We start from the raw sequence: 72,089 nt of genomic DNA, 5'->3' as shown, positions 1-72,089 counted from the left end.
TGGGAGACTCTGGGTTTTCTTATGCCAGAGAATCGCAAGGGTAGGGGTTTCCTTAAGATGATGGGACTGAATAAGAACCCAGACTTGACCTGTTTGAAAGACTCCTACATCCCATTCGACTATCTGTACGAGAGGTACGACCATAGCAAGTCATACCGCACCTACTCAGATGAAAATGCCCTCACCTCACTGGGGCATGTTCACATAAGGGTCTTCGTATTCATGTTTTGTTTCCTGGGGATGATAGTGTTCCCTATGAAGAAGGCTAGGATCCACACCAGACTGGCCATGGTAACCAAGACTCTGATGGAAGGAATTGGCGGACAGACTTTCAATATAGTGCCCATGATCGTTGCTGAGATATATCGGGCCCTGGACAACTGTCAGTGAAAGGCCAGTCATTTTGAGGGATGCAATTTATTACTTCAGCTCTGGCTCATGGAGCACCTCCAAAAAGGAGAATACCGACAAGAGATCTTACGTAGAGACTGGGATGATCACATTGCCTTCCACCAGCCAAGGCGTATTAATTATATGCCTAACATGTTCGCTCAGCCAGAGGACGCTAAAAGATGGGTGGAGTTATTTGAGAATCTAAAAGAAGACCAGGTACAGTGGATGGTCGAATGGTTCCCTACGGAAGAATCATTGTTCGATCCCGAGACGCACCATTTCTCATACTCATTGGTCTAAGAGGAACTTATCCCTACGTTCCCCTCCGAGCCATGAGGCAGGCTGGAAGAAAGCAAATCATACCAATGGTCGACAAAATGAGTCACTTTAGGGCTGATTTCCAGGACGATGATAGCCCTCACAAATGCCAAGCTCAACACATGTGGCATTGTAAGCTCGTTTTGGGGAAAGAATCTATTGAGCCAGACAGGTATCATGCTGGTTGCGTGCCGCACTATTTGGGTTGGTTGGAAGATAATCACAATGGTATGGGTCAGCCCGGGTTCATTCATGGGCACAGAATCATCAACGAGAAAGCTGAAGCACGGGTTAAGTACAATCAACTGCGCAAGAGAATTCGAGAGTGTGAAAGTGAGCATCGGAAAATACAAGAAGCCCATCAAAAGTTGATCGAGGAATGGAAGGATATGGCTGTCAGCACCAACAAGCGACTAGGGTATTTGGAGCAGGGTCTAGTGGAGCTAGAAGGAAAGTTCCTCAAGAGGATTGAAGATTGTCGAAACGCTGAAGGAAATGCAGGCGGACATTTGGCCCAAGCTTATCTGCTGCTGGACTGCGCGAGCTGGTGAAGCTGTTCAAGGGGGATAAAGATACCAAATTTGGAGAAGGTCCTTCTGGGACCAAGTAGTTAGGAGTCTTTTATTTTTCTTTTAATGATGTAATAAGGCCGATGGCCACTAGTGACATTTTATTTTCTATTATTTAGCGTCGTTTTGGATTCGTCTTATTTTTATCAATAAAATGAGGCATTTAGCATTATAAGTTCTCCAAATTAATTTGTCGCTAGGCCTACCTCGGGTACAACGAGGCACCCAAATTAGGATGCGATTTATATTCTTGCACAATGTGTTTAAATATTGCAACATTTTCTTCTCATAACCCGCACTAACTTGTTACCTTTTTTGTTTTTCTTTATTTTTATTCCCCTCCCCAAAGGTTAGTTCTTGCATTCTGGCACCATCATCATACAGTACGAGATCCAAGGGCCCTCCACCTCCTCCTCATCCGAGTCCTATCCGGAACAAGAACAAAGGTATGGGAGATTCAAGTGCCAGAAAGGAAATTGAAAGAATTGAGATTCCTCAAGGTACCCCGGTTGCTAAGGAAACTGCTGCCCAACTTGATCAGAAACTGTTAAAGTTCCAAGAAGAACTGGATCATGTTCGGAACTTGGCAAATTTATCATTCACTCTCACCGCTCCTGATGTCAACTTTCCAAATGCTCAAAATCCTGCACATCCACAGAACACCCCACAACCACAAATGCAACCCACTCATGCTCAACACTGCAACACATGCCACACTCCAAACAACGCTACACTACTCATTCCTGAACCACTGAACACCACAAACGACCACCTCCACAATACTCCCATCTACGTAGATACCATACCCCACTACACTCAACCAATCTCAAGTGCACCTGAGTCTGATGACAAGGACTCTCTTATCAGAAACTTGGCAGCAGAACTCAAGAAATTGACCAGCCGAGTCCAGGGCATGGAAGGAAACAAAGGCATAGAGGGGCTGAATTATGAGGACCTCTGCATTCAGCCAGATGTTAAACTTCCGGAGGGATACAAACCTCCCAAGTTCGAAATGTTCGATGGCACGGGAGATCCCAGAGTCCATTTGAGGACATATTGTGATAAGCTGGTCAGAGTCGGAAGGAATGAGAAAATCCGTATGAAACTCTTCATGAGAAGCCTGAAGGGGGTTGCTTTATCCTGGTACATCATTCAGGACCCCAAGAAATGGACAAGCTGGGTAGGTATGGCATCGGATTTTATGGATAGGTTCCGATTCAATACAGAGAATGCACAGGATGTATTCTACATCCAGAATCTGAAGAAGAAGCCTACCGAGACATTCCGCGAGTATGCTACTCGTTGGAGATCAGAGGCTGCTAATGTCAGGCCAGCCTTAGAAGAGGAACAGATGAACAGATTCTTCGTTCGGGCTCAGGACCCACAATATTATGAGAGGTTGATGTTGATCGAGGGCCAGAAATTCTCCGATATCATCAAGCTGGGAGAGAGAATTGAGGAAGGCATTAAGAATGGTATGGTTACTAATCTTGAAGCATTGCAGGTCACTAACAAGGCTTTACAGTCTGGTGGCACGTCCAAGAAGAAGGATGTCAATGTCGTGATGGTCGCATAGGGAGCCAAATCACCACTAAAATACCACACTTACCCATCACCTCCACTTACATATCAGCCTATCCCGAATTACCAAGCACCCCCACCCTCTTACCAAAATCCACCACCTGTTTACCAATCATCTCCACCTCCCGCATATCAACTCACTTCACCCAGATACTCTCAACCTGCACCCATTTACCAAGCTTATAATGCCCAACCCTCTCACTACCAATCACCTCCCACTCGCCAAAATTTCCCTAGACCCAGACCAAATTTTGACCGCAGACCTCCCAGACAATATACAGCCATCGCTGAGCCAATTGACCAGCTGTATGAGAAACTTAAAGCTGCTGGTTACGTCTCCCCTATCCCTGCCATAACTCCAGAAAATCCTTCCCAGTGGGTCAACCCTAATAAGACCTGTGCGTACCACTCCGGCATGAAGGGACATACCATTGATGAGTGCCACTCGTTGAAGGACAAGATTCAAACCCTGATCGACAATAAGGTCATCGTAGCAAAGGAGCCTGCTCCTAATGTCCGCAATAACCCTCTGCCTGACCACAACGGTGGAGACATTCACATGATCCAGATCGAAGATGACTGGGACCCCAAGAGGTCGATAAGACTGATTGCTAAGGATGATGAGCCAAAGAAACCGGTAGACACACTTAACCCAATTGTTTTGCAGAACCAGCCCTCCAGGGGCGATGAAGTAAACATGTCTATACCTCTCGAATTTGAAGCACCTTCTTCTACGAAGGTGGTCGGGCCAATTGAGGTTGAGTTTGGGGCTCCAAAGGCACCTGTACTCTTTGAAGTTGTTGTGTTACCACCGAGGGTACCCATTCCTGTAGCAATATCAGACATAACACCATTCCACTCAAATGACATACCATGGGATTACACAGCTGAAGCAAGTAGGAAAGGAAAGACCAAGACGGGAGAGGCAATTGTTGTGCAGGGTATGACCAGAACAGGCAGGGTTTACACTCTAGAGCACCTAGTTGAGTCTAGTAAGCAAGCCTCGGGACGGACTACTGAAACTGGTCCCGATGATCTTTGGAGGAAAATACAAGCTAAGGAGTATTCGGTCGTTGAGTAGTTGAATAAAACACCAGCACAAATCTCCATCCTAGCTCTTCTACAGAGCTCTAACGCATACAAAAATGCCTTGATGAAGATATTGAGGAAGCTTATGTGCCCAGCAACATAACTGGGGGCGAAATGGCAAATATGGTAGGACAAATACTGGAAAGCCACAAAATCACCTTCCACGAAGATAAGATGCCGCCGGAAGGACTGAGTCACAACATGGCCCTACACATCACCGTGCAATGCGAGGATTACTTTGTCACTAGAGTCTTGACCGATGGTGGCTCCAGCCTCAATATCTGTCCGTTGATAACTCTCAGAACATTGGGAAAGATCCTGCACGAGATCAAAGATGGGGCCATCAATGTCAAAGCCTTCGATGGGTCCCAAAGGTCTACTATTGGAGAGATCAGCCTATGCTTGCAAATGGGGCCAACCTGGTTCGACGTTGACTTTCAAGTGATAGATGTCCCAACATCCTACAATTTGCTGTTGGGATGACCATGGATCCACGCCGCTAGAGCTGTAGCATCGACCCTGCATCAGGCAGTGAAGTTCGAATGGAATCGCCAAGAGGTGATTATTCATGGCGATGGTAGCAACCCCATATATAGTCGCCAGACCATCCTGATGATTGGAGGCAGAAGGAGAATAGGCAGAGAAACATACCACCACATTGAAAGAGTCAACGTTGTAGATAAAGATAAATGGTGGGATAACAAGATTGAAAGTATCCTGAATTGGTGTGGATACGAACCTGGAAAGGGACTCGACAAAAACCTCCAGGGAATCGCCAAACCCATCAAGCTGAAGAAACATGGAACTACATTTGGTTTGGGGTATGAGTACACTTGGGAGGAGTTCAATCACTGGTCGCCACCATGGTGCGGTCCCTACTGCCCACTGAAGCATCCGATACCTCACCTGGAGCAGACTTTCTAGCCAGCAGATACTATATATGGGTCGGAGGAAGATGAAGCATTGGCAGCCGTGAAGAATCTGTTCCTGGAGAATGATGATATGAATTGTTGTGTTATTTTCGAGGAGGAAGGGGAGGAAGGCCCTTCTATACAAGTTGTGAACCGAGGAGAGCGCCTCAGCAATTGGTCAATCAGAACCACCAGGTCCCGGAAAGCTTCGGGCATTGCTATTACTTGCCTTGATGATGAACCAACGATTCTGACTTGCAAGGAGACAACGCAACAAACGTATACGGATTCAGAAGAGGATGATATACCAGAAGAGGTCGTCAGAGGGGTTGACAATTTTGAAAATAGGCCTAAGTCTAACTTGGACGAAACTGAGGTCGTTAATCTAGGAGATGCAGAGAATGTCAAAGAAACGTGCATCAGTGTTCACCTATCACCATCAGAAAAGAAAAAGTACACAGAATTCTTAAAGGAGTATGAAGACATATTCACCTGGTCATATGATGATATGACTGGTCTCAGTACATCCATTGTAGCTCACAAACTGCCAACAGATCCAACATGTCCACCGGTAAAGCAGAAGCTCAGGAAATTCAAGCCCGACATGAGTTTGAAAATCAAAGAGGAGGTTACCAAACAAGTCAAAGCCAAGGTTTTTAGGGTAGTAGAGTATCCGACATGGTTAGCCAACATCGTGCCAGTGCCAAAAAAGGATGGGAAAGTTAGAGTTTGTGTTGACTATCGGGATCTTAATTGGGCCAGTCCCAAAGACGACTTCCCCCTGCCTAACATACACATTCTTATCGACAACTGCGCCAAGCATGAGTTGCAGTCTTTTGTTGATTGTCTCGCTAGGTATCATCAGATATGGATGGATGAGGAAGATGCAGAGAAAACGGCTTTCATCACGCCATGGGGAATGTATTGTTACAAAATGATGTCATTCGGTTTGAAGAACACTGGTGCCACCTACATGAGAGCCATGACTACCATCTTTCATGACATGATACACAAGGAGATCGAGGTATATGTGGATGACATCATCATCAAATCCAAGAAAGTCAGGGATCACATGGAAGACCTAAGAAAGTTCTTCAACAGATCGAGGAGGTACAATCTGAAACTGAATCCCGTCAAGTGTGCATTCGGGGTTCCTGCTAGAAAATTATTGGCTTTCATCGTGAGTCATCGAGGAATAGAATTGGATCCATCAAAGGTCAAAGCTATCCAAGAATTGCCGCCTCCAAAGAATAAGAAGGACGTGATGAGTTTCCTGGGAAGACTCAACTATATCAACCGGTTCATAGTTCAATCCACGGTCATTTGTGAACCTATCTTCAAAATGTTGAAGGACGTTGCCACCAAATGGACTGATGATTGTCAGAAAGCTTTTGACAGAATTAAGGAATACCTGTCAACGCCACCGGTCTTGGTTCCGCCTGATCCAGGAAGACACCTATTGCTTTACCTTGCGGTATTGGATAGAGCATTCGGTTATGTTCTGGGATAACATGATGAAACAGGGAGAAAGGAGCAAGCCATCTACTATCTTAGTAAGAAGTTCACACCGTACGAGGCTCGATATTCTCTTTTAGAATGCACTTGTTGTGCTCTGACTTGGGTCGCGTAGAAGTTGAGGCATTACTTCTGTGCTTACACTACTTATCTCATATCTAGAATGGACCCTCTGAAGTATATCTTCCAGAAGCCCATGCCCACTGGCAAGCTCACCAAGTGGCAGATCCTGCTAAATGAATTCGACATTACCCAGAAAACAATCAAAGGGCAAGCCTTGGCGGACCATCTCGCCGAGAATCCCGTGGACGGAAAATATGAGCCCCTAAAAACATATTTTCCCGATTAAGAGGTATCTTTCATAGGAGAAGATATTGCAGAATCCTATGATGGTTGGAGGTTGTTTTTCCACGGAGCTGCAAATTTTAAAGGAGTTGGCATAGGAGCAGTCTTAGTATCAGAAACCGGCCAGCACTACCTGTCACACCTCCTTTTTCCGCACCCGCGAGGGCGCAAGGGAGTTTTTCCAATTAAAGGACAATCGAGACGGGATTGGTTTATTTATTTCAGAGTCGCCACTTAGGAGATTTAGGGTGTCCCAAGTCACCAATTTTAATCCCGAATCGAGGAAAAGAATGACTCCATATTACAGTCTGCGTACCAGAAATCCGGATAAGGAATTCTGTTAACCCGGGAGAAGGTGTTAGGCATTCCCGAGTTCCGTGGTTCTAGCACGGTCGCTCAACTGTTATATTCGGCTTGATTATCTGATTTTATACAAATATGAACTTATGTGCAAATTTTATCTTTTAACTGCTTTATTATTATTGTTTTTAAAAAGAAATGTGAACATCGCTTAAAACACGTCTTTGGACTGCGTCACATGAAATGCACCCACAATCCGGAACACGTTTTATTTGATGTTTTGGGATTTGGATTCGGGTCGCATGAAATGCACACCCAGGCTTAAGAAAGTAAAATATTAAACACGCGCCTAAAGAGATTATCGCGTTATTATTTTGGGGAAGACCGTGAAATTCGCTAAACGGTCCTTCCGAATTCTAATTAAACCATACATTTTGTGAGGGCCCCGCAATCTATACGTTTTATTTGGCGAGGCTCGTCTCATTTTTATTTTTAAAGGATAAACCTACAATGATTATATTTTCTATTAAGTTCGTCTCTAAAATAAAAGAAAATCTCTTAATTATTTACATGCTGAAAAACGTAACTTATTAGTTATTAGTTTACGCCTAATGCGAATGGAAAATTGTGATCGAGTTTGTACAAAAAAAAAAACTGCTTTCATTTTATATTCTGTTATTCAATAATACTAGAACATGAGATTGACCATAATATCAAAACAGATTAATTATTCTCCGATTAATTTAAACTAACATTATTAGATGAAGAAAGTATACATATGCAACCTCATTATTCATTAATCATTCAACTACATCTTTATACGAAGAAAGAAAAATTATATTCAACCACAAATCTAAACAGGAGGAATTCAACAAGAACAAAGCCTGATTAATATTTCATTTTTTTGCTTCAAGCCGAGATTGTACAAATGTGTACCTGGAAACAGCAGTACAAGAACAAAAGAAGGAGAAGTCAACAGCAGTAATAACACAGCAACAGCAGATTCAGCAACACCGCAAACCAGTACAGTAGGAATAGCAGAAAACCCAGGAGACTATAAACGACTCCAAGTATAGAGAAGAAGTAAAAGGCAGGAAGGTTCTGACTATTTCAGATCTTAAGCGAGGCAATGAAGCAGTAACTATTCTTTTTCAACTTCAAAACTCTCCAAAATGAATTCTGCCCTTATATATTCAGTGTATCCAGAATGTATATCGGGTGTATACTTCTTACAAATTGCTTTTATTTTTTTAGAAAAAGAAATCCCACCTTTATTTACTTTTATTTTTAAAATTCCAACTTTAATTACTTTATCTTATTTAAAATACAACTTTTTATTTTTTTAAAAGAGAATCTCACTTTATTTAACTTTTCTTTAAAAAATAAACCACTATCTTTTCTTTTTCTTTTAAAAATGCTACTTTCAATTACTTTAAATTTTTTAAATTTTCAGATATCTTTATATTTATTTTTTAATTCCAACCTTCTTTTACTTTTAAATGTTTTAAAACTTTTTACTTTTTTTTAAAATTTTCTACATTCTTTTACTTTTTTTTATTTTTTTTATTTTTTATTTTTTTAAAATCATTTCCGAAATTGCTTTTAATAAAACAAACTAAAATAAATATATATATATTTTTTAAAATAAAAATAATAAATAAAATAAAATATTTTCGGATTTTTTTATATATATAAAAAAACAAAAAATAAAACTATTAATAGTGATAATTCACTTTTTATTATTTTTTTTTTTTGGTTTTGTTTTGTGTTGGACAAAAATGAAGAAGGGGTGTTGGGTTAATGGACTGGGTCGACCCAGTTCGAAATGGACTGGGTCGTAGGGAAGATTGGGCCATTTTTTGGGCCTATAGCTTGAAATTGAAGAAGAGGCCCAATTCCGACTTTCTTTATATTTTCGCTCTCTTTTCTTCTTTTATTTTTCTAAAACTAAATTATAAAAATACTTAAACTATTATTAAGAACTAAATTAAGTTATAAAGGCGCAAATTAACTCCCAATAACAACTAACGCACAATTAAGTATTAATTAAGCATAAAATTGTATATTTGGACATTAAATGCTAAAAATGCAAACGATGCCTATTTTTGTAATTTTTAATTTTTGTAAAACAATTTTAATTACTAACAATTGTAGAATTAAATCCTACATGCAAAATGCGACATATTTTTGTATTTTTTATTAATTTAGCGAATAAACACGCACAGACAAATACAAATAATTCTTCAAAATATCACAAAATATCACAAAATTGCACACCAAAGAAAAATCATTTTATTTTTGAATTTTTTGGGAGTAATTCTCATATAGGGCAAAAATCACGTGCTTACAGCTGCCCCTCTTTGCCCGGAGACACGAAGGGTTTTCGTGCAAAGATAAAGCGAGCGATTTTTGCCCATCCGAGTACTCCGTTGAAGCATTTTTTGAAAAAGATTTGACCGAACCTTTGCTTCAAAGGTTTCCTACATATCCTGGGCTAAACAGGAATCAGGTCAATGTAGTTCGAGAAATTTTGGTAGCTGGGACTACCGTTGGACTGCAATGTTACTGTTGTTGCATGCTATTACTACTGCTTACCGATCTCCTTGTTACACCGTGCTTAAAAAAAACAATAAGCTAGGCTAGAGTACAATTTGTTTTTGTTGCCTTGCTTCCTTGTCAGCTTGTGTTTCCTCCGGTGCTTTTCTTCAGATGCTTTTCTTCCTTTTGACACATGCACTTGAGTTTGTGCTGGGACCTCTTGTTGCATCCTTTTGCTTCCCGGTGCTGGGGATTTTTATTGTTTCCTGCTGGGGATTCCTGTTGTAACCCTCTGTTTTATTGTCCTCTGACTTGATCTTGAAATGTGTGCCTCTGTTATCTGGGCGGGCTCCCAATTTTAATACTTGAAAATTAAAGACTTGAAATGTATGCCTCTGTTATCTGGGCGGGCTCCCAAGTTCAATGCTTGAAAATTAAAGACTGAAATGTATGCCTCTGTTCTATGGGCGGGCTCCCAACTTTAACAACAACTTTAAAAATGAATGTCATTCCTCTCTTCAGGCGGGCTCCTGACTTCAACAATAACTTTGAAAATAATCGCCATTCCTCTCTTCAGGCGAGCTCCTGACTTCAACCAATACATCGCCATTTTGTTCTTCAGGGGGGGGCTCCTGATTTCAACAACTTTAAAAAATAAAATCCTATCCGAGGGCGGATGAACCCGAAATATCCTATTCGAGGGCGGATGAACCCAAAATATCCTATTCGAGGGCGGATGAACCCAAAATATCTTATTCGAGGGTGGATGAACTCATATATCCTATTCGAGGGCGGATGAACCCAAAATATCCTATTCGAGGGCGGATGAACCCAAATATCCTATTCGAGGGCGGATGAACCCAAAATATCCTGTTCGAGGGCGGATGAACCCAAAATATCCTGTTCGAGATCGGATGAACCCAAATATCCTATTCGAGGGCGGATGAACCCAAATATCCTATTCGAGGGCGGATGAACCCAAATATCCTGTTCGAGGGCGGATGAACCCAAAATATCCTGTTCGAGGGCGGATGAACCCAAATATCCTATTCGAGGGCGGATGAACCCTAATATCCTATTCGAGGGCGGATGAACCCAAAATATCCTATTCGAGGGCGGATGAACCCAAAATATCCTATTCGAGGGCGGATGAACCCAAAATATCCTATTCGAGGGCGGATGAACCCAAAATATCCTATTCGAGGGCGGATGAACCCAAAATATCCTATTCGAGGGCGGATGAACCCAAAATATCCTATTCAAGGGCGGATGAACCCAAAATATCCTATTCGAGGGCGGATGAACCCAAAATATCCTATTCGAGGGCGGATGAACCCAAAATATCCTATTCGAGGGCGGATGAACCCAAAATATCCTATTCGAGGGCGGATGAACCCAAAATATCCTGTTCGAGGGCGGATGAACCCAAAATATCCTGTTCGAGGGCGGATGAACCCAAATATCCTATTCGAGGGCGGGTGAACCCAAATATCCTATTCGAGGGCGGATGAACCCAAATATCCTATTCGAGGGCGGATGAACCCAAAATATCCTATTCGAGGGCGGATGAACCCAAAATATCCTATTCGAGGGCGGATGAACCCAAAATATCCTATTCGAGGGCGGATGAACCCAAAATATCCTATTCGAGGGCGGGTGAACCCAAAATATCCTATTCGAGGGCGGATGATCCCATTTTCAAAATCTTGGAATTGTCTTACCTCCGACTGTTTTTCTTCAAATCGTGTTGTCTTGCTATCTCTTAAAACTTGAATTGATTTCCTCGTTCTTCCGAGAAAATTTTCGACAATGGCAGAAAATCTTCTGCCCCAGTTTTGGTGCTTTTCCTTGTTCTCCAGGTGGACGCCTGACTTCTGATATTTCAACTGTTCTTCCTTGTTCTCTAGGTGGATGCCTGATTGCTGATACTTCAACTGTTCTTCCTTGTTCTCCAGGTGGACGCCTGACTGCTAATACTTCCATTTCTCTTCCTTGTTCTCCAGGTGGACGCCTGATTGCTGGGGATAATACCACTGAGGGAGTCTCCTTTCTTTCCTTCCTTCAAATTCAATTTTTTTTTTCTTTTTTTTTCTTTCTTTCTTTACACTGCTGGGGATAAAAGTGTTATCTTCTTGGGATAACGTTGTTGAGGATAACGCTGCTGGGGAATTTTATCCCTTCAAATCGATGCTTCATTCTTTTGGAAGCTGCTGGGAAGGATAATGGCTCTTTGCTTTTCTGAGCACAAATGTCATCTCTTTGTTCTGTCTGCTGGGGATCAACTTCCTCCATTGGAAGCTTATTATGTTGGGGGAAACCCTGGTTCAAAGACCACTTCCTTGGTACTATCTTTATTCTTCCCCAAATGGGTACCTGATTTCCAGAAAATTTTCTAACTGAAAAGAAAATTTTCTGCCCCAGTTTGCATTTTCCCTTATGGTCTTCACTGCCATTCCATTTACCTGTTTCATACCAAACAAAATTTGTTAGTTTAAAAACCCGGTGGTTGGTTATGATACTCCTACTGGAATGGTTTTTTCCCTTTCTCCCTTCCCCACTCTATGTTGTCCGACCCTCTTGGAACTTGGTCGAAAATCTGTCGGGGATGCTCCTACATCTCGATGATCTGCCGGGGGCCCTCTTGGAATTAGGTCCACAATTTTCTCAACTGTTGTTTTCCTGTTTTTCTCCAACTTCCCCTGGAAATTTGGTCTTATTGGGATCTAGGCCCCTTTCATCATTTGGTCTTGCGACCAACTTCTTTTCTCTTTATCGCCTTATCTTTGGCGTGTCCTATTCGCATTTTGCTTTGCATCATTTTGGCAACTGGTAGTATGCTCTGAAAATCCTTTTCAAAAACAAACTGCTGGGAAGGTAAGTCTTTTAAACCAAGAAATGAAAAAGTGAAGATTTCAAAAAATAGAAAAAAGAAGAAGTCTTTCTGAACAAATGCTAGGGAAAAGGAAAGAAAAGAACTTATCTGAATGATATAGCCGATTCCAACGATCATGTCGCGCATTCCGGATTAATCAACCCAGTCTATTTGTATCAATCAACCTTCCAGACGGCCTCATGTTGCTGGGGATAAACAGACACTCAACTCTTTGCGGATCCTTCCCGCCAATCTTGTTTTGTCGCCTCATAGTGCCCTTCGAGGGGTTTTCACTAATAAGACTCTCTCATTTCTCTCAACTCCCGTCGCCTTATGGTGCCTGTGAATGTTTTCACCGATAAGACTCTCTCATTTTATTTTATTTTTCAGCTGGGAATTGGAGTGTTGCCGATATGACTCTCTCTGTTGGGGATTCTTTCGGCTATCAATTCAGTTCCAGCTTATGATCTTCTTCTTTGCTGGGGATCAGAGTGTTATTCCCGACTTCCATTTGCATTGACTTAGCACTTCTCAGATACTGATCGGGAGGTCTTTTTTGGACATCAATAGGGATTTTTGTGTATGGCTGAAAGGAGAAGGGGGTATCAAAAGTTCAAAAATAATTTTTAGGGGTAAAATAGTACAACTCTTGTAATCAAACTTTCTTGCCAAAATTACAAGCGCCAACTTCTGCCCCAGTTTTTCTTGCTTGGGGATATTTATTTTGTCACAATATGTTACCTTATGCACACTATGCTACACTATGACCGAGCCGTGAGGCGCCTACGTATCCTTCTTTGAGGAATCAGGTCAAACGTAGTTCCTATTCCTTTGTTTTTTTTTCTTGACTTTTCTTTTGTTCTTATTATCATTACTTTTTTCGTTTTCATTACTGATTCCAAAAGAGGGGTATGAAAGAGTAAATAAGGCTCAAAAGGGGAAGCAAATGTCAAAGTGTTTGGATAGAAGAAAGAATTGCCTCCGTCATTTCATTCTCTGATAAATGCTAAGTACAAACAAACAACAATTACAATTACCGGAAATCATAATATCTCTTAACTGCGTCAGAATTGATAGCCATGTCGACGCATTTCCCTTCGATATCTGTGGATCATAAAGCGTCATCGGGCTTGCTCTGTTTAGATTGCGATGATCAACACATACCTCGGATTTTCCTTTTTTTTTTTTTTTTTTGCACCACATTAGCCCACCAATCAGGATATCGAGCGGCCCGAATAACCTTAGTATTCAGCTGTTTGGTCACTTCTTCCTTAATCTTCCCACTCACATTGGTTTTGATCTTCCTGAATTTTGCTGGACGGGGGGTAATGTCGGGTCAGTGGGCAATTTTTTGAACCACTAGATTGGTGCTTAAGCCTGGCATGTCGTCGTATGATCATGCAAAATGTTTTGAATTCAGTAAGTGCTTTGATTAGTTCTTCCCTGATGTTTGGTTCCATGTGGATGCTTATCTTAGCTTCCCTGATGTCATCCGCATCCCCTAGATTGACGGCTTCCGTGTCATTTGAGTTGGGCTCTTTTTTTTTCATTTTTTTTTTTAAATTGGCTCAACTCTCTGTTAATTTTTCTGAAGGCTTCATCCTTATCGTATTCCGACTTATCATCACAATCTTGTACTATAAGTTCGAAATCAGATTGATTGATTTCTTTTTTTAGACTAGGTTGAAGATCCGTCGTGCATGCCATGTCATTAGAACCAGTAGAAAGAGAACTGTTCAGAAGAGAAAAATAAGAAGAAAAATTAAAACAAAATAAGGAATGAGAAAAAAAAACTTTCACTTTATTAAAATATGGGATAGCAAGGTTTCACACTTTGGTGAGCACAAGAAAGATCTGGATTACAACCCTGGAATAATCCAGACAACAAAAAAGAAAATCAGAGCCCACTACCAAGACTCCCTTCGTATAGGAAGAGGAGTAGCCATTCAATTGTTGATTTTTTCTTTCAACCCCACAAACTGTACATCTGCCTCATTGGACCCTTTTCCCAACACCATAACTGGCTTGTCATCCACCTTTTCCAACTATACCACCGTTTTCCCACTGGTTAACATTTCTTTTGAACCGACACGGATCATCATCACTGTTTGTGAGGGTTTCTTTAGCTTCCCTCCTTCGTGCATTAGCTCAATCATGTGGGTTTCAAGGTGTGCCGGCAACGGGTTCTGATTGATGTTGGGTGCCTCTGGTGTCTGAATCTCAATCTTGTTGGTGTCAATAAGATTCTGTACTGCATGTTTCAACTTCCAACATTTCTCGGTATCATGTCCGGGAGCCCCCGAACAATACTCACAGCTTACCGAGTGGTCCATATTTTTGGGAAAGGGATTTGGCAATCTGGGCTCGACAGGACTCAACAAGCCTAACTGCCTTAATTTGTGGAACACGGCAGTATAGGTTTCCCCCATCTCAGTGAATGTTCTTTGTATTTTTTCATTTCTGAAAGCCTGATTTCCCCGAAAACCTGCCCCTGGAGGGTTCTTGTAGGCTCTTGGTGGTGAATAGGTGTTTTGCAGTGGTGTATGTGTGTTCTGGGGAGCCGGCGCGCGCCATTGCGAGCGAACCGGAGGCTGAGTGTATGTTTGGGCTTGGTTAATGGAAGAATGGGGCTCTGAAGGGTGATAGTAGTGTTGGGATGAATTGTGGTGGTAAGTTAATTGGCGAGGTCGTTGTTGATTATAGTAAGGCGGTGAACCTCTGGGTCCCGACCAAATTCCTGAATCAACTACCGCTGCTTTCTCTCTCTTCTTTCTTCCGATTTCTCCTACCCCGCCTTGAATAGCTTGAGTAGCTGCCTTAATTGCTGAATAGCTCATAATTTTATTTGTCTTGAGGCCTTCTTCCACCATACCTCCCATCTTCACTACCTCATTGAATGATTTCCCAACCGCTGAAACCAAATGGGCATAGTAAGTTGGTTCCAAGGCTTGGAGGAAGTAGTCTACCATTTCACTCTCCTTCATAGGAGGATCCACTCTTGCTGCTTGTTCTCTCCACCGGAAGTCGTACTCTCTGAAACTTTCATTGTGTTTCTTCTCAAATTTTGTCAAAGATAGTCGATCTGGGATGATTTCCAGATTGTATTGGAAATGGTGTGCGAATGCCTGTGCTAGGTCATCCCAGGTGTACCATCTCCCATGGTCCTGGCGTGTATACCACTCCAAAGCTGATCCGCTTAAATTTTGACTGAAGTAAGCCATCAATAATTTGTCTTTTCCTCCAGCTCCTCGCATCTTGCTGCAGAAACCCCTTAAGTGGGCTACTGGGTCGCTGTGCCCATTGTATAAGTCAAATTTAGGCATCTTGAAAGCAACTGGTAATTGTACATTTGGGAACAAGCACAAATCCTTGTATGCTACACTGACTTGCCCACCTAACCCTCGCATGTCTCGGAACGATTGTTCTAGACTTTTGACCTTTCTGAACATCTCTTCTTGTTCAGCATTTTTGGCTGGCTTGTCACTTTCGGTTGGGAGGTCAAAACGAGGAGTAGTTGAATGGATTTCGGAGGCTTTGAGGGTGGGCTCCGGGGGTAATATTGGTTGTCCTGGGCCTGGAATGTAGGCTCACTAAGAGATTTGTGGAATGTAGCCGGGGGAGGTGCTACGAAAACAGGAGTCACATGTGGAGGAAAGTATGAAACTGGTTTCGGAGGTGGAGACTGCGGTGTTTGAGAGGTGGTTCCTTGGTAGTGTTGGTAAATGGGGAAATTTGGGGATAATTCAGTGGTAATATTATCCTGAGTTTGGGTCATTGATGGAGCAGGGTAGTTGGGTAAGATGGGGGTAACTGTCCTGTAGACCAGGCTTGGTACATCTCAGTCATTTGCTGCTTGAGTTTAAACATCTCTTCTTTCATTTTCCCGACATCCATCTCCTCTAGCTCAATACCTGTGTCAACATCTGGGATAGACATACTTTCGGGTATTGGTCCTTTTGATCTCGTGTGATAATGATAATATGCTAGTATACTCTTTAGAGAAACTAACTGCTTGAATTCTGAAAATGAACAAACTTGTTAGTTTTGAGAATTTAACACATATATAATTACACGTTGAGATGCAATGCTCCTAGACAAATATCCCCTTTCTATTATGCATTTGCTCGACTGCTTGTGTCGTCCCAGCTTTCTTGAAAACTTTATTCACTTTTATTTTATTTTATTTTCTTATATATATTTTATTGTGGTGGTCGAATCTTATAGAGATCGCCTACGTATCATGCCCTCGCATGAATCAGACCTTGCGTAGTTCGGACCAATAAAAGATAAGCAATACTAATCATTTTTTTTTCAATTTTCATATTGGGTTTCAAAGGTTTAAAAATGACCTACAAACTTGAAAATCAAACGACCCACATATTATAATCAAAAGTTTTACAAACTCCAAAACAAACGGCCAGCTTCCTTTCTCCGTTTGACAAATGCAACCAAACGGCTATTTTTGCAAATGTGGCCCCTTCCAAATTTTGAGGCCGGAGAGGATTATTTTATGACACTTTACAAACTTGTTCATTCTTTTACGAAAATAGCCTTTCGACAACTGAAAGATATTCTAAGGCTATTTCGGCAAGAACGGTTTAAGACGCGGCCGAAGCTGGCTTGACTTATTTTTGACTAAACAAAATTCAAATGGTATTCACCTGACCGCTGAACTCTTTGTTTTTTTTTCAAATTATAATGAAAACGTGGTGTTGCAATCACGGCCCTTCAGCGCCTCGAGGACGAAGATTTTTTAAGGCTGTGTGGGTCAACTGGACCAAAATCCTAACCATGACCCAAAAGGTGGCTGTTTATGCAAGGTCAGCCTTCCGGCGTCCCTTTCGGGAACATTCGGCTATGTCTTGATAAAAGAGCGTCACCCGACTTCAAAATTAAAATTTGACATATTTTTTTTGTTGCTATTTTTTTTTTTAGCAAAAAGTGGAGGCTGGACACTGCCCTACTTATTTACGACAAAATTAAAATTTTGACACGTTTTTTATTTATTTATTGGTTTTTGGCTTATTTTAACAAAAAGGGGGTTGGACCCGATGAGGGTTGCCTACGTATCTCACATCCGGTGAGAATCAAACCCGCGTAGTTCGGGCAATCAAGAATAAGTAGATGAACTAACTTCCTTTTTTGAATTTGTGAAAGAACTATTTTAAAAGGAAAAAGGAAATATTTTTTTTTTTGGATTTTTGATTGATTTTCTTTTTAAAAGAAAGACTTCTAAGATATATATTTTTTTTTTAATTTCCATTTGTTTTTTTTTTTTTATTCTAAAGAAGAAAGAAAATATTTTTTTTTTTGGAATTTTACCTTTAATAAAAGAAATGCTTTCTAAAAAAATATTTTTTTGAATTTTGAATTTTATTTTCAATTTTTAAAGAAGAAGGAAAATATTTTCGAATTTGTTTTATTTTATTATATATATATATATTTTTTATATATATATATATATATATATATATATATATATATATTTTATAATTAAAAAGACTTTCTTAAAGAAGTCAATATTGGAAAATATTTTTGGATTTTTTTGTTTTGAAAATTGGGAGTGTAAAAAAAAACTTTTCTAGACTTTTTGGCAGGACAACAAATAAAGATATATATAAATTTTTTGGAAATAAAGAAAAACTTTTTGGATTTTTATATATATATATTTGCAACAAATAATAAATCCACTTTCAACGCGACTCTTTTTATTTTATTATTTTTATTTTTATTTTGGTATATAAACAAATAAATAAATAAAAACTCATTTTAACAACAAGACTCTTTTTCATTTTCATTTTTTATGGCAAGACAAACTATTTTTAAAAAAAAAAAACAAGACAGAACAACGACTCTTTTTTTTTTACTATTTTTCCTTTGCTTTTAATAAAACAAACTAATAAAACATTTTTTTTTCATTTTCTCAAAATTTTGGCAGAGTTTTGACAGTTATTTGGGTATTGTTTTTTTTTTCAAAAATAAACAATCAATTCCCTAACCGCTATTTCTTTTTTTTTCAATTTTAAAATATTATTCCTGATATTCAAAAGTCAGTCAGCACACAAGTACGAATCAAATAAATGCGCAAGTAGGAGCAAGTAAGATGCATCAGGATGGTCATTTTCATTTTTTGGTACACCTGTCCTAGACAGACCCAACCCCTGTGTTGAGTCTCCAAAGTCAAATGCACGTGATGCAAACAAACGCTCCTACTAGGGATCCGGCATGAAGCTGAGTTATTCTAAGTGAAAAAACCTGAGGCATATTGATCTAGCCCTGGCTTACCCAAACAGACAGTTTGAGCCGAAATGGGGGCAACGTACCGGGAGCACGAAAGTCTGCCCGGCCTAGTTACTTGTCCCAACTTCGTCTTATTTGGTATGACTTTTAACAGAAAGGTGGGCCACGCGCACGTGTACACCATAAATTCAGAAGACTCAGAGAGAGAAGGGTTTCGTAGCAGTTTTATATACACAATTCAGATAATATTAAAGTGGTAAAAGCATCATTTAGCACATTAGGCATATATCATGTAAAAATCAAATAATAAATAAAGCCAACTATAACAGTTATTTTAAGCTCAAATTCTTGAACCCTGAACCAGTGGTTCTGGGTTGTCTCCCCAGTGGAGTCGCCAGGGCTGTCACACCTCCTTTTTCCGCACCCGCGAGGGCGCAAGGGAGTTTTTCCAATTAAAGGACAATCGAGACGGGATTGGTTTATTTATTTCAGAGTCACCACTTAGGAGATTTAGGGTGTCTCAAGTCACCAATTTTAATCCCGAATCGAGGAAAAGAATGACTCCATATTACAGTCTGCGTACCAGAAATCCGGATAAGGAATTCTGTTAACCCGAGAGAAGGTGTTAGGCATTCCCGAGTTCCGTGGTTCTAGCACGGTCGCTCAAATGTTATATTCGGCTTGATTATCTGATTTTATACAAATATGAACTTATGTGCAAATTTTATCTTTTAACTGCTTTATTATTATTGTTTTTAAAAAGAAATGTGAACATCGCTTAAAACACGTCTTTGGACTGCGTCACATGAAATGCACCCACAATCCGGAACACGTTTTATTTGATGTTTTGGGATTTGGATTCGGGTCGCATGAAATGCACACCCAGGCTTAAGAAAGTAAAATATTAAACACGCGCCTAAAGAGATTATCGCGTTATTATTTTGGGGAAGACCGTGAAATTCGCTAAACGGTCCTTCCGAATTCTAATTAAACCATACATTTTGTGAGGGCCCCGCAATCTATACGTTTTATTTGGCGAGGCTCGTCTCATTTTTATTTTTAAAGGATAAACCTACAATGACTATATTTTCTATTAAGTTCGTCTCTAAAATAAAAGAAAATCTCTTAATTATTTACATGCTGAAAAACGTAACTTATTAGTTATTAGTTTACTCCTAATGCGAATGGAAAATTGCGATCGAGTTTGCACAAAAAAAAAATGCTTTCATTTTATATTCTGTTATTCAATAATACTAGAACATGAGATTGACCATAATATCAAAACAGATTAATTATTCTCCGATTAATTTAAACTAACATTATTAGATGAAGAAAGTATACATATGCAACCTCATTATTCATTAATCATTCAACTACATCTTTATACGAAGAAAGAAAAATTATATTCAACCACAAATCTAAACAGAAGGAATTCAACAGGAACATAGCCTGATTAATATTTCATTTTTTTTGCTTCAAGCCGAGATTGTACAAATGTGTACCTGGAAACAGCAGTACAAGAACAAAAGAAGGAGAAGTCAACAGCAGTAATAACACAGCAACAGCAGATTCAGCAACACCGCAAACCAGTACAGTAGGAATAGCAGAAAACCCAGGAGACTATAAACGACTCCAAGTATAGAGAAGAAGTAAAAGGCAGGAAGGTTCTGACTATTTCAGATCTTAAGCGAGGCAATGAAGCAGTAACTATTCTTTTTCAACTTCAAAACTCTCCAAAATGAATTCTGCCCTTGTATATTCAGTGTATCCAGAATGTATATCTGGTGTATACTTCTTACCCCGCCCCCTCTTTTTTTCTTCTCTCTATCTAGTTTTTCCTCTTCTTTTTTTTTTTCCACACTTCTTCCTAAATTTTCTCTTCTATTTATAGCAAAATTTTCGAAATTTTCAGATTTGTTTTTTTTATTATTTTTTTATTTTTTTAATTAAAAGAAAACCCACTTACAAATTGCTTTTATTTTTTTAGAAAAAGAAATCCCACCTTTATTTACTTTTATTTTTAAAATTCCAACTTTAATTACTTTATCTTATTTAAAATCTCACTTTTTATTTTTTTAAAAGAGAATCTCACTTTATTTAACTTTTCTTTAAAAAATAAACCACTATCTTTTCTTTTTCTTTTAAAAATGCTACTTTCAATTACTTTAAATTTTTTAAATTTTCAGATATCTTTATATTTATTTTTTAATTCCAACCTTCTTTTACTTTTAAATTTTTTAAAACTTTTTACTTTTTTTTTAAATTTTCTACATTCTTTTACTTTTTTTTATTTTCTTTATTTTTTATTTTTTTAAAATCATTTCCGAAATTACTATATATATATATATATACTATATATATATATATATATATTTTTTATTAAAATAAAAATAATAAATAAAATAAAATATTTTCGGATTTTTTTTATATATATAAAAAAACAAAAAATAAAACTATTAATAGTGATAATTCACTTTTTATTTTTATTTTTTATTTTTTTTTTGGTTTTGTTTTGTGTTGGACAAAAATGAAGAAGGGGTGTTGGGTTAATGGACTGGGTCGACCCAGTTCGAAATGGACTGGGTCGTAGGGAAGATTGGGCCATTTTTTGGGCCTATAGCTTGAAATTGAAGAAGAGGCCCAATTCCGACTTTCTTTATATTTTCGCTCTCTTTTCTTCTTTTATTTTTCTAAAACTAAATTATAAAAATACTTAAACTATTATTAAGAACTAAATTATGTTATAAAGGCGCAAATTAACTCCCAATAACAATTAACGCACAATTAAGTATTAATTAAGCATAAAATTGTATATTTGGACATTAAATGCTAAAAATGCAAACGATGCCTATTTTTGTAATTTTTAATTTTTGTAAAACAATTTTAATTACTAACAATTGTAGAATTAAATCCTACATGCAAAATGCGACATATTTTTGTATTTTTTATTAATTTAGCGAATAAACACGCACAGACAAATACAAATAATTCTTCAAAATATCACAAAATTGCACACCAAAGAAAAATCATTTTATTTTTGAATTTTTTGGGAGTAATTCTCATATAGGGCAAAAATCACGTGCTTACAGCTGCCCCTCTTTGCCCGGAGACACGAAGGGTTTTCGTGCAAAGATAAAGCGAGCGATTTTTGCCCATCCGAGTACTCCGTTGAAGCATTTTTTGAAAAAGATTTGACCGAACCTTTGCTTCAAAGGTTTCCTACATATCCTGGGCTAAACAGGAATCAGGTCAATGTAGTTCGAGAAATTTTGGTAGCTGGGACTACCGTTGGACTGCAATGTTACTGTTGTTGCATGCTATTACTACTGCTTACCGATCTCCTTGTTACACCGTGCTTAAAAAAACAATAAGCTAGGCTAGAGTACAATTTGTTTTTGTTGCCTTGCTTCCTTGTCAGCTTGTGTTTCCTCCGGTGCTTTTCTTCAGATGCTTTTCTTCCTTTTGACACATGCACTTGAGTTTGTGCTGGGACCTCTTGTTGCATCCTTTTGCTTCCCGGTACTGGGGATTTTTATTGTTTCCTGCTGGGGATTCCTGTTGTAACCCTCTGTTTTATTGTCCTCTGACTTGATCTTGAAATGTGTGCCTCTGTTATCTGGGCGGGCTCCCAATTTTAATATTTGAAAATTAAAGACTTGAAATGTATGCCTCTGTTATCTGGGCGGGCTCCCAAGTTCAATGCTTGAAAATTAAAGACTGAAATGTATGCCTCTGTTTTATGGGCGGGCTCCCAACTTCAACAACAACTTTAAAAATGAATGTCATTCCTCTCTTCAGGCGGGCTCCTGACTTCAACAACAACTTTGAAAATAATCGACATTCCTCTCTTCAGGCGAGCTCCTGACTTCAACCAATACATCGCCATTCTGTTCTTCAGGGGGGCTCCTGATTTCAACAACTTTAAAAAATAAAATCCTATCCGAGGGCGGATGAACCCGAAATATCCTATTCGAGGGCGGATGAACCCAAAATATCCTATTCGAGGGCGGATGAACCCAAAATATCCTATTCGAGGGTGGATGAACCCATATATCCTATTCGAGGGCGGATGAACCCAAAATATCCTATTCGAGGGCGGATGAACCCAAATATCCTATTCGAGGGCGGATGAACCCAAAATATCCTGTTCGAGGGCGGATGAACCCAAAATATCCTGTTCGAGGGCGGATGAACCCAAATATCCTATTCGAGGGCGGATGAACCCAAATATCCTATTCGAGGGCGGATGAACCCAAAATATCCTGTTCGAGGGCGGATGAACCCAAAATATCCTGTTCGAGGGCGGATGAACCCAAATATCCTATTCGAGGGCGGATGAACCCAAATATCCTATTCGAGGGCGGATGAACCCAAAATATCCTATTCGAGGGCGGATGAACCCAAAATATCCTATTCGAGGGCGGATGAACCCAAAATATCCTATTCGAGGGCGGATGAACCCAAAATATCCTATTCGAGGGCGGATGAACCCAAAATATCCTGTTCGAGGGCGGATGAACCCAAAATATCCTGTTCGAGGGCGGATGAACCCAAATATCCTATTCGAGGGCGGGTGAACCCAAATATCCTATTCGAGGGCGGATGAACCCAAATATCCTATTCGAGGGCGGATGAACCCAAAATATCCTATTCGAGGGCGGATGAACCCAAAATATCCTATTCGAGGGCGGATGAACCCAAAATATCCTATTCGAGGGCGGATGAACCCAAAATATCCTTGAATTGATTTCCTCGTTCTTCCGAGAAAATTTTCGACAATGGCAGAAAATCTTCTGCCCCAGTTTTGGTGTTTTTCCTTGTTCTCCAGGTGGACGCCTGACTTCTGATATTTCAATTGTTCTTCCTTGTTCTCTAGGTGGATGCCTGATTGCTGATACTTCAACTGTTCTTCCTTGTTCTCCAGGTGGACGCCTGACTGCTAATACTTCCATTTCTCTTCCTTGTTCTCCAGGTGGACGCCTGATTGCTGGGGATAATACCACTGAGGGAGTCTCCTTTCTTTCCTTCCTTCAAATTCAATTTTTTTTTTCTTTTTTTTTCTTTCTTTCTTTACACTGCTGGGGATAAAAGTGTTATCTTCTTGGGATAACGTTGTTGAGGATAACGCTGCTGGGGAATTTTATCCCTTCAAATCGATGCTTCATTCTTTTGGAAGCTGCTGGGAAGGATAATGGCTCTTTGCTTTTCTGAGCACAAATGTCATCTCTTTGTTCTGTCTGCTGGGGATCAACTTCCTCCATTGGAAGCTTATTATGTTGGGGGAAACCCTGGTTCAAAGACCACTTCCTTGGTACTATCTTTATTCTTCCCCAAATGGGTACCTGATTTCCAGAAAATTTTCTAACTGAAAAGAAAATTTTCTGCCCCAGTTTGCATTTTCCCTTATGGTCTTCACTGCCATTCCATTTACCTGTTTCAAACCAAACAAAATTTGTTAGTTTAAAAACCCGGTGGTTGGTTATGATACTCCTACTGGAATGGTTTTTTCCCTTTCTCCCTTCCCCACTCTATGTTGTCCGACCCTCTTGGAACTTGGTCGAATATCTGTCGGGGATGCTCCTACATCTCGATGATCTACCGGGGGCCCTCTTGGAATTAGGTCCACAATTTTCTCAACTGTTGTTTTCCTGTTTTTCTCCAACTTCCCCTGGAAATTTGGTCTTATTGGGATCTAGGCCCCTTTCATCATTTGGTCTTGCGACCAACTTCTTTTCTCTTTATCGCCTTATCTTTGGCGTGTCCTATTCGCATTTTGCTTTGCATCATTTTGGCAACTGGTAGTATGCTCTGAAAATCCTTTTCAAAAACAAACTGCTGGGAAGGTAAGTCTTTTAAACCAAGAAATGAAAAAGTGAAGATTTCAAAAAATAGAAAAAAGAAGAAGTCTTTCTGAACAAATGCTAGGGAAAAGGAAAGAAAAGAACTTATCTGAATGATATAGCCGATTCCAACGATCATGTCGCGCATTCCGGATTAATCAACCCAGTCTATTTGTATCAATCAACCTTCCAGACGGCCTCATGTTGCTGGGGATAAACAGACACTCAACTCTTTGCGGATCCTTCCCGCCAATCTTGTTTTGTCGCCTCATAGTGCCCTTTGAGGGGTTTTCACTAATAAGACTCTCTCATTTCTCTCAACTCCCGTCGCCTTATGGTGCCTGTGAATGTTTTCACCGATAAGACTCTCTCATTTTATTTTATTTTTCAGCTGGGAATTGGAGTGTTGCCGATATGACTCTCTCTGTTGGGGATTCTTTCGGCTATCAATTCAGTTCCAGCTTATGATCTTCTTCTTTGCTGGGGATCAGAGTGTTATTCCCGACTTCCATTTGCATTGACTTAGCACTTCTCAGATACTGATCGGGAGGTCTTTTTTGGACATCAATAGGGATTTTTGTGTATGGCTGAAAGGAGAAGGGGGTATCAAAAGTTCAAAAATAATTTTTAGGGGTAAAATAGTACAACTCTTGGAATCAAACTTTCTTGCCAAAATTACAAGCGCCAACTTCTGCCCCAGTTTTTCTTGCTTGGGGATTTTTATTTTGTCACAATATGTTACCTTATGCACACTATGTTACACTATGACCGAGCCGTGAGGCGCCTACGTATCCTTCTTTGAGGAATCAGGTCAAACGTAGTTCCCATTCCTTTGTTTTTTTTTTCTTGACTTTTCTTTTGTTCTTATTATCATTACTTTTTTCGTTTTCATTACTGATTCCAAAAGAGGGGTATGAAAGAGTAAATAAGGCTCAAAAGGGGAAGCAAATGTCAAAGTGTTTGGATAGAAGAAAGAATTGCCTCCGTCATTTCATTCTCTGATAAATGCTAAGTACAAACAAACAACAATTACAATTACCGGAAATCATAATATCTCTTAACTGCGTCAGAATTGATAGCCATGTCGACGCATTTCCCTTCGATATCTGTGGATCATAAAGCGTCATCGGGCTTGCTCTGTTTAGATTGCGATGATCAACACATACCTCGGATTTTCCTTTTTTTTTTTTGCACCACATTAGCCCACCAATCAGGATATCGAGCGGCCCGAATAACCTTAGTATTCAGCTGTTTGGTCACTTCTTCCTTAATCTTCCCACTCACATTGGTTTTGATCTTCCTGAATTTTGCTGGACGGGGGGTAATATCGGGTCAGTGGGCAATTTTTTGAACCACTAGATTGGTGCTTAAGCCTGGCATGTCGTCGTATGACCATGCAAAATGTTTTGAATTCAGTAAGTGCTTTGATTAGTTCTTCCCTGATGTTTGGTTCCATGTGGATGCTTATCTTAGCTTCCCTGATGTCATCCGCATCCCCTAGATTGACGGCTTCGTTGTCATTTGAGTTTGGCTCTTTTTTTTTTCATTTTTTTTTCAAATTGGCTCAACTCTCTGTTAATTTTTCTGAAGGCTTCATCCTTATCGTATTCCGACTTATCATCACAATCTTGTACTATAAGTTCGAAATCAGATTGATTGATTTCTTTTTTTAGACTAGGTTGAAGATCCGTCATGCATGCCATGTCATTAGAACCAGTATAAAGAGAACTGTTCAGAAGAGAAAAATAAGAAGAAAAATTAAAACAAAATAAGGAATGAGAAAAAAAACTTTCACTTTATTAAAATACGGGATAGCAAGGTTTCACACTTTGGCGAGCACAAGAAAGATCTGGATTACAACCCTGGAATAATCCAGACAACAAAAAAGAAAATCAGAGCCCACTACCAAGACTCCCTTCGTATAGGAAGAGGAGTAGCCATTCAATTGTTGATTTTTGCTTTCAACCCCACAAACTGTACATCTGCCTCATTGGACCCTTTTCCCAACACCATAAGTGGCTTGTCATCCACCTTTTCCAACTATACCACCGTTTTCCCACTGGTTAACATTTCTTTTGAACCGACACGGATCATCATCACTGTTTGTGAGGGTTTCTTTAGCTTCCCTCCTTCGTGCATTAGCTCAATCATGTGGGTTTCAAGGTGTGCCGGCAACGGGTTCTGATTGATGTTGGGTGCCTCTGGTGTCTGAACCTCAATCTTGTTGGTGTCAATAAGATTCTGTACTGCATGTTTCAACTTCCAACATTTCTCGGTATCATGTCCGGGAGCCCCCGAACAATACTCACAGCTTACCGAGTGGTCCATATTTTTGGGAAAGGGATTTGGCAATCTGGGCTCGACAGGACTCAAAAAACCTAACTGCCTTAATTTGTGGAACACGGCAGTATAGGTTTCCCCCATCTCAGTGAATGTTCTTTGTATTTTTTCATTTCTGAAAGCCTGATTTCCCCGGAAACCTGCCCCTGGAGGGTTCTTGTAGGCTCTTGGTGGTGAATAGGTGTTTTGCAGTGGTGTATGTGTGTTCTGGGGAGCCGGCGCGCGCCATTGCGAGCGAACCGGAGGCTGAGTGTATGTTTGGGCTTGGTTAATGGAAGAATGAGGCTCTGAAGGGTGATAGTAGTGTTGGGATGAATTGTGGTGGTAAGTTGATTGGCAAGGTCGTTGTTGATTATAGTAAGGCGGTGAACCTCTGGGTCCCGACCAAATTCCTGAATCAACTACCGCTGCTTCCTCTCTCTTCTTTCTTCTGATTTCTCCTACCCCGCCTTGAATAGCTTGAGTAGCTGCCTTAATTGCTGAATAGCTCATAATTTTATTTGTCTTGAGGCCTTCTTCCACCATACCTCCCATCTTCACTACCTCATTGAATGATTTCCCAACCGCTGAAACCAAATGGGCATAGTAAGTTGGTTCCAAGGCTTGGAGGAAGTAGTCTACCATTTCACTCTCCTTCATAGGAGGATCCACTCTTGCTGCTTGTTCTCTCCACCGGAAGCCGTACTCTCTGAAACTTTCATTGTGTTTCTTCTCAAATTTTGTCAAAGATAGTCGATCTGGGATGATTTCCAGATTGTATTGGAAATGGTGTGCGAATGCCTGTGCTAGGTCATCCCAGGTGTACCATCTCCTATGGTCCTAGCGTGTATACCACTCCAAAGCTGATCCGCTTAAACTTTGACTGAAGTAAGCCATCAATAATTTGTCTTTTCCTCCAGCTCCTCGCATCTTGCTGCAGAAACCCCTTAAGTGGGCTACTGGGTCGCCGTGCCCATTGTATAAGTCAAATTTAGGCATCTTGAAACCAACTGGTAATTGTACATTTGGGAACAAGCACAAATCCTTGTATGCTACACTGACTTGCCCACCTAACCCTCGCATGTCTCGGAACGATTGTTCTAGACTTTTGACCTTCCTGAACATCTCTTCTTGTTCAGCATTTTTGGCTGGCTTGTCACTTTCGGTTGGGAGGTCAAAACGAGGAGTAGTTGAATGGATTTCGGAGGCTTTGAGGGTGGGCTCCGGGGGTAATATTGGTTGTCCTGGGCCTGGAATGTAGGCTCACTAAGAGATTTGTGGAATGTAGCCGGGGGAGGTGCTACGAAAACAGGAGTCACATGTGGAGGAAAGTATGAAACTGGTTTCGGAGGTGGAGACTGCGGTGTTTGAGAGGTGGTTCCTTGGTAGTGTTGGTAAATGGGGAAATTTGGGGATAATTCAGTGGTAATATTATCCTGAGTTTGGGTCATTGATGGAGCAGGGTAGTTGGGTAAGATGGGGGTAACTGTCCTGTAGACCAGGCTTGGTACATCTCAGTCATTTGCTGCTTGAGTTTAAACATCTCTTCTTTCATTTTCCCGACATCCATCTCCTCTAGCTCAATACCTGTGTCAACATCTGGGATAGACATACTTTCGGGTATTGGTCCTTTTGATCTCGTGTGATAATGATAATATGCTAGTATACTCTTTAGAGAAACTAACTGCTTGAATTCTGAAAATGAACAAACTTGTTAGTTTTGAGAATTTAACACATATATAATTACACGTTGAGATGCAATGCTCCTAGACAAATATCCCCTTTCTATTATGCATTTGCTCGACTGCTTGTGTCGTCCCAGCTTTCTTGAAAACTTTATTCACTTTTATTTTATTTTATTTTCTTATATATATTTTATTGTGGTGGTCGAATCTTATAGAGATCGCCTACGTATCATGCCCTCGCATGAATCAGACCTTGCGTAGTTCGGACCAATAAAAGATAAGCAATACTAATCATTTTTTTTTCAATTTTCATATTGGGTTTCAAAGGTTTAAAAATGACCTACAAACTTGAAAATCAAACGACCCACATATTATAATCAAAAGTTTTACAAACTCCAAAACAAACGGCCAGCTTCCTTTCTCCGTTTGACAAATGCAACCAAACGGCTATTTTTGCAAATGTGGCCCCTTCCAAATTTTGAGGCCGGAGAGGATTATTTTATGACACTTTACAAACTTGTTCATTCTTTTACGAAAATAGCCTTTCGACAACTGAAAGATATTCTAAGGCTATTTCGGCAAGAACGGTTTAAGACGCGGCCGAAGCTGGCTTGACTTATTTTTGACTAAACAAAATTCAAATGGTATTCACCTGACCGCTGAACTCTTTGTTTTTTTTTTCAAATTATAATGAAAACGTGGTGTTGCAATCACGGCCCTTCAGCGCCTCGAGGACGAAGATTTTTTAAGGCTGTGTGGGTCAACTGGACCAAAATCCTAACCATGACCCAAAAGGTGGCTGTTTATGCAAGGTCAGCCTTCCGGCGTCCCTTTCGGGAACATTCGGCTATGTCTTGATAAAAGAGCGTCACCCGACTTCAAAATTAAAATTTGACATATTTTTTTTGTTGCTATTTTTTTTTAGCAAAAAGTGGAGGCTGGACACTGCCCTACTTATTTACGACAAAATTAAAATTTTGACACGTTTTTTATTTATTTATTGGTTTTTGGCTTATTTTAACAAAAAGGGGGTTGGACCCGATGAGGGTTGCCTACGTATCTCACATCCGGTGAGAATCAAACCCGCGTAGTTCGGGCAATCAAGAATAAGTAGATGAACTAACTTCCTTTTTTGAATTTGTGAAAGAACTATTTTAAAAGGAAAAAGGAAATATTTTTTTTTTTTGGATTTTTGATTGATTTTCTTTTTAAAAGAAAGACTTCTAAGATATATATATTTTTTTAATTTCCATTTGTTTTTTTTTTGTTTTTTTTTTCTTATTCTAAAGAAGAAAGAAAATATTTTTTTTTTTGGAATTTTACCTTTAATAAAAGAAATGCTTTCTAAAAAAAATATTTTTTGAATTTTGAATTTTCTTTTCAATTTTTAAAGAAGAAGGAAAATATTTTCGAATTTGTTTTATTTTATTATATATATTTTTTTTAATTTATTATATATATATATATATATTTTATAATTAAAAAGACTTTCTTAAAGAAGTCAATATTGGAAAATATTTTTGGATTTTTTTGTTTTGAAAATTGGGAGTGTAAAAAAAAACTTTTCTAGACTTTTTGGCAGGACAACAAATAAAGATATATATAAATTTTTTGGAAATAAAGAAAAACTTTTTGGATTTTTATATATATATATATTTGCAACAAATAATAAATCCACTTTCAACGCGACTCTTTTTATTTTATTATTTTTATTTTTATTTTGGTATATAAACAAATAAATAAATAAAAACCCATTTTAACAACAAGACTCTTTTTCATTTTCATTTTTTATGGCAAGACAAACTATTTTTTTTAAAAAAAAACAAGACAGAACAACGACTCTTTTTTTTTTTACTATTTTTCCTTTGCTTTTAATAAAACAAACTAATAAAACATTTTTTTTTCATTTTCTCAAAATTTTGGCAGAGTTTTGACAGTTATTTGGGTATTGTTTTTTTTTTCAAAAATAAACAATCAATTCCCTAACCGCTATTTCTTTTTTTTTCAATTTTAAAATATTATTCCTGATATTCAAAAGTCAGTCAGCACACAAGTACGAATCAAATAAATGCGCAAGTAGGAGCAAGTAAGATGCATCAGGATGGTCATTTTCATTTTTTGGTACACCTGTCCTAGACAGACCCAACCCCTGTGTTGAGTCTCCAAAGTCAAATGCACGTGATGCAAACAAACGCTCCTACTAGGGATCCGGCATGAAGCTGAGTTATTCTAAGTGAAAAAACCTGAGGCATATTGATCTAGCCCTGGCTTACCCAAACAGACAGTTTGAGCCGAAATGGGGGCAACGTACCGGGAGCACGAAAGTTTGCCCGGCCTAGTTACTTGTCCCAACTTCGTCTTATTTGGTATGACTTTTAACAGAAAGGTGGGCCACGCGCACGTGTACACCATAAATTCAGAAGACTCAGAGAGAGAAGGGTTTCGTAGCAGTTTTATATACACAATTCAGATAATATTAAAGTGGTAAAAGCATCATTTAGCACATTAGGCATATATCATGTAAAAATCAAATAATAAATAAAGCCAACTATAACAGTTATTTTAAGCTCAAATTCTTGAACCCTGAACCAGTGGTTCTGGGTTGTCTCCCCAGTGGAGTCGCCAGGGCTGTCACACCTCCTTTTTCCGCACCCGCGAGGGCGCAAGGGAGTTTTTCCAATTAAAGGACAATCGAGACGGGATTGGTTTATTTATTTCAGAGTCACCACTTAGGAGATTTAGGGTGTCTCAAGTCACCAATTTTAATCCCGAATCGAGGAAAAGAATGACTCCATATTACAGTCTGCGTACCAGAAATCCGGATAAGGAATTCTGTTAACCCGGGAGAAGGTGTTAGGCATTCCCGAGTTCCGTGGTTCTAGCACGGTCGCTCAACTGTTATATTCGGCTTGATTATCTGATTTTATACAAATATGAACTTATGTGCAAATTTTATCTTTTAACTGCTTTATTATTATTGTTTTTAAAAAGAAATGTGAACATCGCTTAAAACACGTCTTTGGACTGCGTCACATGAAATGCACCCACAATCCGGAACACGTTTTATTTGATGTTTTGGGATTTGGATTCGGGTCGCATGAAATGCACACCCAGGCTTAAGAAAGTAAAATATTAAACACGCGCCTAAAGAGATTATCGCGTTATTATTTTGGGGAAGACCGTAAAATTCGCTAAACGGTCCTTCCGAATTCTAATTAAACCATACATTTTGTGAGGGCCCCGCAATCTATACGTTTTATTTGGCGAGGCTCGTCTCATTTTTATTTTTAAAGGATAAACCTACAATGACTATATTTTCTATTAAGTTCGTCTCTAAAATAAAAGAAAATCTCTTAATTATTTACATGCTGAAAAACGTAACTTATTAGTTATTAGTTTATGCCTAATGCGAATGGAAAATTGCGATCGAGTTTGTACAAAAAAAAAACTGCTTTCATTTTATATTCTGTTATTCAATAATACTAGAACATGAGATTGACCATAATATCAAAACAGATTAATTATTCTCCGATTAATTTAAACTAACATTATTAGATGAAGAAAGTATACATATGCAACCTCATTATTCATTAATCATTCAACTACATCTTTATACGAAGAAAGAAAAATTATATTCAACCACAAATCTAAACAGGAGGAATTCAACAAGAACATAGCCTGATTAATATTTCATTTTTTTTGCTTCAAGCCGAGATTGTACAAATGTGTACCTGGAAACAGCAGTACAAGAATAAAAGAAGGAGAAGTCAACAGCAGTAATAACACAGCAACAGCAGATTCAGCAACACCGCAAACCAGTACAGTAGGAATAGCAGAAAACCCAGGAGACTATAAACGACTCCAAGTATAGAGAAGAAGTAAAAGGCAGGAAGGTTCTGACTATTTCAGATCTTAAGCGAGGCAATGAAGCAGTAACTATTCTTTTTCAACTTCAAAACTCTCCAAAATGAATTCTGCCCTTGTATATTCAGTGTATCCAGAATGTATATCGGGTGTATACTTCTTACTCCGCCCCCTCTTTTTTTCTTCTCTCTATCTAGTTTTTCCTCTCTTTTTTTCCACACTTCTTCCTAAATTTTCTCTTCTATTTATAGCAAAATTTTCGAAATTTTCAGATTTGTTTTTTATTATTTTATTATTTTTTTAATTAAAAGAAATCCCACTTACAAATTGCTTTTATTTTTTTAGAAAAAGAAATCCCACCTTTATTTACTTTTATTTTTAAAATTCCAACTTTAATTACTTTATCTTATTTAAAATCTCACTTTTTATTTTTTTAAAAGAGAATCTCACTTTATTTAACTTTTCTTTAAAAAATAAACCACTATCTTTTCTTTTTCTTTTAAAAATGCTACTTTCAATTACTTTAAATTTTTTAAATTTTCAGATATCTTTATATTTATTTTTTAATTCCAACCTTCTTTTACTTTTAAATTTTTTAAAACTTTTTACTTTTTTTTAAAAATTTTCTACATTCTTTTACATTTTTTTATTTTTTTATTTTTTTATTTTTTTAAAATCAATTACTATATATATATATATATATATTTTTTATTAAAATAAAAATAATAAATAAAATAAAATATTTTCGGATTTTTTTTATATATATAAAAAAACAAAAAATAAAACTATTAATAGTGATAATTCACTTTTTATTTTAATTCACTTTTTATTTTTTTATTTTTTATTTTGGTTTTGTTTTGTGTTGGACAAAAATGAAGAAGGGGTGTTGGGTTAATGGACTGGGTCGACCCAGTTCGAAATGGACTGGGTCGTAGGGAAGATTGGGTCATTTTTTGGGCCTATAGCTTGAAATTGAAGAAGAGGCCCAATTCCGACTTTCTTTATATTTTCGCTCTCTTTTCTTCTTTTATTTTTCTAAAACTAAATTATAAAAATACTTAAACTATTATTAAGAACTAAATTAAGTTATAAAGACGCAAATTAACTCCCAATAACAATTAACGCACAATTAAGTATTAATTAAGCATAAAATTGTATATTTGGACATTAAATGCTAAAAATGCAAACGATGCCTATTTTTGTAATTTTTAATTTTTGTAAAACAATTTTAATTACTAACAATTGTAGAATTAAATCCTACATGCAAAATGCGACATATTTTTGTATTTTTTATTAATTTAGCGAATAAACACGCACAGACAAATACAAATAATTCTTCAAAATATCACAAAATATCACAAAATTGCACACCAAAGAAAAATCATTTTATTTTTGAATTTTTTGGGATTAATTCTCATATAGGGCAAAATCACGTGCTTACACTACCCGGTATCCACCAAGTTCAGGTTCCCTTGCACCAATAATATGGCCGAATATGAAGCCTGCATCTTGGGGCTCAAAATGGCCATTGACATGAACGTTCAGGAGTTGCTAGTGATCGGGGATTCAGACTTGCTCATACATCAGGTTCTAGAAGAGTGGGCAACCAAGAACTCTAAGATACTTCCCTACTTTCATCACATACAGGAGTTGAGAAAAAGGTTCACAAAGACAGAGTTTTAGCACATCCCTAGAGTCCAGAACGAGTTTGCTGATGCATTAGCTACCTTATCGTCCATGATCCAGCATCTAGATACAAATTTCATTGATCTCATCCCAGTAAAGATTCATGATCATCCGGCTTATTGCGCCCACATTGAGGAAGAAACAGATGGAAAACCATGGTTCCATGATATCAAGGAGTATTTGACAACATGGGAATACCCAGAACTTGCCAACACTACTCAAAAGCGCACACTTCGTAGGTTATCCAGCAACTTCTTTCACAGTGGAGGAATCCTGTACAGGATGACTCCCGATTTGGGTTTACTAATGTGTGTCGAAGCAAAGGAAGCATCCAGGCTATTGGACGAAGTGCATGCAGGGACCTGCGGGTCGCACATGAATGGTTTTGTCTTAGCAAAGAAGATACTAAGAGCAGGGTATTTTTGGATGACTATGGAAACAGACTGTATCCGGTATGTTCACAAATGCCATTGCTGTCAGATACATGCAGATATGATAAAAGTACCTCCAAATGAGCTTACTGCAATGAGCTCACCATGGCCATTCGTCGCCTGGGAAATGGATGTTATCGGACCTATCGAGCATACTGCATCAAATGGGCACAGGTTCATCTTAGTAGCAATCGATTATTTTACCAAATGGGTCGAAGCAGCATCATACAAGGCGGTCACTAAGAAGGTTGTGGCAGATTTTGTCCACGACCGCATTGTTTGTCGGTTCGGAATTCCAGAATCAATCATCACTGATGACGGTTCCAATCTCAACAGTGACTTGATGAAAGCAAAGTGTGAAACTTTCAAGATCAAACACAAGAACTCTACAGCCTACATGCCTCAGATGAATGAAGCTGTGGACACCGCCAACAAGAATATCAAGAAGATACTAAGGAAGATGGTCGAAAGGCACAAACAATGGCATGAGAAATTATCATTCGCCTTATTGGGATACCGTACCACAGTCCGCACATCGACCGGAGCAACTCCCTACATGCTGGTTTATGGTACAAAGGCGGTCATCCCCGCCGAGGTAGAAATTCCCTCCTTAAGGATTATACAAGAAGTAGAGTTGGACGATGCAGAATGGGTAAAAGGTCGCTACGAGCAGTTAGCCCTTATAGATGGGAAAAGGATGAATGCGGTTTTCCACTGTCAGTTGTATTAGAATAGAATGTCCAGAACCTTCAACAAAAGGGTTAAGCCAAGGAAGTTTACACCGGGGCAGCTGGTGTTGAAGAAAATATTCCCACATCAAGATGAAGCCAAGGGGAAGTTCTCTCCCAATTGGCAGGGTCCGTACATGGTTCACCGGGTTCTAACTGGAGGAGCCCTTATTCTTGCAGAGATGGATGGAGAAGTCTGGCCGAAGCCAATCAATTCAGATGCAGTGAAACGATATTATGTGTAACCACTTATGATTCTCTTAATGATGTAATTTGAACTACGCCTGACCTGATTCCCGTTTAAGAAGGGATACGTAGGCAGCCCTATGGGTTCGGTCATAATTTAATAAAAAAAATTCCATTCTCCCCCGCTATTGGAACTGGGGCAGAATTTTGAGGAGGATCCTCAAAATTCCGAAATTAATTTCAGTCCATGCATCGCTAGAAGCGCCAGCCTAGTAAACTGGGGTAGAATTTTGAGGAGGACCCTCAAAATTCCGAAGATGATTTTTTTAGTCATTCAGCACAACCGTCAGAAATATCCGCTCAGCAAACTGGGGCAAAATTTTGAGGAGGACCCTCAAAATTCCGGAGCGAAAGAGGTTGCAATGTCTTGAACCACGTCGCAGTCGTTGGTTCATCTAAAGAAAATTATTTTCGATTATATATTTACTAAAGCATGCATAACTATTATCCGAATTGCTATTGTTTAGCGACACTACACTAATGACACACAACGTCAAGAGCCTGGGGAAGACGAACTAACCTTTCCCTTCACAGAACTCACAATTTTCTTTGGATGCAGGCACTCGACTTGCAATATCGTCAGGTATATTTATGTACGCATACTTTCCCAAGAATGAAACTTCTCAGAATCATCACTTGCCCGCAATTGCTATCCGTACACAATCTCCCCATCAGTCATATTGTCGTAATCAGCCATCAGCTAAGAGATCTTACTACTAATCATCCTTTTACATTCTTGCACTGCATAAGGCTACCTTTCTACCTTCTGAGACTAAGCATTGTCTCCATCTGCATGTCTCTGCATTGCATAAGGCTACCTTTCTACCTTCCGAGACTAAGCATTGTCTTCATCCTGCATTTCTCTGCATTACATAAGGCTACCTTTTTGCCTTCCGAGACTAAGCATTGTCTCCATCCTGCGTTTCTCTGCATTGTATAAGGCTACCTTTCTGCCTTCTGAGACTAAGCATTATCTCTATCCTGCATTTCTCTGCATTGCATAAGGCTACCTTTCTGCCTTCCGAGACTAAGCATTGTTTCCATCCTGCATTTCTCTGCATTGCATAAGGCTACCTTTCTGCCTTCCGAGACTAAGCATTGTTTCCATCTGTATTTCTCTGCATTGCATAAGGCTACCTTTCTGCCTTTCGAGACTAAGCCCTGTCTCCGTCTGCATTTTGCATAAGGCTACTTGTCTGCCTTTCGAGACTAAGCTCTGTCTCCATCTGCATTTTTTTTTTTGCATTGCATAAGGCTACTTTTCTGCCTTTCGAGGTTAAGCTCTACCTCCATCATCATCTGCATAAGGCTACTTATCTACCTTTCGAGACTAAGCTCTGTCTCCATCTGCATTTTGCATAAGGCTACTTTTCTGTCTTCCGAGGTTAAGCTCTACCTCCATCATCATCTGCATAAGGCTACTCATCTGCCTTTCGAGACTAAGCTATGTCTCCATCTGCATTATTTTGCATTGCATAAGGCTACTTTTCTGCCTTTCGAGGTTAAGCTCTACCTCCATCATCATTTGCATAAGGCTACCTTTCTGCCTTCCGAGACTAAGCTCTGTCTCCATCTGCATTTCCCTGCATTGCATAAGGCTACCTTTCTGCCTTCCGAGACTAAGCTCTATCTCCATCCTGCATGGCTGAAATATCGCCACTTTATTTTCTTGCATGGCTAAAATATCGCCACTTTATTTTCTTGCATGGCTGAAATATCGCCACTTTATTTTTTCTTGCACGACTGAAATATTGCCACCTTTTATTTACGTCTTGCATCGGCTGAAAGATCGCCACCTGCTGCATTTCATGGGCTGAAAGATCGCCAAATTGTCCAAGGGCGTCATTGTTCGGAGGCACCATTTTCATAGCCCGAGAACGCCATGCCATGGCCTGAGGACCCCATTTTATCTTTTTCACATCATTATTCAAAGGCATCATGGTTCAGAGGCACCATTATCATAGCCCGGAACATCATTTCATAACCTGCGAATCCTTTACCATACGCCTCATGGCCCAGGACGTCATGGTTCGAGGACGTCATCCTAACCGTCCGAGGACAGCAGTTATAGTCCAATGGGAATTTGTATCACGTTGAAATTTACGCACAATATGCGCTCGTATTGCTTACTTAAGATAATTTTTGCATATTTTTACAAATTTATTTGGTATGTTAAAAGCTAAATCGCATATAATTGCAATTGTAGCCTACTTTAAGATTAATAGCATTTTATAATTGTGAAATTGGTTCCAATATTTTTAAATTAATATTTATATATTGTTCGTTGGCTCAGTACTTTTAATTTGCTTTCAAGATCATTTTACCATTTTTATAAAAATAAAAAGGGAAAAACTGGCTATTTAAAATCTGGCCCATTTTTATTTCAATCATAGCCAAATTGATCCCCCCCTAATTGACCCAATTCTGAAACCCAATTGGACCGACCCAATTCCAATTTAATCCAACCCCTTTACCCATTTATCCGACTCGGCCGGTTTTCTTTTAATCCCAGCCGTTGATCTTTTAGATCAACGACTCCCCTCATCCTCTTCCTTTTTTAATTCAAACGACCCCTTTACCCAACCTCATTCTCACCAACCGCCGCCTCTGCAACCCTCCACTATCTCAAACTCTCTCGAGGGTTCTCAAACCCTAGCCTTTTCCTGCCTTGTTCCGCCGTGTTTTCACAGGAATCCATGGCTTCTTAGGCCATGGACAGCCTATATTCACCTCCTCCCGCTCTTGCATGCCTGATGCTCGAAGGTTCGAGGCCAGACCTCGAAGGTCTTCACTCATACCTTCACCGATTCGAAGATTCCGGCCATCTCCGACTTTGCTCCCGGGGCTCTTGGTCTTTTGAGCCTGTTTCTAACCTCATCCGACTTAGATCGGACCTCTTTCCAAGCTTTTATCATTCCAGGGTTCCTCTGAAACCCTAGCTATTCGAGGTTTTCTCTAATTGTTCTTTTAAATCTATGCTATATTTGTGCTTTACTGGAGTTTTAAAAAGTATTCCCCAATTTTTCTTTCAAAAATTACTTCTTTCCGATCTAGGGTTTCTGAAAAGCTTAAAATATTTTTCTGACTTTTCCTTTTCTTTTCTTTGTATGTATGTGTCTATACTAGGTTCGTATGTTTTCTTCTCTACCACGCCTGTATTGTCCTTCTACTTTTCTTTTATACATGTTACTCATGTGCTCACATGATTATCCTTGTTATGTTTTCATTACTCCTCTACTATATGTGTTTACTGTTAAGTTCTTCGATTTTTCTTTACTTTACTGGACTCTGTTTGTGTTCTTGCTAAATGTGTTTCATCTACTGCTTCTTAAGTTTGTATCACTTTTTCTTCTGAACTTGTTTAAGTTCTGAGTTTTTCTCAGAACGTGTTCTCCATGCTTTTGACTGTGCATCATGTCTGTTTGTTTCTCATAAGTCTTTGGAAAAAACTCCTGAGCCTCTATTGAATGGTTTGCCTTCTCATCTCTATTGTCCGATTCAACTCGAAACCCTAAGGTTCGGGGATTTCTTGGTATTTTGATCTTTTGTGTGCGAGTTAGGTTCCACTTCGGGACCCTGGACTCTCAGATTCATTGTGAGTCTGCGAACTAGACTTATACCTCTTCTTGCTTATGATTCTGAACCTTTCTTTGTTAAACTCTCTTCTAAATAATTTGACAAACCCCCCTGGTATTCACATTTTTGTGTGCTTTATATATAAGGACTCTGCCTTCAAAGGTTTTTGATTGATTCTGAAATCCTTTGATGGGGTTTGATTGATTATTACTGATTTTTCTTTACTTGAACCTCATTTACCTTTTCCTGACTTGGTTCATTCGAATTGAATTGTAATTTTGATTTCCCTGGCTGTTTGATTGATTCCCTTTCCTTATTTTTTCCAAGCCGTGTACTATTGAATTCTTTCCTTTAATAACTTCTCTGTATTTACACCTTTTGTGCTGCTTTGAAAAGGTTTTAATCAAAACTGCTTTCCTTAATTGGCTTTTACCCATTGAAATCAGAATCCCTTAACTAAAGGGAGATTGATTTCACTGGTATTTCCTTACCTTTTCTTACTTGTTTTCTGCACTATAAAAGGGGCACGACCCTTCTGCACTTTGATCATCCTTAACTTACAATTCAATACTTTTACAACACACTTCGAATTGCATACTCTTACACACACACTCTCAATTCAGCACTTTACACACATAATCTCACAGCTCTCTTCTAAGATCTTCTGACTATTTGTTGGTTTTACAAGACTACTTCTTTTCTTTTCTTGTTTCCCTGAAACTGGTATGTCCTTTATTTAATTTTCTGTCTCACCCTTATATGTTTCAGACTGTTGTTTACTCTACTGCCTATGTTCAGTAATTTGTGTTAAATATTTTTCTTCCTTGCTTCTATTTCTGTTATGAATCCTCTACCCCTATCCCCTTCTATGTGCTGAGTTAAGTTCTTGGCCTGACAATATCCTAATTACTGTCCATGCCTTGGCTTGATCCACAATGGATCCTAACTCTCAATGCTTGGCTGGTCAGGGGTGTGCCAGCATCCCAATTGCTGGGCATGACCACTAGCTTGCCCTGTCTCTCTTTGATTCCCTTCCCCCCTTGTGCACTTACACCTATTCCTAGAATCTTAAGTTCTGCCCCTCTCTTTTGAGCCTTGCTTTGGGACCTTGAGTTCCCTCTGAACTTGGACATCTGAGAGCTGGCATTTCCACACTGCACTATAATCTAAATCTGCAATATATTTGGGGTGTAAGCACTGCTTGGAGTTCCTGAAACTCCTTGGATCTCTAAAATACCCCAGATAAGAGAAGGATTTGGAAATCTAGATTTCGGAAGTGGTTCAATTTCATATTGTTAGACACTAAGTCTGAATTAGGTTGCTCAGATGTAGCTGTGATTTCTGATGTACTTTTAATTTCTGTCTTATTTTTTTATTGGCCTGTAATAATTTGTATAAACTCATGGGGATTTAGTGAAGAGGGAGGGGGTTACTTTATGCACAAAGGGTAGAGATCATGCCTATAGGATTTAATTTTTGGTCTATGTTACTCTACATGTAGAAAGCATGTCTATAGGGATTAACTTCTAAACTTTCTACAACTACGTATATAGATACCTTGCTCATAAGGGTTTATATTTTCTGCGCATAATGATACCATTAGGCAAACTATAGGTTTAACAACAAGGTTGTATATAGACACCATGTTTGTAAGACTCCTGTTTTAAAAAAAAGTGTTAAAATCAGTTGATATATAGAAAGCATGCCTATAGGAATTTCGAATTTGAACTATCTCATTCTTGTGCAAGACAGCACTAACCGTTTAATTAATAAATACTTTTGGTAAAACTGACAGTCTTCTGCGATTTTCTGAGCCTCGTAATTTAACAAACATTTCCTAAACAAACTGGCATTTTCTGAAACTCTCTTTTTCTGATAAGTTCGTGAAATCTCTTTTACTAGTCTGCATACCTTTTGAAGTTCCTTTCATTTCTTTTAGACCTCTTCAAAATAGAACACACTTTTCCTGAAACCCGTTTCATTCTGAAAAACTAATAACTCTTTATAATCAGTTTGCTTTTCGAAATCGTTAGTTCTGTTCAACACATAGCTAAAGTGGTTCAGTCTTTGACGACTGCATTCGAGTAAGCCTAATGCGGACTTCCTATCTAAAAATATGAGTTAAACCAGTTCGTTTATCGCTTTAATTTTAAAGACCAAACTAGTACATGCAAGACATGCTAAACTCCGTGGCTTATGTGATTTAAGGAGGTTTACTTGAGCCGTATTTGCTTATTTGCTCTCCCCTCTATTGTATTGTGTGTTTTGATTGACGCCTTAGTATTTTGTCCTTTGAAACTATCCAAAGGCCCCAAATCCCTTCCCTTTTAGGATTAGTAGTCCTAAATGCCTCCGGGACTGATAGGATTGGGGGAGGGTAGTAACATGCAATAAGTAACGACACCATTCCACGCTTTAATACCTTAATGGGTGGGAAGGGTATAATATGGATATGATGACCAGTGCGCTAATATCACGTGCGACCCCTCTTCCGAGGAGTGATTGCTCGATATTTCATTGAAGTGATCCATATTAATTATAAACCTAGGACCCCCCCTCCCTTTATTTGCTTTCATCTTTTCTTGTATAATTATTCAAATCTCTTTTTTTTTTTAAATTTCTGCCCTCTCTATATACTTTCAAAAGTTTTCAACCTTATTGCAATGTTATATGCGAGTCCTTATTTGAGTCTTGATTGTTTATTTGTAAAGTCACAATTGCAACATGGCCGGGACCACACTAGTGGATCTTGAGGGGTGCCTAACACCTTCCCATTGAGAAAATTTCTAGCCCTTACCCGAACTCTAGTTTTCCAACTCAAACCCTTCTAAACAAAGTGTCCTAATGCACTATAATCATTAGGTGATGACTCTTCAAATTCTGAAACCCAATTCTCGAAAGGGAATAGAGTTGTCCTTTCCAATGTCGTATACCCGATTTTTGACCCCACGGTCAGAGAAAAAGGGGGAGTCGACACCAATTGCTGAGAAGTTATCTGACCGAGGGAGCTTTACAATTCCCTGCACTATTGGTAACTTCGCTTTCGCCAAAGCACTTTGTGATTTAGAGGCTAGCATAAATCTTATGCCCTTAGCTATCTATAAAGGGTTGGGGATTGGAAGAGCTAGACCCACTTTTATGTTGTTGCAGCTGGCTGACAGGACCGTAAAAAGACCCTCTGGTATCCTGGATGATGTGTTGATTCAGGTAGGGAAATTTGTGTTCCCTGCAGATTTTGTGATCTTAGACTGCAAGGTGAATGAAGAAATTCCCATAATTTTGGGAAGTCCATTCTTGGCCACTGGGAGAGCTCTCATTGATTGTGAGATTGGGTAGCTTAAGATGAGATTGAACGATAAAGAGATAACATTCAATGTTTAAAAATCTATAAGGCGACCAAGTGAATTCGCCAATTGCTCTCTTATTGATGTCGTGGATGTAATTGTGGAAACTGATGATGAGATACTGAATATTGAGGACCCTCTTACTGCATGTTTGATGAATTTAGATGAGGTGAGTATAGAAGAACTGGCAAAATGGGTGTTGGCGTTAGAGGGCAGAAGGTTCTGGGATAGAACTCTTGAATTTGAGCACTTGCACTTGGAAAATAGAGAAACTCCTCCAGCCAAGCCATCTATTGAAGAACCACCAAAGCTGGAATTGAAGCCACTGCCCGCCCATCTCAGGTATGAGTTCCTTGGACCTGACTCCACATTACCTGTTATTATCTTATCTAGTTTGTTAGATGTGCAGGAACAACAACTTTTGCAGGTACTCAAAGAGTGTAAGACTGCCATTGGGTGGACCATGGCAGACATTAAGGGGATCAGCCCCGCCTACTGTATGTATAAGATTCTGGTGGAAGAAGGACACAAACCTTCCAGGGAACACCAAAGAAGGCTGAACCCCAACATGAAGGAAGTGGTGAAGAAAGAAGTGATAAACTGGTTAGATGCGAGAATCATTTTCCCAATCTCTGACAGTAGCTAGGTTAGCCTGGTGCAATGTGTTCCTAAGAAGGGTGACATGACGGTGATCAAAAACGATAACAATGAACTGATCTCAACAAGAACCGTCACGGGCTGGAGAATTTGCATGGACTACATAAAGTTAAATCTGGCCACCCGGAAAGACCACTTCCCACTTCCCTTCATTGTTCAGATGCTAGACAGATTGGTAGAGAGGTCACACTTCTATTTTCCAGATGGGTACTCAGGGTACAATCATATCTCTATTACACCAGAGGATAGAGAGAAGATCTCCTTCACTTGCCCATATGGCATTTATGCTTTTCGGAGGATACCCTTTGACCTATGCAATGCACCCGCCACATTTCAAAGGTGCATAATGGTCATATTCACTGACATGGTAGAAGATATAATGGAGGTATTCATGGATGATTTCTCAGTGGTGGGAAACTCATTCGAGGAGTGCCTTAGAAGCCTCACTCGTGTGCTGAAACTATGTATTGAGACTAACCTGGTTCTTAATTGGGAGAAGTATCATTTCATGGTACAAGAGGGCATAGTCTTGGGATACCGAGTATCAAGTAAAGGAATCGAGGTAGATCGTGCTAAAGTGGATATGATAGCAAAGCTGCCCCTCCAACTTCAATCAAGGCAATCAGGAGCGTCCCCGGGCATGCCGGTTTCTACCGGAGATTCATAAGAGACTTCTCAAAAATCGCAAACCCTCTCTGTAAGTTGTTAGAAAAAGATCACCCTTTCTTGTTCTCTAATGAATGCAGGGTAGCATTCGAGGAGTTGAAAAAGAGGCTAGTCATAGCACCCATCATTGTTGCCCCCGACTAGGAGCAACCTTTCAAACTCATGTGTGACGCTAGTGACTACGCAGTGGGGGCAGTGCTGGGACAGCGAAAAGATAAGCTAATTCATCTAATCTATTATGCCAGTAGAATGTTGAGTGGAGCCCAGCTGAACTACACTATGACTGAAAAGGAGATGTTAGCTGTGGTGTTTGCTTTAGACAAGTTCAGATCATACCTGATTGGCTCTAAGGTAATTGTATACACTGATCATGTAGCTCTCAGGTACTTGATTGAGAAGAAGGAGTCTAATCCGCGCCTGATTCTTTGGGTGCTGCTACTGTAAGAATTTGACCTCAAAATTTGTGACCGTAAGGGCACAGAGAACCAAGTCGCTGACCATCTATCACGACTTGAGGGAGCTGAAAACTCAGTTGAGGTTGAGGATATTCTGGAAACCTTTCCAGATGAGCAACTGCTCGCTACTAGTCTTGAGGAAGTGCCATGGTATGCAAACTTTGCAAATTACCTGGTCAGCGGTATAGTTCCCTATGACCTTTTCTCTGTACAAAAGAAAACGTTTTATCGTGACTGCCGTATGTATTATTGGGATGAACCTTACCTATTTAGAATATGTATTGACAATATGATCCGGAGGTGCATCCCGGAGATAGAACAATCTTCTGTTTTGCAGGCATGTCATGCATTGGCGTATGAAGGGCATTTTGGAGGAGTCAGTACAACGGCGAAAGTGCTAGAGGCCGGTTTCTTTTGGCCAACAGTGTTCAAAGATGCGCACCAATGGGTGAAGGGCTGCAATGAATGTCAGCAAACCGGGAACATTTCACGTCGCCATGAGATGCCCATGAACCAGATTCAAGAGGTGGAAGTGTTTGATGTTTGGGGGGTTGACTTTATGGGACCCTTCGTCAGCTCATTTGGCAATAAGTACATACTTGTTGTTGTAGATTATGTGTCCAAATGGGTAGAAGCTGCAGCATTTCCCACTAATGATGCAAGAGTAGTGGTGGGGTTTTTAAAGAAGAACATATTTACCCGTTTTGGGACACCGAGAGTTATAATCAGTGACGGAGGCACCCACTTCTGTAATCGAGCCTTTGAGAAGCTGATAACAAAGTATGATGTGTGTCACAAGGTGGCAACACCATATCATTTGCAGACAAGTGGATAGGTAGAAGTATCTAATAGAGAGATAAAGAGTGTATTGACCAAGACAGTGAACGCCACAAGAATTGATTGGGCGAAAAAGCTAGATGATGAACTCTGGGCTTATATAACTTCTTTTAAAACACCAATTGGTATGTCACCATATAAGTTGGTGTTCGGGAAGGCCTGCCACTAGCTAGTGGAACTTGAACATAAAGCTTGGTGGGCACTGAAACAGTTGAACCTAGACATTGAGGTTGCGGGCACAACTAGAATCACTGAATTGCATGAGCTTGACGAGTTCCGACATCTTGCTTTTGAGAGCACAAGGTTGTACAAGGAAAGAATGAAGAGGTTGCATGACTAGAATATTATTGAGCGACATTTCAAACCCGGGGAATGTACTGCTCTATAATTTGAGATAAAGGCTATTCCCGGGTAAGCTTAAGTCACGATGGTCTGGACCGTTTTGAGTGGTTGAAGTATTCCCATCAGGGGTTGTAGATATTGCCTTAGAGAAAGACTCTCACACGTTTAGAGTCAATGGGCAGAGATTGAAGCTATATGTAGGCATGAAGGAACCAAAGGAAGTGTTAGAGATCCACCTAATGGAACCTCATAGGTCGAGCGAGCCTTAAATGCACTTGTCTGCGTCGTGTCGCGACGTTAAATCAGGTTCTATATGGGAGGCAACCCATTGAATTGTTGTAATTGTTGTGCCACGACATTAACTAAGGTGCTGGTTAGGAGGCAAACCAACGATAGTAGTAGTAGTTAATTGTGAGTTTCGGGAAGCACTAACCAATGCAGGTAACAATGGGCGGGTGATAAGGCCATCGAAAGTGGTAAGAACAGGTGGAAAATATAAAAAACAAATTGTGCCCAGAAGCGCGCCCGCGCTACAGGCCGTGCTATGGGCCGCGCATATGGGCAAGCATTCTGCCTGGGCTCAAAAATATTAGCACACCCACGCTATTGAACGCGCTACTAGCGCGATCGCGCTAGTGGCCACGCATATGGGTTTGTATTCTGCCTGAGCTAGCGCGGTCGCGCTAGTCCCGCCCACATCTATGCGTTTTGTGTTATTTTTTTATTTTATTTTTTTTCTCTTCTCATGTTTATTTAGTCTAAATTAAACCCCAATTCTCCCCCCCCCCCCCAATCTAATAACCCTGTCTTAAATCCCAAATTCTCACCCCACCGATACAAACATCTTCAACAACCCTCCCCAACCCTAACCGCCCTTCTTCTTCAAAGAACTCTCCCCTTCTCCAAAATATTCCCCTTCCTCAGTCTCTCAAGTCTCAAGCCTCATTCATTTCTACTTTTCTTCTCTTCTCCCCACACTCTATCACTATAAGTATGCGTTCCTTGTTCCATTTTTCCTTTTTTTTATTTATATTTTTTTTCAGAATTTCGTGGGTCTCTTGTGTTGCATTTATGTAGTTGGTTTTCTCTATTTTGATTAGTAGAATTGGTAACATATGTTGTAGTGTTTATGGGTGGTGAGATTGGTGGGGTGTTGCTTCACTTGGTTTGTGATTTTGGAGAATATTGTTGTGGGTTGAGGTTGTAACATGTGTGAAATGGGGTATGAGTGTAGAATGCCCACAAAGTGTTTGTGTAAATGCCTCTGTAAACGTAATTGTGTAGTTGTGACCACTTATGCGTGTGAAGTCTGAGTAACCACATTGCGTCACAAGTTTATGTTGGGCTGTGCTAATGTTCTCCCATTTTCCAGGTACTATGGCTCTATCTCGGAAATGTCGCGCCACAGGTGCCTCTTCTAGTAGCCAAGCCGGCTCGTCCAGGGCATGCGAGGCAGCCCCTGCCCGCCCCTTTGATAGTAATACATTTGTCTCTGCCAAGGCTCAGGACCGCTTTGTGGATAAGGCCTCTAAAAAGCCAATTCCGGAGAGGGAAATTGACATAAGATCGGTTCAGCTACACTGCCCTCACATATACACTAAGATGGTGAGGCGGGGGTTGCAAACTTTCATTGACGAGCCGGGCGAGGGCAATGTAATGGTTGTTAGAGAATTTTACGCTAATGTAAAGGAGCATGCCAATGATATAGTCACTGTGCACAGAAAACCGGTGGATGCCTCTGTTGAGGCTATATGGACGATGTACCAGCTTCCCCCTCATGTGGACCCATATGAAGACTTTTATGAGATGTATGGCAGAACATACACGCAGTGGGCGATGTTCTTGGAAATGATATGTGTACCCCGGAAGGAGGTGATCTGGATGAAGTATGGTGAGAAATTTCACTCCTTGGCACTAACCTTTGAAGGGAAGTGCTGGTTGTATATTATCAACAATTGTCTAATCCCGTCCCTCAACACTACGGAAGTGAATGGCCCCCGAGCGGCCTTGATTTAGTGCTTCATCAATGGTTACAACTTCGACGTGGCCAAAGTGATTCATGAGGAGATGTTCATCCACTGTCCAGTCAAAAGGTATGGATTCTTTTTCCCTTATTTGTTCACTAAACTTTGGAGGCAAGCTCGGGTGCCGGAAAATCTGGCGGTGGATGGGCTGGTGCCAAAAGACCGCAAGTTTCGGGCTGACAAGGTAACCACGGGTAAGGAGCCGGTGGCAGCAGGTTGGGAGGATAGTAGTGGCTCTGATGACTCGGAGGACGAGGAGGACAAGCAGGAGGACGTGGGGGCCGAACCACAGGCCCATGAGCAAAGTGCAGCAGCTGCAGCACCATATGGGACTGCAACATCTTCTGGAGATGCCCGAGTGTCCCATTTCACCTCTTTGGAGTAGGAGATGGCTGGGTTGCAGACCTCAGTCACTGATTTGGGTGCCCCCGTAGACGCGGTGGCTGACCGGCAGGTGAAGTTGGAGAAGAAATTCTTAGGTTGGCTGAGAGCTCTGGGTCGTGCTTGCAATGTGAACCCAGACATCGTCTTCGATCAGGAGTGATCTTTCAGGGAAGTTCCTTTACCTCACTGTTCTTTAACTTTTTATGCCATGAGGACATGTCTACATTTTAAGTGTGGGGTGGGGGATACTTCAATGTATATATGTATATGTAGCAAGTTGACTGGTTGATGTTTCTTTGTTTCTCTTTGATTGTTTTGATGTTTTGAGTAATAGTTTCATTAGGTAATTTTAAAGTAGGTAAGTGACTTGTCCCGACAACGGATCTCTTTTGGCAGGGTTCTTGAGGGACTAAGTCGGAAAAAAATGGAGACTCTTCCTGATGACGGATCTTTTAGACAATTTTCTTGAGAGAAGTAAGTCTAGAGAAAAGACCAAAAAGATTTTTTTAGGTAGTGTAGTAACTCCCCCTTGGTTTTTCTTTGGGCCACGGTTCTTTTCCAAGGGTTTAGACACACTCGAGTGTAGGTAATTTTTGTTTAGTTTATTTTTTTTACAAGGGTTTATTTTTTTTAGTTTTTAGTTAGGATTGATGGGCTACGAGTTGAATTCGAAAGAGAAACCCCTAGCGTTAATATACCTAAACACAATAGACACTAGAGTGTAACGCTTAATCTCAGTGGTTGATTCTTGCTAAAGTGCCTTATATTGTATGTTTGTCACTGACTTAAATACTCATAAGAGAGTGTCTTGATAAGCCAATCTGGAGTGAGTCATATGCCATGTGTGTGTGAGTTATACTTATTTCATGATTCACATTTGATGCCTAGAACTTGCCCCGTGTGTTTGCAAAGCGAAATAGTAGTTTCATTCAGTCTTAAAGGTGATATAGGCATTTCTTTGTTGAGCCAGACATATAAAGTAAACCCACCTAACAGTAGCACATCGTAGTCAACCCCGTTAAGCATATAATCCTGTTTCTTTGGCAACCACATTGCGAACCTTACCCAATTGTTTGAATGGACATCTGTTTGAACCCCTTTACCTCTCATAAGCACTTGAATGGTATTGAAATTATGCAAAAGCAAAAGTGTGGGGTGGTGGTTTGGTTTTTGAGTGGAACCGTTGAAATAGAGAAAAGGTGCAGTATTTGGAAAAGTAAAAGAATAAGCACCACGAGAAAAAAAGAGAGTAAATGTAGTAATCTATAAGTGGTGGTTGTTACAACTGCACCTAATGGATTGGGATGTTATAAATAAAAAGTGGTGGAGTATTTGGTTGACATAAGTATGGTTTTGAAGGTTAATGTAATTATATTAAAAGTGCTTAGGGAGGTCAGTCACTATATCTAAATATATCCTACCCGTCTCTTAGCCTACATTACAACCAAGTGAAATCCTATTGATCTTAGACTGAGCAGGCTCGATTAGTAGAGTAATACACTACGGGCAAGCCTATGGTACATCTTTGTGGCATGTGAATGTCCTTTTTGAGAGTGAGCGAATTTTGTTTATCTAAGTTCCTAATTGTTCTTGAAGTCGTTATATGTGGAACTACTCTCTTGTGTGATGTGAGGGCATGTGATTCAAGAAGGAAAGGCAAGTCCTGACTTCTGTGTAGAGTAATTTGAGTAAGTATGAATAATGCACGGCATGTGAGAGTCGACTTTTGAGGCAAAGATTGTTTACTACTAGGCATAACTTATGTGATTTGTTCTTTGTGTGATGTGTTAGGAAATAATGCTTAGTGAAGGAACCTATATAGAGTGTGGTGGATTGCTCGAGGACTAGCAATGATTTAAGTGTGGGGTGTTGATAATAGGCTAGATTTATATAATTTGGCGATTGTTTATGCCCCAACTTGATTATGTTTCACTGTGATAATATAGTTAAATGATGATAAATTGGCTCTAATTGTGAATTTCACACGTTGCAGGAGTGAGTCGCACGTATGAGGACTTAAAGCTGTGAGTGGAGCTAAATTCAAGAAAAGCCCCTAGGAGCTGAGTACGTGGGAAGACGAGAAAAAGAAGAGATGAAATGAAGACCAGGACTAGCGCGGTCACTAGCGCGACCGCGCTAGCCCAGATAGTCGAGGCAGAATGATAGGGCATATGCGCGGTCACTAGCGCGTCCATTAGCACGACCGCGCTAGCCCAGTTCCGGAAAATTAAATTTCAGGAGTAAACTTGGAAGTTCGGGAGTAAATCCACTTAACCTACAGATGGTCCAGCTCCCCCAAAAGATTGATTATCAAGGTTGGCAAGGAGAGGTAATAGGCAAGGAGGATAATTCAACATCGAGTTCTTCCTTTCTTCCTTTTGTTTTTACGATTTGTGATGAATTTGAATATTGTTATGATGAACACTAGTATGAGTAGCTAAATATTTTAGTCTAAGTTTTTGATGGAGCCTATTGAAGGATGAACTTCTTGTCATGTTAATATAGTTTGCCTAGTTTAATCTCTATTTGTTAAACTATGTGTTTGTTGTAGTTAATTGATAGGATCCTTAATTAGCTGTGCCTATTTAGTGTGCATAACTCGGGAGAGAATGCATATTTAGGTAATAGTTGAACAACACCACTCCCACAGTATATGAGGGATCAATAACTGAGGGTTTAAAGGCGGGATTAGGGATAACGAAGCCTTGGGTGCAATCTAAAGTGAGCTGTAATAAACAAAGCTAGCTAGCGTATCTTAGGAGAGTGCGTCTAGTAAATTATTGTGATTACTCGGGAGAGATTTACGGTAATAAGAGTGCTCATGATTGATAGAGATGATTAGGTGAATCTATATGAAACATAACCGGAAGGGATTCCATCAATAGGGAAAATCATAACCTTAGATTCTTCTCTTAATTGTTTACAACTTAATCATAGTTAGTCTTTATTTGCTTACTTACAGTCAGTCTTAGTTAGTAGAAACATCCTCAATTGTTATTCACAACGTTTGGGGAGTTGATTAAGTAGAATTTCATAAGTTTAACGAGAGTAATTGATAGGTTAATTCCTTGTGGGTTCGACTCTAGGCTAAATACTCAAATTATATTTGCAACGTCCGCGTGTCCTTTTTATAAGGCATAGTTGGGTATGATCAAACAGCTATTCCGAAAATCAGGAAATAAGAAAGCAAAACTTACCCTGTAACTGTACAACGAATGCGAATAAGCTATGCAGGAAGAGAGACAAAGGAAATTTGAAGAGGAGTTGAGCAGCTGGGAAAATTTAGAGGAAGAATAGCGAGGATGTGCAAAGCTGGAGATGTAGATATTCGTTGTTTGAGCGGTGTAAGGGAACGTGTCAAAATTAAGGTAGGTTAGGCCAAAATATTTGCACTCTTCCGAAAATGCCCCGACGACCCCAAGCTCCTCAACTGTCCCTTATTATAGCCTGTTTGGCCAAGCCGTAAAAATCAGTTTATTTTGAGAAGTGCTTTTTTTCAAAAGTACTTTTGGTGAGAAGCAGTTTGTGTTTGGCTAATCAGTTTGAAAAGTACTTCTGAGCAGCAATTAGTATTTGGTCAAGTTTTAAAAAACTGCTTCTAAGTGTATTTTTCTCAAAAGTGCTTCTAAAAAAGGTGTTTTTGGATTACTTTTTTTCTGTTTCTTCTTCTCCTCAAAAGCACTTTTTTCCTTCCAAAAGTTTGGCCAAGCACCTCAAGTTTTGGCCAAAAGTGCTTTTGGCCCAAAAAAAAAACACTTTTGGCCAAAAAGAAGTTTGGCCAAACAGGCTATTAATAAGAGGAATTTGAGTTTAAGAAAAAAAAAAGGAATACGTTTGAACTTATAGTATAATAAGGATTAATACATATATATTTTGTGCGTATATAGTACGGATATAAATCATTGAATAAAAGTAAATTATTTTCAAATATGAAAAGAAGTTATTCTCTTTGGCACGAACTAAAAATGAAATAAGTTAACGTAAATTGAAACATAATAAGTATTATTTGCTTAAAATATAAAACGAGATGCAAATTATGTGAATTACTTTTAAATATCTTTGTATCGTTTTTCTTTGGAGGGGTGCACCTGGGTTGTATTGCATTGCCTGGGTGACGCCTATAGGCCCGGGTAGCAAGCTATCTGATGGATCTTCCTTAAAAAATTAAGTTAATATTATGTGAGTCGATGACCCACATATAAGCATATTACATCCGTTCATTTATATTTGGCATGTATACTAAAAATAGATTTTCATTTTTACTTGTCACTTTACGCATATCAAGAGAAGATAAATTTTTTTCCTGTTATACCCACAATATTTATTACTCATTTCAAATCATTTTCTCAAATCCAATAAAATATGCATCATTTAACATGAGTATCATGGTAAAATATGTACTTCATTTATTATTTCTTAAAGGGCGTGAAAAGTCAAAACGTGCCAAGTAAAAATGAACGGAGGGAGTATAAGATATCAAATCGATACTACACTTATCTTAGCAAGGGCTGAGAAAGGTATAATAAACTATCAAATATCACTTGTGAATTATGAATATGAATTTTATGAAATGAGTAATAATAAAGAGATTGCTATTCTAAAGATCATGATATTAAATTCAAGAAGTAGCTTTATGTTGTTAATATACATTTTCTTATTTCACACTTTATTTATATAAAATATTACACAAATTATTGGCATAATACATATATAAGCCCTCAAACTAAGTCCCAGTTTGGCACGTATGCTCTTTCATTTCGGGTGTGTACAAGTAGACACCTCAACTTGTCTCCACTTTATCAGTTGAAAATTTCAATTTACAAAATGATCATCTAGACTTCGAAATTTATATGTCACAAATGCTACATCAGCATTTGCGTTTACATATTCAATTTTATGCTAGTTGAGGTGCCTATTTGTGCACACCCAAAATTAGAGGGCATAATTGCCAACTTAAGCCAAGTTTGAGGGCCTGTTTAGATACCACAGTTTGGTCAGTCGTATTTATTTTGGCTGTGACCCTGTGAATGAGCTGCTTCTATTTTCCTCAGTACTAAATCTATGTTCAACCATGCTCGCATTTCTCGTATAGCTTCTTCCCATCTTCTTCTCACCACAACAAAACCTCTACAAACTCTCACTACTCAATCATCGCCAAAATTTTCATTCCCCATTTCACAATCACAACAATGCACTCAACAGAAAAACCCACAAGATCTTCTCTCTTTATGTTCCACAACAAAATCCCTCCTTCAAACCCAACAAGCCCACGCCGTCGCCATTACTCATGGCCTTCTCCCTATCAGCATTTCCATTTCTTCCACTGTCATTCTCCGTTACGCCGCCTTTTCATCAGACCCAAGAATCATACGGACACTGTTCGATCAAAGTCTCCCTTTTTCACGTTCTGCGTTTCTTTACAATACACTTATTCGAGCTCAAGTGATTATGGGTGTTGCGGATTATAGTGGGTTTGAGATTTATAATGGGATGTTAAGAAGTGGCGTAAAGTCGGATGATCATACGTTCCCTTTTGTGATTAAGCTTTGTTCGGATTTTATGGAGGTTAAAAAAGGGTTGGAAGTTCATGGATTGGTGGTGAAATCTGGTTTTGATTATGATGTGTTTGTGAATAATACGCTGACTTTGTTTTATGGGAATTTTGGTGATTTGGTGGGTGCGCGAAAAGTGTTTGAAGAAATGCCTGAAAGGGATTTGATTTCGTGGAACAGTATTATTCGGGTGTTTTCGGATAATGGGTGTTATTTTGAAGCTATTGGGATGTTTAGAAAGATGGGTTTGTGGTCCGAGTTTAAGCCCAATGAGGTAAGCATTGTGAGTGTATTGCCTGTTTGTGCAGTGTTGGAAGATGTGATGGTTGTTAGTGAGATTCATTGTTATGTGATCAAAGTAGGTTTAGACTGTCAAGTGACTGTTGGGAATGCGTTTGTTGATGCATACGGGAAGTGCTTAAATGTTGAGTCGTCAAGACGAGTTTTTGATGAGATGGTTGAAAGGAATGAGGTTTCTTGGAATACAATGATTGGTACTTTTGCTCATAATGTGTTTAATAACCATGCATTGGAAAGTTTCAGGTTTATGATTAATGAAGGTTGGAAAGTAAATTCGACTACAGTTTCAAGTTTGCTACCGGTCTTGGTTGAACTTGGCGAATTTAGTAGGGGAAAAGAAGTTCATGGTTTTTGTCTAAGGACAGGTTTAGAGTGTGATGTCTTTGTTGCGAATGCCTTGATTGATATGTATGCAAAATTGGGGCGTGCAGCTCAAGCATCTGCCGTGTTCCACAAAATGGGTATTAGAAATGTTGTGTCGTGGAATACAATGGTTGCAAATTTTGCTCAAAATAAGCTTGAGTTAGAGGCTATAGGACTTTTTAGGGAAATGCAATCTTGTGGTGAAACTCCAACATCTGTCACGCTGACAAATGTTCTTCCTGCATGTGCACGAATTGGTTGTCTTCGTTCAGGAAAGGAGATACATGCCAGGTCAATAAGGAACGGGTCTGTCATTGATCTCTTCGTCTCAAATGCTATAACCGATATGTATGCAAAATGTGGTTGCCTTAATCTGGCCCAAAATGTGTTTGACACGTCTCTTAGAGATGAGGTATCTTACAATATACTCATTGTTGGTAATTCACAGACAAGTTATTGCTCCAAGTCTCTTGTACTGTTCTCTGAAATGGTGATGACAGGGTTGAAGCATGACACAGTTTCCTTTGTTGGAGTTCTCTCAGCATGTGCAACTATTTCCGCGATTAAACAAGGAAAGGAAATTCATGCATTTGCAGTGAGAAGATTGTTTCATGAACATCTCTTCGTTTCAAATTCTCTTTTGGATTTTTATACCAAATGTGGACGGATTGATCTTTCCCAGAAGATATTTGACAAGATTGAGAACAGGGATGTAGCATCATGGAATACTATGATTTTAGGGTATGGGATGCTTGGCGATTTACATACTGCAATTGATATGTTTGAAGCCATGCGAGAGGATGGTATTGAACACGATTCAGTCTCCTATATTGCAGTTCTATCAGCATGTAGTCACGGAGGACTAGTTGATAGGGGGAAGAAATACTTTAATGACATGCTTGCTCATAACATTGAACCATCACAGATGCACTATGCTTGCATGGTTGATCTTCTTGGTCGTTCGGGGCTTATGGAGGAGGCCATTAACCTTATTACTGGTCTACCATATAAACCAGATGCCAATATTTGGGCTGCACTCCTTGGAGCATGCCGACTCCACGGAAATGTGGACTTGGGTTCTTGGGCAGCTGAGCACTTACTTGAGCTGCAGCCAGAGCATCCTGGGTACTATGCTCTGCTCTCAAATATGTATGCTGAAGCAGGCCGGTGGGGTGAAGCTGATAGGATCAGAGAATTGATGAAGTTGAGGGGTGTGAAGAAAAACCCTGGATGCAGTTGGGTTCAAATTCAAGACAAAGTGCATGCTTTTATTGTTGGACAAAGACTGGAAGGACTGGATCCGTGTTTGTCGCTTGAAAGTGTTGGTTGAGGTGGGTTGCTTTGTTGAGCCTTCAGAGTATGATCACTACTTGCACTGGATGGTTTTATTTTTCCTGTTGGCCCAGACTTTTGTCTTTGGCAATTGTGAGCTATGTTGCGTAGACTCTCCAAAATGATGCCGCAATCGTGTCGGATCCTCCAAAAAATGCACTATTTTTGGAGGATCCGACAACCGGCAATATTTTCGGAGAGTCCGAGCAACATAGATTGTGAATGTGAGATGTGATACGCCTAGTTGAAACCAATATTTTTCATCATGAAGTAGTGTGGACCAAATTCTAATTCCTTTGGAGACCCATTTGCTGCATGACGAAAAATCTTTCTTCGTTTTCGTTGTGAGGGAAGTGGGGACATGTAAAGGAGTATTCAGCTGGCAGTGTACCTCAAAATCATGGCCAAGTGCAAGCTTAGTCGAGGACAAGAACTGAAAGGATATATCAAGAGCTCTCGTGATCTGCTTTGCTTAAGGTCTGCTGTTACTGGAGCAATTTCCAGCCAAATGTAAAGCAATCATGGACATGTGTTGAGTGTTGACTATGCTCTTAAATTGATAAGTATTCATGGCTGGTCAATGAACTACTTGTCTTTGAGCTTCTGGCCTGCACCATGGAAATGCCAAAACCATATGAAGCACTCAAGGAGTTAGTTTTCTCGGAGAAGAGTAGCAGAACAAGGCTGCTTTATAAATCTACTTCTGCTCTAATTGCTGATTGGACTTAGACGAGCTAAATGGAACAGCATTGACAACGAAGATTCATATAGCTGATCTGACTTGTTCGGGATCGAGGCATAATTGTTGTTATTTCTGCTGTTGTAAGGTGTTCTTGACCCACAACTCAATAAATTTGCATTTAACAACCATGCCTGTTACCATCATAAAAAATCCAGAATCACAATGGTGGTCCCCCGAGTCCAATATTACTGGCTTTTCATGTACTTGTAACTTCAATCTTGATTCAGCTTTTCGTATATTGCTTATGAGGTCTTTCAGTGTCAGGTGAGGTCTTTCAGTGTCAGGTGGCAGATTTTGTTAAATTCGTTGTTTTTCACTTACATGAGGACCTAAGATGAAGGACAGGAGAAAAAATCTTACCTGCCTTAAGATGGACAGGAGAAATTTTGTGTGAAAAGGGAATTGTAGAAAATATCTAGAATAAGTTATGTTTGAACTTTTGACATCTTTTCCATGAACTGAAATCTCAATTATAAAGCTTGATCGTTTCCATTGTATGGCTCTTTGACACTTAAAGAAGTTACTCTTCTATAAAGCTGCTTATATTTTACTGTTTTCTGCTAGTAGTTGGAAGCTGGCATTCAAATTATTATTAAGATACATACATAGTCATCCAAAGAAGTACATTTATAACCAAAAAAGATAATGACTTTCATCTTAGAACTTATAAAGCACAGAAGGCAAGCGAGGCATAATTAACACTTCTATAGGATTTACTTTGCGCATTGTCATCCCTAACCCTTCTTTCATATCCAACGGTTCGTTCAATAGTGTACTAAAATCAAAACCTTGGAGTAAATGAGCTATTGCAAGGTGTGTCACTTGAGTTGCATAGGTAATCCCTGGACAAGATCGTCTTCCAGAGCCAAATGGGATGAACTCATATTGTTGACCGCGAACGTCAAACCCTGCTTGACTAGTCAAGAATCTCTCTGGATCAAATGTATCAGGATTTGACCAAATCTCGGGATCTCGTTGCAGCTTCATTGTATTGACCCACAATCTTGTACCCTTGGGAATGTGGTATCCATGTACAATGCAGTCCTCAACAGATTCATGGGGTACTAACAAAGGTGCTGGTGGATATAATCGCAGTGTCTCTTTAATAACAGCTTGGAAATATACCAAATTCTTGATATCACTCTCTTCTACCCATCTGTTTCTGCTAATTTTTGTGTCTAGCTCTTCTTGGACTTTCTTCATGACATCCCTATGGTTTAACAATATTGCCATTACCCAATTCAAGTGAATAGCAGTCGTGTCCGAAGCATCCAATACCATACTCTGGTAGAAACAACAATATAAGAAAAACAAAGATCAGAAAAGCAAACAAAAAGACAATCTTCTTATCAAAGCAATAGATAGCTTCTAGTTACCATCAAAGCAATATACTGGTATCCTGCTAAATTGTTGCACAATTCAATTCAGAACATAGAGTCTCTTGGAAGTGATCAAAAGGTCACCATTAGAATTGTTGTATCACGAGTTAAAATTCAATAGTCAAATCGGTGGATAATGGGTCCGCCCCTTTAGCCTTCTCCACTTAAATACCAGGTCTTGTCTATTGTAGGGTTCGAACCCATGACGGGCACCTAACCCACACGTCACCGGTTGTGCTCTTACCATTAGACCACACCACAAATCATAGCACGTTATTACTCTATTTTCTATGTTACCATACATATTATATTTGATATGGATTTGAGCCGTGGAAATAGCCTCTTGCAGAAATGTGTAGGGTAAGGCTGCATACGATAGACCTTTGTGGTCTGGCCCTTCCCCGGACACCGTGCATAGCGGGAGCTTAGTGCCGGGCTGCCCTTTATTGAACCTATCATACTTGATATGACGATTAACCGTTGTTGTAAGTTAATTTGATAGTATAAAATTCTTTCTATACTGTGCATAGAAAGAATTTATAGCAGTATAAAATAAACAAATTTCAAGAAAAGCAATGGATATATAGCAGCAAGAAACAGCACTCACCAGAGCTGTAGCTTTAATGGTGGTTTCTCTAGTATAACTATCAGCAAAATCTTCATTGCTCATCATAGAAAGCATCACATCAATAAAATCCTGTTCATTTCCAGCAACAACATCAACTCCTTCTCTCTTCTTCACATGTTCATCCAACCAATTTTGTAAAACACAATCAATATCTTTAAAAGTCCTTTTCATGAACTTGACATGCCCTTGAAAATCAATCCATTTGAATAAAGGAATAGGAAATGCATCCCATAACACAAACTCCATTGATATATACATAAAATCTTTTAAAGCTTTTTTAAATCTTTCAGCTTCTTCTTCATCTTCTGCTTTCTCATTAAGCCTTCCATAGCTTTTTCCGGCTATCATTTTCACTATCAAGCTCAATGTCAACTTTTCTATCCAATTTGTAAGATTTAGTTTCACCGGTACATAATCTCCGGTGACCGGCAAATTATCTCCGGTGATCGAGGAATGATCCCCAGTGACCGAGGAATGATCTCCGGTGACTGGAAATAAAGAGAAAAGCTCTTTTATACTAGTTTGAAGTTCAGAAACCCTAACATTTTTCAGTTTTTCTAATCTACTACTAGAGAGAACTTCCTGAAGAACAATTTTTCGAATTTTTCTCCAATAAGGACCATAACTGGAGAGAAAAAGCATAGCGTTATTGTAACCGATGTACTCGCCGGCTAAAGATGCCGGCCTGGCGGCGAACGCTTTATCGTTAGCATTCAAGCAATCTCTAACGGCATCGTAACTGCTAACGACTAATACACGAGGTAACCCTAACCGGAAAGTGAAAACGGGACCGTATTTTTCAGCTAAAGTCGCTAGTTTTCGAGATAATGGAATGTCGTCGGCGCCGGAAAATTGTAGGAGGTGGCCGATCACCGGCCAGCCGCCGGAGATTTCTGGCGGTAAGGGGTTCAGAGGTTTTGAAAGTTTGAAATATTTTAATTTCCATATGAAAATGGAGAAAAATGCAAAAACTATGAGAACTGAAATTGCATAAAAATGAGAAAAAAGATTATCTTCCATTTTTTCCAACTAATTTTCAAGAATCTAAGGTTTATTAGATGTGTTTTTGAGATAATACAAGGATGTATTTTTATATCATTGAGACTCTAATAATTTATTATATATATATATATATATATATATATATATATATATATATATATAAAGAAAAAAATTTGGGTGTGCATAGACCACTAATGCTTGCATAAGTATAGACCGCTTATAACGCTCCTCTTTGGGGTGCGACCTTCCCGATCCCCCCATAAACACAAAATGCTTTGTGCACCGAATTGCTTTTTGTTTTTTTGGGTATCAATTTTGACTAAAGTTTAAATTTTGACTAATAGAAGAATAAGATTGATAAATTATCCCTTTGGGAACAAGATCCAAAGTAAAAAGAGACAAGAATGCAAATTTTTTTGTCATCCAAGACCCTAATAGTAATTCTTTTATTTATTTAATTATTCATTTATTTATTATTATCTCGAAGAGACACTAATAATTAACAAAGGACAAATTTGCTGAACTTATTTTTGCACGTTGTAATTACTTATTTAATTAGGATGAGTTCACTCTATATGAAAGTAGGTAGCACAATACAATGAGAGAGACAAGAAAAGATAAGATTTATTAGTCACATATAAGTTATAATATGGTTAGAATAGATAAGATTTATTAGTCTGGTATCTCTTCTGGAGCTCTGATTATTTCGAATTCGCAACCCGTAAGGTTCTAAAAGGGGAAGCGTTAATAAAAAATTTTCATTTTCAGGGCTCGATCTCTAATTAGTAGTGAAGAAATCTTATCTATTTCACCATAATTCTTGATATTACTCTCTATTGGACTTGAAATGAATGCTCCCTTAAAAGTCTTTAACACAAATGGTTTAAACTAATCTTATACTTCCTCCGGTCCAAAATAAGTGAATTTTTGGTTGTTTTCAGCCATATTGAGAAATTCACATTTTAACATTAATTAACAATGAAATTGACCATACATGTGTTAAACGGGTGGGGCGGGCCGGGCTGGGTTGGGATTTTTTGGGCCTGTACGGGTTATGGTCCGAGCCGGTTACGGGTTGGGTCTTACAGGATTTAACGGGTTCGGGCTCATCCGGGTAAAAATTAAATCGTAAGGGTTACGGGTTGAGGGGGCCGGGCCGGGCCGGGTTTAGTGTATTTTTAATTCTTTTTTTTTTTGCATTTTGTATAACTATTGTAAGTTATATTAATACAAAGTATTAACATAAAGAATACAAGGAAGATGGGAAAAATTGCACTTATAAATTGCAAATGTTACATTTATTTCAAAATTACAAAATTAAAAGTTTGCATTTAAAAAGTAAATTAACAAAAAAATAGTAAAACTAAATTTTCATGCATAATAAATTAATAATACTTCATATTAATCTAACAAACTAAAACATTAAGCATAAATACGTCTAATAATTTTAAAATAACACAAATTGTCTTAAAATCTTAAATACGAATTTTTGGAGGACGCTCAAGACAATACTTTATATGCCTCCTTAAACTGCATGTGTCAGACCCTGAACGAAGATTTAAGACTTGACCACAGTTCTTGTACTTTACTTTCTGACCTTCTTCATTTTCTTCTACCACCTCAAAGTGTTGCCAAACATATGAGCGCACTCTAGAAGTACGAGGTGATTTAACTTGAATTGAGATTTGAGAATTGAGATTGAGAAATGAGAATTGAGAGATGAGTGAAGAAATGAGGAAGAGGAGGGGGGTATTTATAGTTTTAGAGAAGGTTAATTTTGTAAATTGAAAAAAGGTTAAATTTTAAAGAAAAAAGAGGCTATTAATGCAATTAAGGGTGTTAAGCAACGGATCCCTGCCAGGGGTGACCGTTGCCAACAGTTAGTGGGCCCCACAGATTTCAAAAAATTAAAAAAAAAAAGGTTTTAGCCGTTGTACCGGTCCGATCCGGGCCAGTTAAACCGGTACAAGGTACTGGGTTTGACCGGTCCGGTTAACCGTTAAAAAACAAAATAAACGGACCAACCTCCTCTACCCTCCTACCCAGCCCCACCCGGGCCCTATGTGTCACACCTCCTTTTTCCGCACCCGCAGGGGCGTAGGGAGTTTTTTCCAATTAAAGGACAATCGAAACGGGATTTATTTATTTATTCCAGAGTCGCCACTTGGGAGATTTAGGGTGTCCCAAGTCACCAATTTTAATCCCGAATCGAGGAAAAGAATGACTCCATATTACAGTCTGCGTACCAGAAATCCGGATAAGGAATTCTGTTAACCCGGGAGAAGGTGTTAGGCATTCCCGAGTTCCGTGGTTCTAGCACGGTCGCTCAACTGTTATATTCGGCTTGATTATCTGATTTTATACAAATATGAACTTATGTGCAAAATTTAACTTTTAACCGCTTTTATCATTTACTGTTATTTTTATCAAGAATTGCAACATCGTGGAAATACATCTCGAACCCCGTCACATCAATGCACCCGTGGTTGTTGGCGTATTTCAACTATGTTGAGATTTGGATTTGGGTCACATAAATGTGCACCCGAGTTTAAGAAAATTAAATTATTAAAGGCGCAGCTTAAGCGACTAGCGTATCATTTACTTTGGGTAGGGCCGTGGAATTTTGCTAAACGGTCCATCCCGAAGTCTAAGCAATGTTAAAGTAAATATTTACTGAGGGCCCCGCAATTTTGTATTTTTATTCGGCGAGGCTCATCTCATTCTTATTTTTTAAAAGGAATTTGCAACGTCGTGGACATGCATCTCGAACCACGTCACAATCAATGTACCCGTGATCAGAGACATATTTCAACTCTGCTGAGATTTGGATTTGGGTCACATAAATGCGCACCCGAGTTTAAGAAAGTAATTTAATTAAATCGCGTCTAAAGAGGCTAACGCGTTATTATCTTTGGGGAAGACAGTGAAATTCACTAAACAGTCCATCCCAAATTCTAAGTATTTATTATGACTAATTATTGAGGGCCCCGCGATTTGCATTTTTATTTGGCGAGGCTCGTCTCATTGTCTTTAAAAGGATAAACCTACAATGACTATATTTTCTATTAAGTTCGTCTCTAAAATAAAAGAAAATCTCTTAATTATTTACATGCTGAAAAACGTAACTTATTAGTTATTAGTTTACAGCTAATGCGAATGGAAAATTGCGATCGAGTTTGTACAAAGAAAAACTGCTTTCATTTTTTATATTCTGTTATTCAATAATACTAGAATATGAGATTGACCATAATATCAAAACAGATTAATTATTCTCCGATTAATTTAAACTAACATTATTAGATGAAGAAAGTATACATATGCAACCTCATTATTCATTAATCATTCAACTACATCTTTATACGAAGAAAGAAAAATTAATATTCAAACACAAATCCAACAGGAGGAATTCAACAGGAACAAAGCCTGATTAATATTTCATTTTTTGCTTCAAGCCGAGATTGTACAAATGTGTACCTGGAAACAGCAGTACAAGAACAAAAGAAGGAGAAGTCAGCAGCAATAATACCACAGCAACAGCAGATTCAGCAACACCGTAAACCAGTAACAACCAGTAGAATAACCCAGTAACCGATTGAAAACTCAGCAATGCCAAAGTACAATCGCAGTCAAAGCAGAAGAGAGAAAAGATACAAGATGCAGTAGTTTCTGATTTTTGAATAACTCTCGAGAAAAGCAAACGGAAATTATTCGAGTGAAAGTTCAAATTGCATTTCTCTTTTACTCTCATAATGTTTCAGGTCTGTCCGCTCTCAAGTGTAAAAATCTGTTTTCTTTTAATGTTCAAATCGGGTCCTCTTCCCTCTAATCCCCTCTTTTTCTCTCAAAACTTCTCCCCTCTTCTAGTCAAGAATGACTCTATATATAGCAAGACAAGTCTTCAATTCCCAATCCCAAATTATTTCCCCAAGGCATGCTTTGAGCCCACTATTAAATGTCTTCTTTATTTTAAACCTTATCCCCCATGCCTACATTAAATAAGTACATCCACCCAATCTCATTATAATTTGTCTCTCATGCTTACATTAAATAAGTACAATATTCTCTCCCATTATAATTTGTCTTGTCCCCCATTATGTTAAACAAGTACATCAAAAGTTCCATCCCATTATATTTTGTCCCCCATGCTTATCATAAAGAATCAAAATAATGTTCAATTACCAAACTACCCTTCCGAACTTATTGCAATTACCATTTTACCCCTGAACGGATTAGAATTTACCAAACTACCCCCATCAGCCCTAAACAATCAATTAATCATCACTTAACCAAAATATAGTCAAGATGATCAATTTCTCAACAATCTTCAACAACAAATCATATGAACACGATGAACAACACAACTCCAAATTAATGGAACTAAATTAACCATATCGGGAACCAATCCTGGTTAATTTAGCAAGGATACAACAATACAAATAACAAAATACATGATTCAAACTAAATCAAACAAATCAAAAACAAACATAAACTCACATTAAATCACTGGATTAAACATGAACTTCAAACAAAGATGAACATGAACTAAATCTATTTTTTAAACAACAAACATGACGGATTCAAACGATTCAAACGACATTAATAATTTCTGGAAAATACATAACACATGAAACAAATTGAAGAAATAATTAATTAAATTTCAATTTGAATCTAACAAACATTAAACTAACAAATATTCACTTAAACAATAATACAAACATGAAATAAATATGAAAAACAACTAATTAAACTTCCATTTTGAAATCTGAAAATTAATTTAACAAAGCACATGAACAAACTAATTAATTCAAACGATAGATATGAACAAAACAAACATTTGTCGATCTTAGATTCGAGAATATCAAAACGAAAATACGGACAGAATAAAACTCAAAATCTACTCACCGGATTGAAACGAAATACGTACGGACCAACGACGAACTCGACTAGGTGGGGACTGTTTTGACGACCATCAACTAAAGCTCGACCACACGACGACGAACGAACTTAAGAAGCAAACTGAAGCCGCGCCGAAGCAGCAGCAGCAGCAGTTGTCGCGGCAGAAGCGCTGCTCGAGCAGCAACAGCCTTCATGGACGACGACGGGGAAGGGTCAGCCATGGAGTTAGCTGCGACGAGCAACTGTGTCGACGAAACACGAAGAAGAAAGTAGTGTTCGGACTGTTGTTCATTGGACGAAGAAGATGAAGCAAAAACAGAAATAGCTGGTTTGTTTTTGTTCGAGTTTCGGGACTATTTGGTGCTGAGTTTTCGAGGTTGTTTTGACTGAGATTTGGGTTCATTTTAGTGATGTTTTGGTGGGCTGATTTGAAGATGTTTTGGGGGGTGTTTTGGATGCATTTCACTGCTGATTTTGGCCAGCTTTCATGGTGGTAAGGTTTGGCTGGAGATGAACGCCGAAGCTCAGGCGTGGTGGAGCTGGATCTCGCGACTGGAGGAGGACGATGGTGGAGAGTGTGTTTAGTTAGCTGCTGTGGAGCAGATGAAAGCAGAAGAAGCGAGGTGGAAGAGGGCAGCCATGGATGTCGAGCTCAAGCTCGAGCTTGACGAAGGACGAAGAAGATGAAGCGACGACGCCGAGATAGCTGCGTGGTCAGCAGCAACTATGGCTCTTGGGGTCATTTGGACATGACGAACTGGAGCAACAATGGTGGACTGCTTGTGGTCTTTGGTATTTTGGAGAAGAAGACAACCAAGGGAGGGGGGCGGATCATTTCCTTAGTTTTTAGGGTTTTTCTCTTGTTTTTCCTTTTTTGTTTTGTGTTAGGACAAAAATGAAGAAGGGGTGTTGGGTATTTGGGTTAATGGGGCGGACCGGGTCGACCCGGTCTGAAGTGGACTGGGTTATGGGGAAGATTGGGCAATTATTTGGGCCTGAGGTTGAAATTTGAAGAAGTGGCCCAATCCGATTTTTCTTTGTATTTTTGTTATCTTTTCTTCTTTTATTTCTAAAACTAAATTATAAAAATACTTAAATTATTATTAAGAACTAAATTAAGTTATAAAAGCGCAAATTAACTCCCAATAACAATTAACGCACAATTAAGTAATAATTAAGCATAAAATTGTATATTTGGACATTAAATGCTAAAAATGCAAAAGATGTCTATTTTTGTAGTTTTCATTTTTTGTAAACAAACTTAATTACTAACAAATTGTAGAATTAAATCCTACATGCAAAATGCGACATATTTTTATATTTTTTATTAATTTAACAAATAAACATGCACAGACAAATACAAATAATTATCCAAAAATATCACAAAATCTCACAAAATTGCACACCAAGGAAAATCATTTGATTTTGAATTTTTTGGGAGTAATTCTCATATAGGGCAAAAATCACGTGCTTACAGCTGCCCCTCTTTGCCCGAAGACACGAAGGGTTTTCGCGCAAAGATAAAGCGAGCGATTTTTGCCCATCCGAGTACTCCGTGTGAAGCATTTTTTGAAAAAGATTTAACTGAACCTTTGCTTCAAAGGTTTCCTACATATCCCTGGCTAAAGGGGAATCAGGTTAATGTAGTTCGGGAAGTTTTGGTAGCTGGAACTACCGTGGGACTGCAATGTTACTGCTGTTGCATGCTGTTATCACTGCTTACCGATCTCTTTGTTACACCGTGCTTAAAAGAAAACAAGAAGCTAGGCTAGACTGAAATTTGTTCTTGTTGCCTTGCTTTCTTGTCAGCTTGTGTTTCCTCTGGTGCTTTTCTTCCGTGAATTTGGGAATGATACGGCTCCCTTCATTAGACTTGTTATGCTGGGCATGATTTAATGTTCACCAGCTGCTTCTTTCAAGACGCGTCCCTTCTTCCTTTTGACTTATGCGCCTGAATTTGTGCTGGGACCTCTTGTTGCAACCTTCTGTTTCCCGGTGCTGGGGATTTTTATTGTTTCCTGCTGGGGATTCCTGTTGTAACCCTCTATTTTATTGTCTTCTGACTTGATCTTGAAATGTATGCCTCTGTTATATGGGCGGGATCCCAACTTCAATATTTGTAATATAAAGACTAAAATGTATGCCTCTGTTATATGGGCGGGCTCCCAACTTCAACACTTGAAACGAAAAGACTGAAATGTATGCCTCTGTTATATGGGCGGGCTCCCAACTTTAACACTTGAAACGAAAAGACTGAAATGTATGCCTCTGTTATATGGGCGGGCTCCCAACTTCAACGCTTGAAAAGTAAAGACTGGAATGTATTCCTCTGTTATTATGGGCGGGCTCCCAACTTCAACACTTGAAAGTAAAGATTGAAATGTATTCCTCTGTTATTATGGGCGGGCTCCCAACTTCAACGCTTGAAAGTAAAGACTGAAATGTATTCCTCTGTTATTATGGGCGGGCTCCCAACTTCAACACTTGAAATGTAAAGACTGAATGTATGCCTCTGTTATATGGGCGGGCTCCCAACTTCAACGCTTGAAATGTAAAGACTGAAATGTATGCCTCTGTTATTATGGGCGGGCTCCCGACTTCAACACTTGAAAGTAAAGACTGAAATGTATTCCTCTGTTATTATGGGCGGGCTCCCAACTTCAACGCTTGAAAGTAAAGACTGAAATGTATTCCTCTGTTATTATGGGCGGGCTCCCAACTTCAACACTTGAAATGTAAAGACTGAATGTATGCCTCTGTTATATGGGCGAGCTCCCAACTTCAACACTAGAAATCTAAAGACTGAAATGTATGCCTCTGTAATTATGGGCGGGCTCCCAACTTCAACACTTGAAAGTAAAGACTGAAATGTATTCCTCTGTTATTATGGGCGGGCTCCCAACTTCAACGCTTGAAATAAAAAGACTGAATGTATGCCTCTGTTATATGGGCGGGCTCCCAACTTCAACACTTGAAACGAAAAGACTGAATGTATGCCTCTGTTATATAGGTGGGCGCCTGACATGAAATGTAAAGACTGAAAAGTATTCCTCTCGTTATGTAGGTGGGCGCCTGACATGAAATAAACAACTTTTAAAATAAACGACATTCCTCTCTTCAGGCGGGCTCCTGATTTCAACAACAACTTTGCAAATAAACGTCATTCCTCTCTTCAGGCGGGCTCCTGATTTCAACAACAACTTTTGAAATAAACGTCATTCCTCTCTTCAGGCGGGATCCTAATTTTAACAACAACTTTAAAAATAAAATGCCATTCCTTTTTTAGGTTGGCGAGATTTAAACAACTTTTTCAAAATAAACGCCATTCCTCTCTTCAGGCGGGCTCCTGATTTCAACAACAACTTTTTCAAAATAAACGCCATTCCTCTCTTCAGGCGGGCTCCTGATTTCAACAACAACTTTTTTCAAAATAAACGTCATTCCTCTCTTCAGGCGGGCTCCTGATTTCAACAAACAACTTAGGAGGAAATGCCTCTCCTATGGGTAAAACTAAACTTAGGAGGAAATGCCTCTCCTATGATTAAAAACTAAACTTAGGAGGAAATGCATCTCCTATAGATAAAAAAAACAAACTTAGGAGGAAATGTATCTCCTACGGGTAGAACTAAACTTAGGAGGAAATGCCTCTCCTATGGGTAAAACTTAGGAAGTGCGTCTCCTATTGGCAAAACTAGACTTAGGAAGTGCGCCTCCTATTGGTAAAAGCGTGGAATGTATTCCCTTGTTATACAGGTGGGCGCCTAAAATATGAAATGAACAGATAAAAAAGTATTCCTCTCGTTATTCAGGTGGGCGCCTGTCTTCAGCAACTTTTTGAAAATAAAATCCTATTTGAGGGCGGATGAACCCGAAATTTCCTATTCGAGGGTGGATGAACCCGAAATATCCTATTCGAGGGCGGATGAACCCAAAATATCCTATTCGAGGGCGGATGAACCCAAAATATCCTATTCGAGGGCGGATGAACCCAACATATCCTATTCGAGGGCGGATGAACCCACAATATCCTATTCGAGGGCGGATGAACCCAACATATCCTATTCGAGGGCGGATGAACCCCAAAAAAAAACTTGAAAATGTCTTACCTCGAAAACTTGATGGGGATTATTTTGCTGGGGATGAATTTTCCCTTTCTCCCTTCCTTGCTCTGCGTTCAACAACTTGTTGGGGATGATATTATTTGTTGGGGATAATCCCTTCCTGCTGGGGATATCCCTCTTCTTTTGTGGCATAGCTCGGAAACAGGCATTTCCCTGACCTTTTAGTCTAGTATGAATTTCCCACACCATGCTCATTGCTCTCCTTGATTTGTTCACGAGCCTTGGCCTTGAGGTTTATAACCTTGGTTTTGGCAAGGATATCCCTCTTGACACTCGTCAATCCTTTTGTCAATTCTTTTTTGCATGGGGATATCTTTTTTGACACTGGCCTCGCGTTTGTTCCCTGCTGACTATACCACTTGGATGTACTAGTCAGATCTCATCTTGTATAATTGATGGCATATTTTGAAGTCAATTCACAGTTGTTCTGACCAAACAGACTCTATTGGGGATTTTTCTATGAAAGGAAAAGATAAAAGGGAATAGAATAAAAAGACAAAGGAAAAATATGACTCTTTAACAAAAAAAACTATAAATAAAAACCTATCAAACGTAGATACCGACTCTAATGGTCATGACATGCACATGTGGCCTATCCTCTACCGTCAATCATCTTTCAAAATCTTCAATTGGCGATTCCCCATCTGATTCTCAATCTTATTCGACTTGTAGTGCCCGAAGGGTTTTCACTATCAAGTCTCTCTCATTTTTGGTTTTTCTCTCAGCTTTCATCGCCTTATGGTACCTGTGAAGGTTTTCACCGATAAGACTCTCTCATTTGTATCACTTTCCAGCTGGGGATTTGGAGTGTCGCCGGTATGACTCTTTCTGCTGGGGATTAGAGTCCTTTCTGTTGTGGAACAGAATGTTATGTTCACCGGTAAGACTCTCCATTTGTCTGACTTGGCATCTTTTGAAGACTGATCAGAAGGTCTTTCTTTGGACCGTAATATGGGTTTTGGATAGGGCTAGAAAGAAAGGGTATTAAAGGCTCAAAAATGCATCGATTTTGGGTTATTAATTACAACCTTCGGAACTAGATTTATTTACAACAAAAGCAACATTTGCCCCAGTTTCTTGCTTGGGGATATCTTAATTGATTGATTTTTTTTTCATTTTTCAAAACTATGACCGAGCCGTGAAGCGCCTACGTATCCTCTTTGAGGAATCAGGTCAAACGTAGTTCCCAATTCCTCTATTTCATTTGACTTTTTTTTTTGTTATCATTTTCTCTTCTTTTTTTTCTTTTCTCTTTTTTTCGTTTTGTTGTTTTCTTTTCTTTCTTCTTTTTTTTCTTTTCTTTTGTTTACCTACCACGCTTGTGTTTTCTAGTCGTTGCTACTGATTCCGAATGAGGGGTATGAAAGAAAAATAAATCAGGCTCAAAAAGGGGTAACGAAGGATAAAGTGTTTAGGTAGCAGAACAAAATGCCTTCGTCATTCCAGTCTTCAAAACATGCCAAGTGCAAACAACACAATTAAACATAGATTTATAGTCTCTTCCGATGGTGTCGTACTTGACAATTATGTTAAACAAATTATTTTTTCCTTGTCATTTCAAAAGCACCGTTGGGCGACACTCTCATTATCTTAAACGACCATCATGCCAATTTGGCGAATTTTGCTTTTAACGGTTTTTCTTTGTGTTTAACTTGCCCTAGTTCCACATGACTCGAGCTCCGAATATTCTTGAACCGTCCTTATTTTTTGGGGTTTTATGATTAACTTTTAAGATTAGGCCCAAACTGTGTGCGCATGTCATGTCACTAGAATCGGTGTTGAACAAAAATGATAAAAGGACTAAACAAAAAAGATGACTGGAAATAATAAAAGACCGGATTTTGCATTATACTACCAGTGAAATGGTTTGAATAACAAAACAAAACAAACCAGAACAAAACCTAAAAAAAAAACAAACTGGACAAAACTTTAAACAAACCGCTATGACAAATAGAAAGATAAGAAAGTTTGACACAACCCTAAGAATAATCCGGTCAACAGAAATAACAACAAAATAAACCATCAAAAGCTTCTCTTTTTGATAACCAAGGAACGAAGCGCCCTCCCAATTCAAACCTGGCATCTTAGCCACTGAGCTTTGCGTCAATATTGCCAAAACCGTTACCAGCTTCAACATCATCAACCTTGGTCAGCGAGCTCTCAAGAGGATTCGCGTGCTCCATGTCACTGTTATCGATCACAATCCGCCCTTTTTGGATCATTTTTTCTACTTCCCTTTTTAGATTACGACAGCTCTCAATGTTGTGCCCTCTGACATTGGAGTGGTATGCACATCGTGCTGCCGGATCAAAGTTTCTTGCACGTGGATATGGAGTATATGCGGGGAGCGACTCAATCAGGCCAACATGACTTAGCCTTTCGAACAGACTTGCATAAGATACTCCGATAGGGGTGAGAGCCTTTTCTCGTTTCAGCAACCTCTCATTCCTAAATGCTTGATTGGGCCGGAAACCTGATCTAGGGGGCTTCCGATAGGCTTGTGAGGGTGGATAGGCCTTTTGTGGAGCCGGGTACCTGAAAAATGGAGTATGGCTTTTAAGGTCACAGGGAGAGAAGTGGTGTTGGGGAGCGGAGTAGTGTTGATGAGTGATGGAGCTACTCGGGTAACTAGGAAAGCTGCTATAAGTGGGTTGGGATGGAGAGTATGGGGGATCTTCCGTTATGGTATTGGGTGCTTGGGTAAGGACAGAGTTCAAGAAGCTTGGCGGTGGAGGGGGTGGTGCGTTCCCAGTCGTCCATGCCTGATACATGTCTGCCACATGCTGCCTCAGCATCTTCACTTCTTTTACCAACTCGTTGTTCTGTTCGACCAATTGTTGTCGGTCATCAGTACCGACCCACTCGGTTGTGGTTCTGAGTCATTGTCCTTTGACTTTGCATTGCAGGGAGGAGTTACCACAACCAACCACTTTTCTATATATGAACACAGCAAAGGGAAGACATTACGTTAGTGTTAGGGCATTTGACAGATAATCATATATCAGAGATGGAATACACCTAAGCAGTTAGACAATTGCGCCCCTCTGAAAATCTCCCACGCTTTCCTTTATTTATTTATTTATTATACTATTTTTTAGTGGTGGTCGAATCTTATGAAGATTGCCTACGTATCATGACCCCGCATGAATCAGACCGAGCGTAGTTCGTGCCAATAAAAGATAAACAATACTAAACACCCTCTTTTTTTTCAATTTTCATAATAAAACAAACTGGGTTTCAAAGGTTTAAAGATGACCTACAAACTTAAAAATCAAACAACCCATATATTCTAATCAAGAGATTTATAAACTAAAAAACAAAAGGCTAGCTCTCTTTCTCTGTTCGACAAATGCAACCAAATGGTTATTTTTGCAAATGTGGCCCCTTCCAAATTTCACATGAATTTTGAAGCCGGGGAGGATTATTTTATGACACTTTACAAACTTGTCCGTTCTTTTACGAAAATACCCTTTCGACAACTGACAGATACTCTAAGGCTATTTCGGCAAGAACGGTTCAAGACGCGGCCGAAGTTGGCTCGGCTTATTTTGACTAAAAATCCAAACGGTATTCACCTGACCGCTGACTCTTTGTTTTTTTTTTCAAAATTACAAAAAAAAACCTGGTGTTGCAAACACGGCCCTTCAGCGCCTCGGGGACAAAGATTTTTAAGGTTGTGTCGGTTAACTGGACCAAAATCCTTAACATGACCCAAAAGGTGGACGTTTATGCAAAGTCAGCCTTCCGGCGTCCCTTTCGGGAAAATTCGGCTATTTTTGACAAAACAGCATCACCCGACTTATTTATGACTCTTTTTATCGTTTTTCAAAAATGGAAAACTCAATATTGTAAACACGACCTTTCAACGCCTCGGGGGCGAAGATTTTTAAGGCTGTGTGGGTCAACTGGACCAAATCTTAAAAAATGACCCAAAGGTGGCTGTTTATGCAAAGTCAGCCTTCCGGCGTCCCTTTCGGGAACATTCGGCTATTTTTGACAAAACAGCATCACCCGACTTA

The 72,089-nt window shown here is 39.2% G+C and overlaps 2 protein-coding genes across 2 annotated transcripts; one reads left to right on the top strand and one right to left on the bottom strand.

The window, feature by feature from the left end:
• The first annotated feature begins 52,790 nt into the window (after positions 1-52,790).
• Positions 52,791-56,172, top strand: LOC107824841 (putative pentatricopeptide repeat-containing protein At1g69350, mitochondrial). The gene has a single exon (XM_016651649.2). The coding sequence runs from the start codon at positions 52,817-52,819 to the stop codon at positions 55,298-55,300; it is 2,484 nt and encodes an 827-aa protein (XP_016507135.2). The 5' UTR covers positions 52,791-52,816; the 3' UTR covers positions 55,301-56,172.
• A 436-nt stretch (positions 56,173-56,608) lies between these two features.
• Positions 56,609-59,125, bottom strand: LOC107824842 (nicotine N-demethylase CYP82E4-like). The gene is made up of 2 exons (XM_016651650.2): positions 58,031-59,125; positions 56,609-57,328 (listed from the first exon to the last, which is right to left on the bottom strand). The coding sequence occupies exons 1-2, from the start codon at positions 59,069-59,071 to the stop codon at positions 56,702-56,704; spliced, it is 1,668 nt and encodes a 555-aa protein (XP_016507136.1). The 5' UTR covers positions 59,072-59,125; the 3' UTR covers positions 56,609-56,701.
• Between the last annotated feature and the right edge of the window lie 12,964 nt (positions 59,126-72,089).

The sequence above is a fragment of the Nicotiana tabacum genome, chromosome 20 (assembly GCF_000715075.1).
Source record: "Nicotiana tabacum cultivar K326 chromosome 20, ASM71507v2, whole genome shotgun sequence".
Lineage (NCBI taxonomy): Eukaryota > Viridiplantae > Streptophyta > Magnoliopsida > Solanales > Solanaceae > Nicotiana > Nicotiana tabacum.
The sequence above is the reverse complement of the archived record's forward strand: the minus strand, read 5'-3'. Positions and strand labels throughout refer to the sequence as shown.

Coding starts and splice junctions, on each gene's coding strand:
- LOC107824841 (XM_016651649.2), top strand. CDS start 52,817: ATGTTCAACCATGCTCGCATTTCTCGTATAGCTTCTTCCCATCTTCTT.
- LOC107824842 (XM_016651650.2), bottom strand. CDS start 59,071: ATGGAAGATAATCTTTTTTCTCATTTTTATGCAATTTCAGTTCTCATA. Junction 57,329..58,030: donor CCATTAAAGCTACAGCTCTG/GTGAGTGCTGTT, acceptor TGTTTCTACCAG/AGTATGGTATTGGATGCTTC.